This window comes from Halichoerus grypus, chromosome 7 (genome assembly GCF_964656455.1).
Source record: "Halichoerus grypus chromosome 7, mHalGry1.hap1.1, whole genome shotgun sequence".
In the NCBI taxonomy this organism is placed as follows: Eukaryota; Metazoa; Chordata; class Mammalia; order Carnivora; family Phocidae; genus Halichoerus; species Halichoerus grypus.
The window spans coordinates 108998442-109056891 of NC_135718.1; the positions used below are offsets into that span (position 1 = coordinate 108998442).

General features: G+C 37.7%; 1 protein-coding gene and 1 pseudogene across 3 annotated transcripts; one reads left to right on the forward strand and one right to left on the reverse strand.

The window, feature by feature from the left end:
- The first annotated feature begins 12805 nt into the window (after nucleotides 1-12805).
- On the forward strand, nucleotides 12806-33540 carry LOC118522095 (complement factor H-related protein 2-like). 3 transcript variants are annotated; one of them, XR_013449855.1, is made up of 8 exons: nucleotides 12806-12986; nucleotides 16072-16266; nucleotides 17309-17485; nucleotides 23583-23678; nucleotides 23812-23863; nucleotides 24906-24937; nucleotides 25991-26036; nucleotides 29607-29730. XR_013449855.1 is itself a non-coding variant. In XM_078078034.1 (5 exons), exons 1-5 carry the CDS (start codon nucleotides 12929-12931, stop codon nucleotides 23844-23846), a joined length of 561 nt encoding a protein of 186 aa, XP_077934160.1. In that variant the 5' UTR covers nucleotides 12806-12928; the 3' UTR covers nucleotides 23847-24731. The 3 variants fall into 3 exon arrangements, 2 of the variants coding, with proteins under 2 accessions (XP_077934160.1, XP_035926839.1); XM_078078034.1 differs by lacking the exons at nucleotides 24906-24937; nucleotides 25991-26036; nucleotides 29607-29730 and having other exon boundaries at nucleotides 23812-24731; XM_036070946.2 differs by lacking the exons at nucleotides 23583-23678; nucleotides 23812-23863; nucleotides 24906-24937; nucleotides 25991-26036; nucleotides 29607-29730 and adding exons at nucleotides 32518-32700; nucleotides 33156-33540 and having other exon boundaries at nucleotides 12815-12986.
- LOC118522096 (protein BUD31 homolog pseudogene) lies at nucleotides 27713-29576 on the reverse strand (annotated as a pseudogene).
- Nucleotides 33541-58450: the final 24910 nt, after the last annotated feature.

The window sequence follows — 58450 nt, forward strand, 5'->3', positions numbered from 1 at the left end:
TTTACATGTTTATATATGTAACTCATATAATCATATATATAACCCATATAAGCCACCACCCGGATCAAGACAGAAAATTTCCAGCACCCCATAAGCAACCCTGTTGTGATACCTTCGAGTTAATATACTACTCATCTCCAAAGGTATAACTAGTGTTCTGAACTTATAGAGCATGATTAATTTTCACTGTTTTCTAACTTCATATGAGTGGAATTATACTCTATTAACATCTTTGCTTCAGACATTTTTCTCTCAAGAAAATATCTGTGATTTCCATCCAAGCTGTTGCATGTGGCAATAGGTCCTCCTTTTTATTGCCAAGTAGTTTCCATTGGATAAATATAGCAAAAAAATATTCATCTATTCTCCTAGTTTCAACATTTTCTGCTATGGGCAATCTAGTCTATAACTCTTGATATATAGACATACTTATTTTTCTTAAAAATCTACCTATGTGTGGAATCAGTTGCCAGAGAATTTCCCAAAGTACCATTTTAATATTCTTGCAGTAATGTATAGATCTTGTTGATCCTAATCCTTAAAAAACATGGAAATGGCAGGGTTTTTTAATTTATTTTTTATCATAGAAGCTACTTTTTATTTGATACAAGATTTCATTTGATATATAATTTATATAGATATTGCATTATTTATGTATTTTTTCTTACTTTAGAAATATTTTACACCCTCAGCATATGTAATAGAAACCTAATATATTCTTTTTTAAAAAAATTCAAGTTAGTTAACATATAGTGTATTATTAGTTTCAGGGTAGAGTTCAGTGACTCATTAGTTGTACATAACACCTAGTGCTCATCACATCCAATGCCCTCCTTAATGCCCTTCACCCAGTTACCCTATCCCCTCATCCTCCTCCCATCTAGCAACCCTCAGCTTTTTCCCTACATTTAAGAGCCTTTTATGGTTTGCCTCTCTCTCTGTTTATATTTTATTTTCCTTTCCTTCCCCTATTTTCATCTTTTTGTTTCTTAAATTCCCCATATAAGTAAAATCATATAGTATTTGTCTTTCTCTGACTTATTTCGCTTAGCATAATACCTCTAGTTCCATCCATATCACTGCAAATGGCAAGATTTTATTCTTTTCGATGGTACAGTAATATGATACTTAATGTATTTCTCTTTTGAGTGAGTAGTGGTACAGAACACATGGTGTATAGTGGTACAGAACACATGGTGTATAGGTTGTGAGGTGATTTTTGTAATTTTTAAATTGGGTTGCTTATTTTTTCTCTTGGTTTATGAAACTGCTTTATGTAGAATACATATGAGCCTTTTATCCAATATATGTATTGCAAATGTCTTCTCCCAATCTATGGCTTTTTTTTTCCTTTTTGTGATGATTTTTTTTTTTTTTGAATTGGAAATTGAAATTATTCCTGAAGACTAATTTGAATTCTAGTAAATAAATATTGGTCTATCATGAATGACTGAAAGTATAATACAATTCTTTCTTTTAGAGGCTTTATATTTAGGTCTATGATCCAACTTTAACTGATTTAGTTGGTATAAGGAACAGGCCAATTTTCCATTTTTTTACCATACTAAAATCCAGTTGTTATCCCATCATTTCTAGGGAAAATTTTTTTCTCCATTGAATTGTGTTGGTGCATAAAACAAGTGATCTGTGTGTGGGTATATTTGTGGGCTCCCTTTTTTCCACTGATCAATTTGTCTCATTATGATACTACTGCACAGTGAAAACAATATCTTTATTATATATCTAGGATTCTGGTATTACAAATATTCCAATTCTTCTTTTTCAATATTTGTCTATTTCCACATTATTTTTGAATTACATGGTTAATTGTTTTTTGGTCGAGTAAGAGGGTTTTACTTGGGTCATGTTCAAAGCACAAATTAGCTGGGTAGAATAGACATCTTAATGGGGTAAAGTCTTCTAATCCATAAACATTTTTCCTTTCTCGGTCTATTAAATTTTTCTCGGTAATGTTTTGCAATTTTCAGTGCAGAGAGCTTACAAATATTTTCTTGAATTTATCCCTTAATATTTTAAGTTTTTTAATATTTATAAATGATGGTGTCTTCAAAAAATTCATTTTCCATTTTTTGTTCCTAATATAAAGAAATTTTTTTTTAAAGATTTTACTTATTTGAGAGAGAGAGAGAAGGAGCAGGGGGAGGGGCAGAGGGAGAGGGAGAAGCAGACTCCCCACTGAGTTGGAAGCCTGACGTGGGACTTGATCCCAGGACTCTGGGATCATGACCTGAGCCAAAGGCAGACACTTAACCAACTGAGCCACCCAGGTGCCCCAAGAAACATTTTTTTTTGTGTATTAGTTCTAATAGCTCTTTTTTGTGGAATCTTTAAAAAATTTTTAAATTACATAATTATGTTTTATTCTTTTCTTACAATTTTCATGCCTTTTTTCTCTTGCCTTAATGAATTCAACATCATCTGAACTGATCAATCTTTTAAATTATGAAATACTCTTAATTATTTTCTGGTAATTCTCTTTTGAATTTTACTTTATGTGAAATTAACATAAGTACTCCATCTTTCACATGCTTCTTTTATGCAAGATACACGTTTTTCAAACTTTTGCTTTCAACTTGTGTCTTTATATTTAAATTGCTATCTTTGGAAACAGCAAATACTTGGGTTTACCATTTTTATCCAATCCTACTTTATCTTCTTTTTCATTGGCCTAGTTAATTTTTACTTAGTAGCAATAACTAATATTGATAGATATATTTATACCATTTACCAGTTTCTTCTATTTGTCCCATCTATTATGTAGTATTCTTTAGAACCCTTTCCTGCATTCTTTTAGATTAATCTCATGCTTTTAGCATTTTATTTTATATCATTGGTTGGTTATTATTATCCATTGTTCCAATAGTTGATCTAGGGCTTATAATATATGTCTTTGGCCAATCACAAACCAACTGTAATTAATTTTTCACCATTTCATCTAAAATGTAAGAACCTTGCAATCATATATTTTCTCTCATATTTTTTCCTATATTGTTTTTCTTACAGCTTGGTTTTAAACTTTCGTGTTTTAACAAATTTAAGAATAGGAACATATGTGTTAGCCATTTACATTTTTATCATTTTCAGCGATCTTCACTCTTTTTTAGGATCCACATATCTAGCTAGTATCAATCTTATTTCTCTGGAATAATTTCTTTTCATATTGTCAAATGAATTGACAAACTGTGGTATACCCCTACAATGGAATACTAATTATCCCAGTGAAAAATACCATGCTACAAGTGCATGGATCATTTGCAACAAATTCTCTGAGCTTGGGTTAATCTGAAAATGTATTTATTTCCCTTTTGTCTTTGAAGAATCTTTTTCATGAGTATTGTATTCTCATTTGACAGGGTATGTGCGTGTGTGTGCGTGTATGTATATGTGTGTTTAACACTTTATTTTTATTTTTTGTTTAATACTTTAAAGATATTATTCTACAGTTTTCTGGCCCCATTGTTTTTTTAAATGTTTTAAATTTTTAACAGCTTTATGATGGTTAAATTAACATAGAATAATTACCCACATATATAGTATTAATGTGATATGTTTTGGTATCTGTTTATACTTCTGAAACCTTCACTGCAATTAAGAAAATGAACACCAGTCATCCCAAAATTTTTCCCATGCTTCATTGTAATCTCTTCTTTCACACCTTTCTCATCACCCTTTCTTCTGGGCTACCACTGATCTGGTTTCTATCACTATGGATTATTTTACATTTTCTAGAATTGTGTATAAATGGAATCATATGGTATATACTATTTTTTGGTATGGTATTTTTCACTGGGCATAATTATTCATGCTGTTGTGTGCAATTGTTTATTCCTTTTTAGCACTATGTAGTATTCCATTGTATGGGGATACTACATTTTGTGAATTCATTTGACAATGAATATTTGGGTTTCCAATCTTGTTCTATTTCCTTTTTTAAATTAATTTTTTAATTTAAATTCAATTAATTAACATATAATGTATTATTAGTTTCAGAGGTAGAGTAAGTGATTCATCAGTCTTATATAATACCCAGTTGTCATTACATCACATGCCCTCCTTAATGTCCATCACTCAGTTACCTCATCCCCCCACCACTCTCCCCTCAAGCAACCCTCAGTTTGTTTCCTATGATTAAGAGTCTCTTATGGTTTGTCTCCCTCTCTGATTTCTTGTTTTATTTTTTCCTCTCTCCCCCTATGATCCTCTGTTTTGTTTCTTAAATTCCACATATGAGTGAAATCATATGATAATTATCTTTCTCTGATTGACTTATTTTGCTTAGCATAATACCCTCTAGTTCCATCCACATTGTGGCAAATGGCAAGATTTCCTTTTTTTTTTTTTTTTGATGGCTGAGTAGTATTCCATTGTGTGTATATTCATTCATCTGTCAGTGGACATCTGGGCTCTTTCCATAGTTTGGCTATTGTGGACATCGCTGCTATAAACTTTGGGGTGCATGTGCCCCTTCAGATCACTACATTTGTATCTTTGGGGTAAATACCCAGTAGTGGGCAATTGCTGGGTTATAGGGTAGCTCTATTTTCAGCTTTTTGAGGAACTTCCATACTATTTTCCAGAGTGGCTGTACCAGCTTGCATTCTCACCAATGGTGTAGGAGGGTTCCCCTTTCTCTGCATCCTTGCCAACATCTGTTATTTCCTGACTTGTTAATTTTAGCCATTCTGATTGGTGTGAGGTGGTATCTCATTGTGGTTTTTGATTTGTATTTCCCTGATGCCAAGTGATGTGGAACATTTTTTCATATGTCTGTTGGCCATCTGGATGTCTCCTTTGGAGAAATGTTTGTTCGTGTCTTCTGCCCATTTATTGATTGGATTATTTGCTTTTTGGGTGTTGAGTTTGATAAGTTCTTTCTAGATTTTGAATACTACCCCTTTATCTGATAAGACATTTGCAAATATCTTCTCCCATTCTGTAGCCTGTCTTTTGGTTTTGTTGACTGTTTCCTTTGCTGTGCAAAAGCTTTTTATCTTGATGAAGTCCCAATAGTTCATTTTTGCCTTTGTTTCTCTTGCCTTTGGAGATGTGTCTAGCAAGAAGTTGTTGTGGCTGAGGTCAAAGAGGTTGCTATCTATGTTCTCCTCTAGGATTTTGATGGATTCCTCTCACATTTAGGTCTTTCATCAATTTTGAGTCTATTTTTGTGTATGGTGTAAGGAAATGGTCCAGTTTCGTTCTTCTGCATATGGCTGTCTAATTTTCCCAAAACCATTTGTTGAAGAGACTGTCTTTGTTCCATTGGATATTCTTTCCTGCTTCGTTGAAGATGAGTTGACCATAGAGTTGAGGGTCCATTTCTGGGTTCTCTATTCTGTTCCATTGATCTGTGTGTCTGTTTTTGTGCTAGCACCATACTGTCTTGATGATTGCAGCTTTGTAATAGAGCATGAAGTCCAGGATTGTGATGCTGCCAGCTTTGGTTTTCTTTTTCAACATTCCTTTGGCTATTTGGGGACTTTTCTGGTTCCATACAAATTCTAGGATTATTTGTTCCAGGCCTGTGAAAAAAGTTGATGGTATTTTGAGAGGGATTGCCTTGAATGTATAGATTCCTCTAGGTAGCATAGACATTTTTTTTTAAAGATTTTATTTATTTATTTGACAGAGAGAGACACAGTGAGAGAGGGAATACAAGCAGGGGGAAACAGGCTTCCCACTGAGCAAGGGCCCTGGGAGTGGGAGAGGGAGATGCAGGCTTCCCACTGAGCAGGGAGCCCGATGCAGGGCTCAATCCCAGGACCCTGGGATCATGACCTGAGCCGAAGGCAGACGCTTAACGACTGAGCCACCCAGGCGCCCCTAGCATAGACATTTTAACAATATTTGTTCTTCCAATCCAAGAGCATGCTTTTCCATTTCTTTGTGTCTTTCTAAGTTTCTTTCATGAGAGTTCTATAGTTTTCTGAGTACAGATCCTTTGCCTCTTTGGTTAGGTTTATTCCTAGGTATTTTATGGTTTTTAGTGCAATTGTAAATGGGATTGACTCCTTAATTTCTTCTTCTTCTATCTTATTGTTAGCATATAGAAATGCTACTGATTTCTGTGCATTGATTTTATACCCTGCCATTTTGCTGAATTCCTGTATGAGTTCTAGCAATTTGGGGGTGGAGTCTTTTGGGTTTTCCACATAGAGTATCATGTCATCTGTGAAGGGTCAGAGTTTGACTTCTTCTTTGACAGTTCAGATGCATTTTATTTCTTTTTGTTGTCTGATTGCTGAGGCTAGGACTTCTAGTACTATGTTGAACAACAGTGGTGAGAGTGGACATCCCTACCATGTTCCTGATCTTAGGGGAAAAGCTCTTATTTTTTCCCCATTGAGGATGATTTATTCACTGTGGGATTTTCGTATATGGCTTTTATGGTATTGAGGTGTGTTCCTTCTTGGAGAGAATTTTTGCATTCATGTTCATCAGGATGTTCATCAGAAATACTGGCCTGTAATTATTCTTTTTGGTGGGGGTCTTTGGTTTTGGGATCAAGGTAATACTGCCTCATAGAAAGAGTTTGGAAGTTTTCCTTCCATTTGGATTTTTGAAACAGCTTTGGAAGAATAGGTATTAATTCTTCTTAAATGTTTGGTAGAATTCCCCTGGGAAGCCATCTGGCCCTGAGCTCTTGTTTGTTGGGAGATTTTTGATTACTGCTTCAATTTCCTTGCTGGTTATGGGTCTGTTCAGGTTTTCTATTTCTTCCTGGTTCAGTTTTGCTGGTTTATACATTTCTAGGAATCATCCATTTCTTCCAGATTGCCTAATGTGTTGGCATATAGTTGCTCATAATATGTTCTTATAATTGTTTGTATTTCTTTCATCATTCATGATTTTACTTATTTGGGTCCTTTCTCTTTTCTTTTTGATAAGTCTGGCCAGGGGTTTATCAATCTTATTAATTCTTTCAAAGAACTAGCTCCTAGTTTCGTTGATCTATTCTATTGCTCTTTTAGTTTCTATTTCATTGATTTTTGCTCTAACCTTAATAATTCTCTTCTCGTGCTGGGTTTAGGCTTTATTTGCTGTTCTTTCTCTAGCTCCTTTAGGTGTAAGGTTAGGTTGTGTATTTGAGAACTTTCTTGTTTCATGAGAAAGACTTATATTACTATATACTTGTCTCTTAGTACTGCCTTTGCTGCATCCCAAAGATTTTGAACAGTTGTGTTTTCATTTTCATTTGTTTCCACGAATTTTTAAAATTCTTCTTTAATTTCCTGGTTGACCCATTCATTTTTTTTAAAGATTTTATTTATTCATTTGAGACACAGTGATACAGAGAGAGAGAGAGAGCATGGGCAGGGGGAGAGGCAGAGGGAGAGAGAGAAGCAGGCTCCCCGCTGAGCCAGGAGCCTGATATGGGGCTCAATCCCAGGACCCTGGGATCACGACCTGAGCCGAAGGCAGATGCTTAACCATTTGAGCCACCCTGGCACCCCGACCCATTCATTCTTTAGTAGGATGCTCTTTGGCCTCCATGTACTTGAGTTCTTTCCAAATTTCCTCTTGTGATTGAGTTCCAGTTTTTTTTTTTTTTTTTTTAAAGATTTTATTTATTTATTTGACAGAGAGAGACACAGCGAGAGAGGGAACACAAGCAGGGGGAGTGGGAGAGGGAGAAGCAGGCTTCCCGCGGAGCAGGGAGCCCGATGCGGGCCTCGATCCCAGGACCCCGGGATCATGACCTGAGCTGAAGGCAGACGCTTAACGACTGAGCCACCCAGGCGCCCTGAGTTCCAGTTTCAAAACATTGTGGTCTGAAAATATGCAGGGAATTATCCTAATCTTTTGGTACTGGTTGAGATGTGATTTGTGACCCAGGATGTGATCTGTTCTGGAGAATGTTCCATGTGCACTCCAGAAGAATGTGTATTCTGTTGCTCTAGGGTGGAACACTCTGAATATACCTGTGAAGTCCATCTGGCCCAGTGTGTCATTCAAAGGCCTTGTTTCCTTGTTGATCTTCTGCTTAGATGATCTGTCCATTACTGTGAGTGGGGTGTTAAGGTTCCCTACTATTATTGTATTATTATTGATGTGTTTCTTTAATTTTGTTATTAATTGGCTTATATAATTGGCTGGTCCCATCTTAGGGGCATAAATATTTACAATTGTTAGATCTTCTTGTTAGATAGACCCTTTGATTATGATATAGTGTCCTTCCTCATCTCTTATTAAGTCTTCGGTTTTAATCTAATTTGTCTGATACAAGTGTTGCCAACCCAGCTTTCTTTTGATATCCATTAGCATGATAAATGGTTTTCCACCCCCTCACTTTCAATCTGGAGGTGTCTTTGGGTCTAAAATGAGTCTCTTGCAGATAGCATATGGATGGGTCTTACTTTTTTATCCAATATGATACCCTATGTCTTTTTTTTTTAAGATTTTATTTATTTATTTGAGAGAGAGAGAGAGCATGGGGGGGGAGGGTCAGAGGGAGAAGCCGACTCCCCTCCGAGCAGGGAGCCTGATGTGGGACTCGATCCTGGGACTCCAGGATCATGACCTGAGCCGAAGGCAGTCGCTTAACCAACTGAGCCACCCAGGTGCCCCTACCCTGTGTCTTTTGATTGGGGCATTTAATCCATTTACATTCAGAGTAACTATTGGAAGATATGAATTTAACAGACCTGTACCCCTGAAACAAATAATACATTATATGTTAATTAAATAAAAAAATAAAAACAAAAACAAAAAACAAGCAAAAAATAAAGTGGGTTTCCTGTAGGTGGGGGAAAAAAAAAAGAATGATATGAATTTAGTGCCACTGTATTACTTGTAAAGTCACTGTTTCTGTATATTGTCTCTGTTCCTTTATGGTCTATGTTACTTTAGGGCTCTCTCTTCACTTAAAGGATTCCCTTTAATATTTCTTGTAGGGCTAGTTTGGTGACACAAATTCTTTTAGTTTCTGTTTGTCTTGGAAGCTTTTTATCTGTCCTTCTATTTTGAATGACATTCTTGCTGGATCAAGTATTCTTTGCTGCATATTTTTCTCATTTAGTGCTCTGAATATATCATGCCAGTCCTTTCTGGCCTGCCAGGTCTCTGTGGATAGGTCTGCTGCTAGTCTAATATTTCTACCCTTGTAGGTTATGGACCTCCTGTCCGGAGCTGCTTTCAGGATTTTCTCTTTGTCTGAGAGCTGCCAGTTTCACTATTGTATGTTGAGGTGTCAAGCTATTTTTATTGATTTTGAGGGGGTTCTCTGTGCCTCCTGGACTTGAATACCTGTTTCCTTCCCCAGATTAGGGAAGTTCTCTGCTATAATTTGCTCCAATATACCTTCTGCTCCCCCCCTTTCCTCTTCTTCTGGGTTCCCGCTTATTCTATTGTTGTTTCACTTTATCACATTCTCTGAAATTCTCTCCCTGTGAGCCAGTAGCTGTTTATCCCTTTTTTTTCTCAGCTTCTTTATTTTCCATTATTCTGTCTTCTACATCACTAGTTCTCTCTCTTTGCCTCATTTATCCTAGCAGTTAGAGCCTCCATTTTTGATTGCATCTCATTAATAGGCTTTTTTATTTTGACTTGATTAGATTTTGGTTCTTTTGTTTCTCCAAAAAGGGATTCTCTAGTATCTTCTATGCTTTTTTCAAGCCCAGTTAGTATCTTTATAATCGTTATTCTGAACCCTAGTTCTGACATCTTACTTATATCCATACTGCTAAGTCCCTGGCAGTCAGTAATGCCTCTTGTTTTCTTTTTTGAGGTGAGTTTTTCCATCTTGTCATTCTTGCAGAAAGTGGTTGCTTTTCTATTTGTAGAATTGAAGCTATTTTCTTAGATTTCTGTTTGAGTTCACAGGTGTTCAGAATGATTTGATAGCTTCTAGTTGAATTCCTGGGACCAGATAAAACTAAAGTCTCCTACTCCTCCACCATCTTGGACTATTTCTTGGCCCCATTGTTTTTGATGAGAAGTCTGCTGACAGTATTAGTTCTGTCTCTGTGTTGGCATTATCTATGTATTATATATGTTCTTCTCCATCCTTTTTCCAGTTGCTTTCAAATTTTTCTTTTTAATGTTGGTTTTAGCAGGTTTTTTTTTTAAATTACAGTTTTCTGTGTATTTGTCATTCTTGATGTTAGCTGAGCTTCTTGGTTCTGTGGCTTCATGTCTTTAATAACATTTGGAAGATTGCTATCTATAATTTTTCAAATTGGTCTTCTGCCTTAAACTTTCTCTTTCTTCTTGTTTGATCACATGATACTACCCCACAGGTCATTGAGTCTTTAATTTTCTATTCTTATTTTTAAGATATTTATTTCTGATAATTTTTATTAACCTATCTTTAAGTCCATTTATTTCTTCTTATTCATTTCTCATTCTGTTATTATTTTTCTCCAGTTTTCATGAATATTATAATTTTAATTCTTGGATTCACATTTGGTACTTTCTTAGAAACTTAGAAATACCTCTATTCTGAAACTTGACAACTCTTAAGCAATTATATATATATAACTTTTCTTTAGATTCTTTAACTTGTATTTCATAATCATTGAAAAGTTATGTTTATCTTATTTATTTTAGCGTACTATTTGTCTTTAGGTCTGTTTCTTTTGATAGCTCTTTTCCTCTGACTGTGGCTCATATTTTCTTCTTCTTTGCATGTCCAGTAAGTTTTATTCTACACTAAACATCACCAACAGCACATTGTAGAGATTTATAGATTCTGGCATTTGCCTCTGAATAATATAGATTCTTCTTCTAATAAAAGTTCTGTTGTAAATATTTTTCATTTTCCGTATATTATGATGGTTTGATATCCTACAAAACCTTCTGGCTGAGGAGAGACTACTAAATCTTAGAGATAGCAAAGAGCCCAGCCAGAAGCCTGTCTTTGATATGCAAACTAACCAACCAGAGCCATACCTCTTCTATCTGGCCCCTCAATCTTCCCCTCATTCCTATTTCTGCCTCTGTCTCTAGGACTTGTGAGTATAATAAACTTTGTTTTTTCCTAAACCTATCCTCTGTCTCCTCTTATGGCCATATTTAGCTGACTATCTCATAAAAGAATATAAAACAGAAGTTATGTTCCTGGTGGAATACTATAATTCTGTGAGGTCTTCATTTTAAGTTTTTTTTTTTAAGGTTGGTCTATTTCAGTGTTGCCTCAATACAAGGATATAGCCCTTAGTCAGCTCCTGGGACATAGTATTTACTCCTAAGACATATCTGTCTGGGTGGTAAAATGTGAGGAATTTAATAAACTGTGCTGGTCTTGAACTCCAAACTTGTTTTCTTCCACTCTAGGTACTACTTGAATTTTTCAAAGTTTTCAGCCTTGCAGCAATTTCTCCCCACTGGGCTGCTTTGAGTTTGCAGGCTCATATAGATTAGGAAATAATTTAAGAGGACATATGGAGATTATTGGGGATTTCCCTGATGGGGCTCCATACATTTCTCTTCTCACCTGGCAGAGGTTCTCCCAGCTGCATACTCAGATCTCTAAATCGTCCCACAAGTGAGACTCCTGCTTTCTGCCTGAGCTTATCATCCATGCACCAAATGGATGTGGGTGTGTTCTAAATTCATAAAATGGATAAATATGGACCTCACAGTTTAATTCCATTCTTTCAAAGATTGGACACTATCCATTTTCTGCTTGCATTTACTCACTCAAGCAGTTCATTTTTATAATTTATGTTAAGTTTATATCTGTTACTTTAATACAAGCTCTTTTGGTATTCTGGAAGTATTAATTATTATAGTACTAAATTATTTAATATTTTAGAACTATGTAGTTATAGTAAGGAAATAAATAAATTTAAATGCATTAACTCTATGACATTAGTGACTGATTTATTTTCTCCACCTTTATAATAATATTTTCCATATTCATTATCTGCTTGAAAACAATTCTCTTATATTAAGTAATTGTATTTTAGAAGATGACAAATATAGCTGGCTACATATATGTAAATATACATGTATAGCTAAAAAATAAAGAATAAAATTAATAAATCAGTGAAAGGACAGCTGTGAGGACATTTGAGCTATATTCCTACATGAAAAGGGAAATCATTGCATGCATCTGAATATATTGTACCCTAAAAGAAAAGGTGCCTCAAAGCACATTAGTTGAAAAATATTTCAGTGCAAGAATATGCTGAAGCTCTTGTACTTAGTACTGTAACCTAATGTGAATTTAAAAGTAAAGCAATCGGAGGGGGAGATGAACCATGAAAGACTATGGACTCTGGAAAACAAACTGAGGGTTCTAGAGGGGAGGGGGGTGGGAAGGTGGGTTAGCCTGGTGATGGGTATTAAAGAGGGCACGTTCTGCATGGAGCACTGAGTGTTATATGCAAACAATGAATCATGGAACACTACATCAAAAACTAATGATCTAATGTATGGTGATTAACATAACATAATAATAAAAAAGAGTAAAGCAGTGTTTCCCTAGGCATAAGAAAATACAGATAATGGAATGGGGTCCAAATATACACATTGGTTTTCATAAACCCTTAAGTAATGAAGTAATGAAGGTAAGTAAAGGACAAGAGAAAAATATAATGACAGGGATTCAGTTATTTGCATATGATTCACCTGGTTGAGGAAGAGCTGTATTGATTTTCAATGGGTGTTTAACTTAGTGTTTTACATCATTTTTGGAGCCAGCCTGTTATTGTCCATAAAGAAAGCTGTACAGTACGTATCAGGGAATGAATTCAAGAAATCATTGTGAAACAATTAACCAATAGGAATTGAGGGATTTTGCAAAGTTCTTTGAACTTTGATATTTACTGAGCAACCACAATTAACGAGCTTCATGGTAGTGCACTTAAATTCAGGGTCACACTTGATAACTGCTAATTAACCAGATTTACAACCCCAAACAACACAACTGGAATATTTGTATTAATATAGCATTGGAATAACTAACATGCTGTTACTAATCAGTATTATTTTCATCTTGTGGGTTTCCTGTGCTCATGGACAAGGTAAGTTGAAACAGATCTGAACACTTACCTTCTCTCTTAAATGTAACTTCATATCATATCTACTTTCATGTATCTATATTTTTTAATGAATTTACTAGTAAAAATCGTCTGTATTGTGATACCATAATGGAGCATAACTTTATAAAGGAAAATTATCTTGTGTTTATCTAACGGGAAAATAAAATAAATTCTGTTTTCTATTTCCTAAATTTGACAGGACACACAATGCTGATTATGGAGATGTGTGAGTATGCTCACACAACTTTAGGAAATACGTCACAAGAAAAGTGAGATTCTGACCTCAAAATATATGGAGGTTTCTTATTTTTAATGCAAGAAATGGATAGCTACATAATCTTGTATATGGTGATGGTTTTATGACTTTGTATGTCAAAACTTCTTAAGTTTAGCAGAAGTAGAATATTTGTCATATTTTTTAATTATTGAGAGTCCCTTAAAAATCTGAATTAATCAGTAATGATCAACACTTAATAGTAATTTCTATTAATGCAAGAGGATGCTTTTTGGTTGAGATAAAGTCATTCTAAAATATTTTGGATTTGTAGGGGCACCTAGGAGGCTCAGTTGGTTAAGCGACTGCCTTCGGCTCTGGCCATGATCCCAAGGTCCTGAGATCAAGCCCCTCATTGGGCTCCCTGCTCAGCAGGGGAGTCTGCTTCTCCCCCTTCCTCTGCTCATCCTCTCTCTCTCACTCTCTCTCTTTCAAATAAATAAATAAAATCTTTAAAAAATGTTTTGGATTTGAAATAGTGTAAAGTCTGTGTTGTTATTTATAATATGTGGGTATATAATTTTTTAAGTATACATTTATATACATATCACTTAACTAAAACTACTTAAAACATAAAAATATCTATCTTTATAGTACATAATATGTATTTGTCCTAAGCTAGTAGTTTATTATTTATTTTTTATTTTTTATTTTTTTAAAGATTTTATTTATTTACTTGACAGAGAGACAGCAAGAGAGGGAACACAAGCAGGGAGAATGGGAGAGGGAGAAGCAGGCCTCCCTGTGAGCAGGGAGCCCAACGCGGGGCTCGATCCCAGCACCGGGGGATCATGACCTAAGCCGAAGGCAGACACTTAATGACTGAGCCACTCAGGCGCCCCGCTAAGCTAGTAGTTTAGTTAAATAAAGTAATTGATGTTTTATTTGGTGAAAACTGCTTTCCCAATTCACTCACACAAAGAAACTTATTAAATCAGACATTTCAAATATATGCAGTTTACCGTATTTCAATTATACCTTAATAAAGCTGTTACGAGGGGCACCTGGGTGGCTTAGTTGGTTGAGCCTCCAACTCTTTGTTTCAGCTGAGGTCATGATCTCAGGGTCCTGGGATCAAGCCCCATGTTTGGCTCTGGGCTCAACAAGGAGTCTGCTTCTCTTCCTCTCCCCCGCCCCCTCCCTCTGCTTTCACTCTCGCTCTTAAATAAATAATAACTAACTAACTAACTAACTAAATAAATAAATCTTTAACAAAGCTAAAGCTGTTACAAGCAATTATGATCAATTTAATATTTCAACAAAATTCGCATCAAAACAATAAATTTTAATTTACATTTCTGAGTCCACTGGTAAATATTGAGTAAATAAATAATTTTCAGAGCATTAGCACATTGCTCACTGATTTGTTTTCACCTTTCGAGTAATATATTTTTTAGATTATGTCTCTGAATTCAGTCCTTGTATATTAAAAATTATATCTCATGACATAAATATAATTGGTAGATTTTTAAACTTTAGAGAGCAGTTTATTTTTGTGTACTAGTTCTAATAGCTTTTTGCTGCATGTGTAAAATCTTTAAGATTTTTATTTATACAATTACATTTTTCTCCTTTCTTAAAGTCTTTATAAATTCTTCATTATGATATCTTTTTAAAGGCTCTTTCTTTTAAAATCAAAAACTCTCATTTCCAAATTATTATAAATGAAATCTCTAAAGTGCTTTAAGATACTTCATTGCACCATTTTTGAAGAGAATATAAATCACAGTGCTTTACTCCTGAATTTACTAAAATTCATTTTGGTAATTTGCTGTACACAGAGTTTTATATGCTCTTTAAGACTATATCCAGGTAATTCCCTTTACTAGCAACAATAATAACAAGACAACAAAACATCCCATCTAGTTTGAAACTATCCTTCCTCAGTGAATTCTTTCTGAAAGCAGCCTTTGAGATGAATGCCCTGTAAGTTTGGGTTGCACCAATGTTTCTCAAAGGAGAAATGAACTCACTTGGTGGAAGCACACTGTTTTGTATACAGAAGACGTCTTTGTGTGTTTATTGGCATGGGTTGAATTGCGTTCCTGCAAAATTCAAATGCTGAAATCCTGACTCCCAGGACCAAAGAGTGTGACTGTATACAGAAATAGGGTCTTTAGAAAGGAAATTAAGTTAAAACAAGGTCATTAGGGTGGATCCTAACCCAATAAACCTGGTGTCCCTGTATGAGGAAGAAATTAGGACAGAGACACATAAAGGGAAGACTCAGGGAGAAGAGGCCATCTACAAGCCAAGGACAGATGCCACAGAAGAAACCATTCCTGCTGACACCTGATCTCTGACTTCTACCTTCTAGAATTACAAGAAAATAAATTTCAGATATTTAAGCCACCCATTCTACAATTATAGTTTCATATGTGTATATGTTCATATATCCTATGTAATGTGTTGTCTAGAGTAGGAGAAGAGGGATGGAAAGGGCCAAGATTTCTGAGGGGAGATCTGTAGAAGACACAGAAAGAAGAGACACAGAAAGTGAATAGAGAACTATAAATAATCTGACCATCCCAAGTGAATTTCTTAGATCTGAGAAGCCTACTGGATAGAACCACTTTTATTCTTTCCTCAGTGTTTACATTTTAATCTTGGAAATACTTCTGAAGAACTTAAACATCACAAATGTCTCAAATACCTTTATACTCTTAGTTATAGATTGTCCCAGTTCTTGAATCACAAACCTAAGTGGAACAATTAAATAGAATAATAAATTCATCAATATGATTATTAAAATAAAATATAATTATTCATGTATGATACTGTTTTTTTCTTAAGGAGGAACTTGTGATTTTCCAGAAATAAGACATGGAAACATATATGATGAAGACAGATATAAACAAAGCTTCCCTGTTGCTATAGGAAAATATTTCTACTATTCCTGTGATCACAGCTTTGTGTCTCCTTCACAATCACTCTGGACTCAAATAATCTGCACAGAGGAAGGATGGTCACCAACACCAAAGTGTATCAGTGAGTAAATACCTGGTCATTATCTGGATGAATTATTCAGTGCATTCAGTGGGGCAGATGGGGATGAGGGGGATGTCAGGGGGGCTCACAGAGTTTAGACAATCACAGAGTTGGGGACTGGAGGATCCAGCAAAGGCAAGATAGTCATTCCTCTTTTGTAAGAAGCTGTTTGTGGAAACAAATCAGAAAAAAAAACCAAGTACAAACTTTTGTGGAATATCTAGATCTTTTCATTTTAAATATTAATGGTCAATACTGTTAACTGCTACTATTTAATTCAAACACACTCATTTGGTAATTGTATGAATGTAGATTGTCTCAAGAAAGTTTATTTGTGGGGCGTCTGGGTGGCTCAGTTGGTTAAGCAACTGCCTTCAGCTCAAGTCATGATCCCAGGGTCCTGGGATCAAGTCCTGCATTGGGCTCCCTGCTCAGCAGGGAGCCTGCTTCTCCCTCTCCCTCTGCCTGCCGCTCCCCCTGCTTGTGCTCTCTTGCTCTCTGTCAAATATATAAATAAAATCTTTAAAAAAAATAAAATGAAAAATCTTAAAAAAGAGTTTATCTGTATGTGTAATATCTGATTCAAAATGTGCTGTTCCTTCAAATATTCAAGAAGCATTTTTAAGTTATTTTCCTTAATTTTGTGTTTTTTACTGATTATATCTTTGTTTTTTAAAATTATATTTGTCTTACCCTCTCAATGAGTACAGAGAAAAAGCAGAGAAGTAAAGAAAACAGTGTCATGAAATAGAAAAGTAACAAAGGCAAAGGAAAGAAAAGTCATCTCTTCCTTCAAAAATCAATTTAGACAATCAAATGAGAAATAAAAACTAATTTTTCTGATATCTAGAGGAATTTTACAAATGTAAAAAGTTTTATATATGCATGCGGTGATTGATGACATTACATATTTTTTCTTTTTAACTTGCATGAACTAATTTTTAAGAATCGAATTTTTTGCGCTTGATTTCTCTTTTGAAGTTTGCAAAATGTACTACTCTTTCCTTGCAAGATTTGTATTTGTCATCTTTTCGGTTTTTAGGGCAGTGCTTTTTCCCTTGGGTGGAAAATGGTCATTCAGCATCTTCAGGACAGACACACCAGGAAGGTGACACCGTACAAATTGTCTGTGATACGGGCTACAGCGTTCTATACAATCAGAGCAGCATCCAATGCACAGAAAGTGGTTGGTCCACTCCTCCTAAATGCAGTCAGCGAGGTAAGTAAAATACTGTCCTTTGAGGTCCTGTATTCTTTTCTATTTTATAAAGACTTAGCAGCAGGAAAGATATGCAGCATTGCTGTTGTTGTGATTGTCCCCCTTTTAGGTTTAGGGTTCCAATTGTGTCTAAGTAGATATGAAAGTCTCTGGATAATCACTAGAAAATCATTTTGTCCCCTTACATGAGTTAAATGTAGGCAATATTAGAAAACACTAGTCAAGAACACAATGAAAATCTTTGAAAGATCCTTGCATGTTTTAGTAACACAAATTTAATGTTTGTAATGAAATTAGACAAAATCAGTTGACACAGCATGAGGATAAATTAAATTTTACATAGTGTAATTGTTAAAATACTGCATGTGCAAGATCTTATTGCTAGGAAACAGCTACTTGGCACTTATCTTTTTTGCCAAGTGCTAAATTGATCTCATTTAAAGACTAGCACAAATGTATTGATAATTTCCACATTGTTAGAACTTTGTATTTCTGAAATTCAGATTTCTAGGGTATAATTTAGAACATGGAAAACTCCTTCATAAAAAAACCACATCAAAAACAGGAATATATTGGAACTGAAGTTGAGTTGGAGTTTCTCATACTTTTAATGGAAACAAAGCAGTTGCTGGATGTGAATAAGGGTCTAGGGAATAATAAGATTCCTAAAGCATAGTCAAAGCCTCTAAGGGAACAGTGTCTATTCTAGCCCTCCATATTTTCCCACTCATTATTAATTCATCTAATCAATATTGTGAACTTGTGTATGCCAAGCAGTACCACAACTGTTAGAGATTAGTGCTCTACAGAGTCAGTGTATCTTTATTCATAGACTATAATGTCAAGTAGAAAACTGACAGTAAAAATAATAATTTTACAAAGAAGAAAATAGAAAATTAAAGATGATGAATCATGCACATTATAAAAGATAATAATAATAAAGTGACTGGAAGGAGTTCATATTTCACATGAGATAGTTTTTGAATCTTCTCCAACCTTAAGGATGGCACCTGGAGAAGAGTTAGATCAATCATCTGAAGGCATCAAAAGGGCTTGGACTCAATGAAAGAAAACAAGGAGGCCAGTGTGGCTGGCTCATGATGAGGCAGAGCGTTGAATTAATTTAGAAGTTATAAACCATAGGACATATTTTGGACCTTAGTCTATGTGCAATTAGAAACCTCTGGGAGATTTTCAGCAGGCAAATGACACAAAATGAATTTAAAACAAGATCATTATGAATGCTATTTTGAAAATGAATCTGAAATGACCAAGAAGAGAAGAAGGGAGGAGTGCCAGTAAAAACATTACCATCATCTAGATGTGGCATGTTCTGGGGTACAATAAAATGGAGAAAAGAAGCATTTTTCTGGAGTTGCAGTTTATGTTATTTGCAATGTAGAAAAGGAGAGAATTGAACTGTCTGATACAGGCTGAATATTACAGTATGCCAAGCATACTTTTAAATAAACGGAAAACAAAAAAAATCAAGAAGAATCTTAATGCCTTAAAGTTATGTAATGTTATTTGTCAATTACATCTCAATAAAGCTGGGGGAAAAAGAAGCAAGTCTCTTGTAGACAGCATATACATCATTCCAAACATTTTTAGACCTCTTTCTCCAAAACTTTTGCTTTTTAATTGGAGAGTTTAATTCATTTAAAGTAATTACTGATAACAAAGTTCTTACCACTGCCATTTTAATTTATTTTCTGTATGTCTCATATCTTTTTGTCCTCAGTTTTCCATTAATGCCTTTTTTTAATGTTTAATGGATTTTTTTTTTAATTTTTTTATTGTTATGTTAATCCCCATACATTACATCATTAGTTTTAGATATAGTGTTCCATGATTCATTGTTTGTGCATAACACCCAGTGCTCCATGCAGAACGTGCCCTCCTCAATACCCATCACCAGGCTAACCCATCCTCCCAACCCCCTCCCCTCTAGAACCCTCAGTTTGTTTTTCAGAGTCCATCGTCTCTCATGGTTCTTCTCCCCCTCCGATTTCCCCCCCTTCATTCTTCCCCTCCTGCTACATTCTTCTTCTTCTTTTTTTCTTTCTTAACATATATTGCATTATTTGTTTCAGAGGTACAGATCTGAGATTCAACAGTCTTGCACAATTCACAGCGCTTACCAGAACACATACCCTCCCCAGTGTCCATCACCCAGTCACCCCATCCCTCCCACCCCACCCCCCACTCCAGCAACCCTCAGTTTGTTTCCTGAGATTAAGAATTCCTCATATCAGTGAGGTCATATGATACATGTCTTTCTCTGTTTGACTTATTTCGCTCAGCATAATACCCTCCAGTTCCATCCACGTTGTTGCAAAGGGCAAGATCTCATTCCTTTTGATGGCTGCATAATATTCCATTGTGTATATATACCACATCTTCTTTATCCATTCATTAATGGATTTTTTTGTAGTGAACCAATCTGATTCCCTTCTCATTTGCTTTTCTTTCTATTCTTTAGTGATTTATTTTAGTGGTTTCTCCAGGGATTACAAATCACATCTTAAATTTACGATTACCTAGTTTGAATTAGTACCAGCCAAGCTGAAGTAGCATCTAAAAATCTGCTCCTATACATCTTCATTCCTTCCCCTTTATATGTTATTGTCACAAAGTATATCTTTGTCATTGTGTTCCCATTAATATAGATTTATAATTATTGTTTCATGCATTTGTCTTTTAAATCATATAAGAAAAATAATTTAAAAACATAAACACAATAATAATGGCTTTTATATTTCCCTTTATTACCTATAGTTACCTAATGGTACCTATAGTGACCTTTACCATTGTCCTCTATGTCTTCATTTAGCTTCAAGTTACTGTCTGATGTCCTTATACTTCAGCCTTCAGCATTTCTTATAGGTCATGTCTACTTATAACAAATTCCCTCACTTTTTGTTTATTGGAGGATGTCTTCATTTCTCCTTCAATTTTGAAGGATATTATGGCCCAATATAAAATTGTTGCTTGATAGTTTTTTTTCCCTTTTAAATATTTCTTATCACTGCCTCCTGGCCTCCATGGTTTCTAAGGAGAAATTGACTCTTGATGTTAATTAGGACTTCTTATATGCAATGCGTGGCTTCTTCTTTGCTACTTTCAAGATTATCTCTTTATCTTTGGATTTGATACTTTGATTCTAATGTATCTCAGTATAGACCTCTGCATCTGAGTTTTTTTCTCCTTGGAGTTTGTTGAGATTCTTGGATATGAAGATAATACCTTTTATCAAATTTAGGAAGGTTTCACCAATTAATTTGAATAGTGGTTCATTTTTCTTCATTTCATTCTGCTCATTTTTCTTCATTCTTTTTTCTTACTGCTTCTCTTTTGACCTACCTTCAAGTCCATTGATTCTCTTTTTTGTTATATTTTCTTTTCTTCTTAGAGACTTCACCTTCAGTCATACTTTAAGGGTAATTCTGCTGGCAACAAATTCAGTTTTCCTTTGTCTGAGACTATCTTATTTTCCTATATTCCTAAAGGATATAGAATTTGAGGTTGATAATTCTTTTGTTCCACCACTTTTAAAATATTGGGCCACTTGTCCCGGCTTCCTTAGTTTTGGATGAGTAGTTCACTCTCATTTGAATCATTGTTTGCCTATTGGTTCTGCATTATTTTTCTCTAGCTACATTTAGGATTTTTTTTTCTTTTCCTTTAATTTTCAGCAATTTGATAATGATGTGTCTTGACATGGAGTAGAGCTTACAGTTTCCTGAAGAGGTATATTTATATGTTACATGCATTTGGAGAAATTCTTGACCACAATTCTTTAAATATTTTTTTTAGCTCTATACCCTTTCCCCTTTATGGAATGCCAGTCTTATTTATTTTCCCACAAGTCTCTGCAGTCTGTTAATTTTGTACGTTTACATTTTACTTTTAGATTAGATCATTTCTATTCATCTATCTTCAACATCAATGATTCATTCTTCCATCATCTCTAATTTATTACTGAGCTCCTTCCAATGAGGGTTTTTTAAATGTTATCTTATTGTATTTTTCAATGTATAATTCTTATTTGGTTCTTTAAATTAGGTATCAAAGAGTTCCACAATCTGAGTGATCTCAAAGTTAGCATCTGTTCATTTTCTTTTCTCTTTTGAGATTTTCCTGAATCTTGGTGTGATGAGTAATTTCCAATTGTATCCTGGACCATTGGGGTATAATGTAGTAAGAATTGGGATTTTATTTAAACCTTCTATTTGATCAGGCCTCCACTGATACAACTCTTGCAGGTAAAGGAAGCAATGCCTTATTAGTGCTGGATGGTAAAGGCCTATCACTTGTCTTCGCTGACATCTTCCTGGACTGGGGTTGGGGCGCCACCTTATTACCAAGCAAGGTGCATTTCCAACTATGCACTTGCCTTCCACTGATACCATGGGAGAGAAGAGGTAATTTATTGCTGCAACTGTGGACATAAGTATAGCATAAGCAGTGAGCCTCTGCTCACATCATGGGAAGAGCAAGGAGCACCTTGTTTGGTAGGGCAGGTTGAAAATCTAATCTACCCACTTAACCTTTCCTGATAGGCAGACTGCAGTGTCTCTATGGTGTTTTTCTAGGATAAGTTAGGTATTATTTGAAAAAAAAAAAAAAGCATCTGTCTTTGTAGGCTGTTTTTCTTGGCCTTTGCCTAGAAAGAGACCGTTCTCTTTCTCTATTCTTTTGGGGGCTTTTTTTTTGGTGTAAATTTCATGGCTCTAGGTTGAAAGTTTCTCTCATCGCATGTCTGGGATATGCAAGAAGTAAAAAGAAACCCAAGCAATTCACAGCTGTGTTGCTCCTTTTGTTTCTATATCATTAGCAAATCTGACTTCTCTACATTGTTCAGAGTTTCCTTATGTTTGTTTTATATAATATGTCAGACTTTTGTGTTATACTTAGCAGAGGGAGTTAGAAATGCTTCTAGATTCCATCTTTCTGAAACAGGAAGTTAGTATACCCTTTTTACCTTCTATAAATTTGTTTCTTTAATTTTTGCAAGGAGTTGATTTTTAAAAACAAAAAAAATTAAATGACTAGTGTCCCAAGAGACATTGTAGTAGGTTGTATAAGAGTACAGGAACTTTAGGGGTGCCTGGGTGGCTCAGTTGGTTAAGTGGCTGCCTTTGGCTCAGGTCATGATCTCCAGGTCCTGGGATTGAGCCCCAAGTTGGGCTCCCAGCTCAGCATGGAGTCTGCTTCTCCCTCTGCCTCTGCCACTCCCCCTGCTTGTGCTCTCTGTCAAATAAATAAATAAAATATTTTTAAAAAAGAAAAGGTATGGGAACTTTATATGATGGCTAACTATGCAACTGCCCATCATTAGTCATTGCAAACATCATTTTTATACCGGAATATGGCAAAGCAGAAATATTTATTTCTAGTGTATGTGTGATTTAATGTGGCATGAATGGAAGGGCTACAAGATATTGCAATCCTCACTTTATATGATTAGAACTTCACCAATAAATTATTTCTTTCCTCAGAATCACACAAGTCCTGAAATTACATATTGTGCTGCTTCTCAGATATACAGGATATTTTGTATATAATTCCTAATAATTTCACATAACATAACAATACATTAAAAGAAGCAAGTCAAAGTAGGGTTCTATCATAATACTTTTAAAAGGTGGCACAGTTTGATTACTCTGACAAGATCAGTTGTCAGGAGTGGATGGTGTATAGAAAGGAAACTGTTACTTGCGTCCATGTTTACCAGATTCTCATTGGAGAGAGCTCGCCTGAAGCATGAGACTCACAGACAAGGCAACTAACTAGAGGGCGAGAAGCAAGAGCTTTAGTGGGCAGAAAGAAAGACTCTGGCACGGGAGGGGTTTAGCGAGTTAAGCCGGGGCAGTGATGTTGTCTAGGGGTCTTTACGGGTTTTACCTGGGCAAGGGGCAGAGTTTGTGGCCCCCTCCTCCAACAGTTTTCCCATTGGTCAGTTTAAGACCTTTTCTATATAAGACTATGGCGCTATGGACTTGGTGGGCATAGTGCTATGTCCTAGCTTCCTGTTATCTGGGGCCATTGTTTAGCCTTACACGGTCTATTGTCAACTTTTTTTTATCTTCTTTAGGTCCCTTGGTGGATTCTTTGTTCAGTGGCTGTGTGTCCAGTTTTAGGCATGGAAAGCTTGACCCACAGATGTTTGTGCAAACTTGCTTCAGCCCAGGTCCCTGACTACCAACAATTCCTCAAGGCCTATCAAAATAAAGGGAGGGGAGAAAACTAGCTTTATTTTAATTGTGCAAAACCAAGTTGTAAAACTGAAAAATTTCAGTTAACATATATGACTTTTATTTTAGGCCCACTGAAGATGTCTATTTGTAATCCTGACTGAAATTTGCTATTCAACTGGTATGATGATCTTTCCTATTATGATGTGTGTTTTTTCCACACCACCAAACAATTATCTGACACCAGGAGGGTGTCCTACAATTCAACTCAATTCTGACACTATTTACCTGGAGATTGCATAATCCCACAGATTAAGGGCTCAGTCCTACTAGACTGCTTCTATCCCCTTCACAAGACAATTGCAAAAATTCAGTGTGTCATCTAACCAAATAGCTATAGATCAGAGGTTCCTAGGACCTTCTCCTCAGGTTCAATTAATTTAGTAGAGCAGCTCACAGAACTAAAAAAACAAAACAAAACAAACAAAAACATTTTATTTACTAGATTACTAGTTTATTATAAAGGATATTACTCAGGAATAGCCAGATGAAAGAGATGCGCAGGGCAAGATATATGGTAAGGGGCATGGAGCTTCCTTTGCCTTCTCTGAGTTCACTACCCTCCCAGCAGCTCCATGTGCTTACCTCCCAGGAAGCTCTCAGAACCCTGTCCTTTTGGGTTATTATGGAGGCTTCATTACATAGGCATGGTTGATTAAATCATTGGGCATCAGCAATTGATTCAACCTCCAGTCCCTCTCCCCTCTCTGGAGGTCATGATGGTGGGACTGCAAGTTCCAACTCTCTAAAGATAGGGCTGGTTCCTCTCTGGCAAGAAGACCCTATCCTTGGAGTTTTCTAGAAGTCACCTCATTAACATAACTAAAGACACCTTTATCACACTCATCACTTAGGAAATTCCAAGCATTTTAGGAGCTCTGTGCTAGATGTGGGGACAAGGACTAAATATATATTTATTATAAATCATAATATCACCACTGTTAACTTTGTTGCAAGTAAATTGGGATTGTAGCATATTGGCAGCATAGTATCTCAACAGCTCTGCTTTGTTTGCTTAAAGAAATTCCCTTCTTTTTGTGTTTGCAAGAATTTTGTTTATTGTATTTTCTTTTTTGACCAAGAATTTATGTTAAAATATATTGGATTATCACTATATCTGCATCTGTTAAGATGTTTAATCACTAATAACATTCTCTCTCCAGGCTTACAAGTTTGTACGCTGCTAGTTTAGAAGGTAGGTCATAAGATACAATGCTTTCACCAGGACCAAATCAATATTTCCCTTTACTGGAAGTTGATGGTAACTCTGTTGTTATCTTGGGCCTCTCATGTCATTGAACTAACAGGCATAGGAGTGGGTTGTGTACACAGGCTGGGATATTGAACTGAATTGCCAAAGGGTTATTGTTTACTACTACCTCATGAGAGCAGGGAAATTATATTTGAATGCAGAAAATTCTCTGAGGCTCCTCCTTTTGCACTTCTCTGTGTATCAATAAATGTTAATAGAAGACATCAACAAACTACTAAATATAAGGTTGCTGTGGATTCTGACAATTTGGAGAAGTGTGGTTAACCCCATCAGGTAGAGGACCTGGACTAGTTTAGATGCTGGCTGAAGAGGAAGGAAACATATAGTGAATGGGGTGTAGAAAAACATTTATAATATCAACCACAGCCTAATGATCAATAACTTACATGAGGACTATGACAATATACTTCTGTTTTGATTCTTATAGATATATTTGCATATTTTTAGCTGTTTTCTCTTGCTTGACCTTATGCTTTTGTGAAAAGAAATGATTTAGCTTTTAAGATACAGAATACCTCTGTGGGCTTGTGACTAAAATAAGGTAATAACATCACCAAATATCAATAGGATGACTTGGAAGTTCTGACTCCCATTTATAGGAAGAGAACAAAGACATCTTCATTATAGGAAGGCAAATTTGATCTTGCTATGTGGAGCTATCATTACTGTTATTGTGATGGACAGTGGTGGATTACGCTGATTATTTCATTGATGTCATCAAGCACCACATCCAAATTTCTTAAGATTTAAAGCATATAAACTACATTTCCTATTATTCTTTGTTTGTTGGTTTTCATTGAGTTTCACCCATAGAAGGAGTAGTCGGAAATCAGAAACAAGGAAGATCATTTTGGCTTTACCAGTGTGGCAGTTCCCAACAGTAGTTAGAAACAGATGTATTCAAGTGGAGATTGGGTGATCCAGAGGGAATACTACTTTTGGAAGTCCTGCTAGTTTGTTCCTGTTCTTCCCTAGACCCAGAACTAACTGCAAAACTCCTTCCAACAACAGAGCAACATGTGTAAGTTCTAGGTGCCATCTTGAAAGCAATAGAATCTTTTGCTTTTTGATATTATACTTATTGCTCTTTATGTCCTCCAGCTTCTTCATTCTCCCATTTGGTCTGGCAGACCTTTCTATACCTTTGCAACTAATTACTTATATTTAATTTTCACTGGGAGAAATAGCTAGATTGGTTTCTGGCTGAATGTGACTGAATGTGACTAACTCAATAAGTGATAACAGAAAGAACATATTCATTATATGCAAAGTTTAAGATGTGGGGAGAGTAAATGGACCCAAATGGAAGTAAAGTCTCCATATTTTACTTGAAGTGGTAATGTGTGAATACCAGAAAGGAATGCTAAGCTATATATGTACATCTTAATACCTAGAGCTACCACTAATAGACTTATACAAGAAGTATACTCAGCAATATAGATGTATCAAAATAAAATTATTTTAAAATGTTGAAGAGACCTACAGGGAAGGCAAGAAAAGGAAACAGGAATTAAAAACAGAGAACACACACACACGCACACACACGCACACACATACAGCCCCCAAATAATAAAATGACTGACATAGCCTTTAACACAGCAATAATTACTTTAAATGTAAATGGTCTAAATACTTCAGTTAAAAGACTGAGAATGGCAGGGTGAACACAGAAACAAGACTCAACTATGTACTGTCTACAAGAAACTCACTTCTAATATGAAAACATATTTACACTCAAAGTGAAAGATTAGAAAAAAAATCACTTGATCTATTTTGTTGTCAATGCTCTCCATTGCATTTTCAATTTCATCAAGTGCAGAATTTGTCTGGTTCTTTCTTGTGATTTCTATATCTTTGCTAAATTTCTCATTTTGTTTGTGTATTGTTTTCCTGATTTTATTGAATTGTCTTTCCGTGTTTTCTTGTGCCTCACTAAGCATCTTTAAGATAGCTGCTTTGAGTTCTTTATCAGGTAAATTGCAGATCTCCAATCTTTAGGGTTGAAGATTACTGTGTCCCTTTGGTGGTGTCATGTTTCCTTGATTTTTTTATGTTCCTTGAAGTTTTAAGGTGTTGCCTTTACATTTGAAGTAGCATTCACCTTTTGTCACCTTTAGTGATTGATTTCAGCTGAGGAACACCTTCTGTCGGCCATCTTAGGGATTCTGATGATTTCTCAGATCTTTTTGTGGTTGTGCCTACTTCACACTTCTTGCTTCTCCCTGTGACAGAAATATTAAGCTTGTATACCTTCTCAACCCTGCAAAGCCAGGCCAGTTGCTACAGCCTTTATTAAAATAATTTTCTTGTGGTTTATAATTCATTTAAAGTTTATATAATTTATAATATTTATGTTATTAAACCCAAAGGGAAATATCCAGAAAAACTCTCATTTTTAATGGATCTCTGCCAAAAAAAAAAAAAAAAAAAGTCTATCAAACTTCTAGTGAAGGATGGAGAGAAATTTAAGGTATAGAAACTTAAATCTTATAAAAAATATTGTTTTATCTCCTTTTCCTCAATCTTACATGTAAATTTATTAAAATTAGCAGTTTTTTAAAATGACGGCTTAATTATTGATTTTAAATCCTGCTTGAAATAGACTTGGAATCCCATTTGCTGAACGGCTACTCAAATTATCATTACATTGAGTATACATTTATTTTCTAATTGATGTTTCTGGTGTGACTCCACCCATAGTGGAAAATGTTATTCTACCAAATAAGATGCCTGGGTGGTATCCTTCTGGTAAGACAGTACATTATGAACTCATCAAACCTTTAGATTTGTTTGGTGAAGGAGAAGTGATATGATTTTGTTTTTGTTTTGTGAGAGACAGAGCATGAAAGGGGGCAGAAGGAGAGAGCAGACTCCCTGCTGAGCAGGGAGCCCCATGTGGGCCTCAATCTCACAACCCTGAGATCATGACCTGAGCTGAAATCAAGAGTCAAATGTTTACCCAACTGAGCCACTCAGGTGACCCCAAAGTGATATGTTTAAATGGAACTGGACAGAACCACCTCAGTGCGAAGGAAGATTATCTCATTCCCCCCCAAGTTTTATTTATTTTTAAAGATAAAGTATGTTGCTATAAATATGTCATGAAATAGTACTTATGGAATTTTTTTTAAAGGTTTAAAGTTTTATTTCTACAAATCACAACTGATAAACACCAAAGCCTTTACCTGTAGAGACCATGCTCCAACTCAGGCTACGCTCCCAGGAAAGAGGGTGGCGCAAGAGGCAGAACCTGGGAAGTCCCAAGTTCAGGGTCAGGAGGGGTCAGGGCCTGAGGTCCTCAGCCTGAGCAGCCCCAGCTGCTGCAGTGTGTACAGGCGATGATCCGGCCCACTTCCTGCTTGCTTTTGGAGACCCGGAAAATGCAGTTCCTCCCCAAAATTGGTGTCCGTGTCTGAATGCAGCACAGGCAGCATAAATTCTCATACCCCTGCTTTTTCCATTTTGCGATCAGGTTTTTATCTGATTTTATCATAGCCTTCTTTAATACAATATTCATATTGTTCTCTGCTTATGGCTTTCTGCTTCTAAAAGAGGTCAGAAATATAGTGGGTTTTCTGTTGGTGGATCCTGAAGATAGACCACAGAGATTCCACTTTCTTCTTTACCTCATGAGGTTCTGTTTCAGCTTCTCTCATCTTTTGATCTAATTCATCCAGGGTTGGCTCCATCAACTCCCAACCATCTGGGGGAGCTTTCTGGCTTCTTTTGACTTTAGGCATTTTTCCCACAAGATAATTTGCAAAGATCATCTGCTTCCCAAGAGTATAACAGAAAGACCTCTGGTTTCTTCAGTTACAGGCTTGGGTTCTTGTCCAGCTCTACCAATTATTACTCTGTGACTTTGGGGAGGCCATATTCCCTTTCTGGTCCTCAGTCTCATCTGAACCACTGTCACCATCAGCTGCCATTTCTCTTTTATGGAATATTTTTTAAAATACAAATAAAATGATGGTACTTAAAATTCAATTTTTGGGGGGCAGACTGAACTAAGTAATGTAGTGTATTTGTTTCATGAAAGATTTGGCCAGATTAAAAGAACAGTTGGAATCATGGAAAATTCCCTGTCATAAGCATTAGACACTGAGTTATTTCCTGAGGAACAAATGTATTAAAGCTACCACAAATACATTTGACAACCCAAGAAATTCCACTTTGAAACATGGAATAGGCAGCTGGGGTGTGATCATAGAAGGTGATATAAATTTGGGTTTCTTCAGCATGTGGATTATATTTCAAGGTAGCTTACTTACTACCTGAGTTTATCCCAGGGACTAGTGAATACAGGAAAAAAAAAAAAGTCTGAGTATTTGGTCATAGAACTCTCTAGTATTTAGAGTTCAGGAAATAAAGGGAATCAACAAAAGTGTAATTATATTAACCCTTTGTAGTATTTCAAATAAACTTTTGCCTGGCATATATATTTTCCAGTCTTTTACTTTGAACCCACCTATGTTTTCATGTTTGAAGAGAGTTTCTTATAGATGCCATATAGCTGGGTCTTGTTTATGTCATCCTGACATTTTTAGTCTTTTTTTTTTTTTTTTAAAGATTTTATTTATTTATTTGACAGAGAGAGAGAGACAAGCGAGAGAGGGAACACAAGCAGGGGGAGTGGGAGAGGGAGAAGCAGGCTTCCCACCGAGCAGGGAGCCCGACGCGGAGCTCGATCCCAGGACCCTCGGATCACGACCTGAGCTGAAGGCATATGCTTAATCGACTGAGCCACCCAGGTGCCCCATTTTTAGTCTTTTAACTGAAGTATTTAAACCATTTACAATTAAAGTAATTATTGATAGATTAGGGACTGTATCAGCCATTTATTATTTGTTTTATGTGTGTTTCCTCTGTTTCTCTTTCCTGTTTTCTTGCCTTCCCTGTGGATTTTTTGAACATTTAAAAATCATTTTATTTTGATATATCTATATTGTTTTTGAGCATATCTCTTTGTGTAGTTTTATTAGTGTTTCTGTAGGTATGAAAATGCACATATATAGCTTATTACTCCCCCCAGAATTGACATTTTACCACATCAAGTGAAATGTGGGAACCTTACTTCCATTTAGGTCATTTTACTCTCCCCACATTTTTAACATAAAGCTCTTGGGTATTTCCTCCACATACATTAATTAGCATGTGATATAGTTTTGCTCAGACATCAAATCATATCAAATGATTTAATTTTGTACAAACGTCAAACATAATTTAGCCAACTAACTAGGAAAAAGAGAGTCTGTTATATTACCCTATTTTTATTAGTTCCATTTTTTTCTTCGTTCCTGAAGTCTTAATTCTTCTGTTATCTTTTCCTTTCTACTTAGAGAATTCCTTTATAAATTCTTTAAGGACAGGTCTGCTAGAGACAAATTCTGTTTCCTTTGCCTCAGAATGTCTTCCTTTCGCCCTTAAATCCTACAAGATAGTGTCACTGCATATAGAATTTGGGGTTGACAGTTCTTTCTGACCCCATGGTCACAGATGAGCACCCCACTGATATTTGAGTCCTTTCTCCCCCATTGGTTTGCATAATTTCTATCTAGCTTTTGATACTTTTTTCCTTTTCTTAATAGTTTTCAGCAGTTTGATTATGATGTATCTTGGCATGAATTTCTTTGGGTTTAACCTGTTGGGAGATTTCTCAGCTTTTTTAGCATACATATTTATGTCTTATGACCAATTTGGGAAATTTTCAGCCACTTTTTTGAAATATTTTTTCATTTCCAATCCCTTCCTCTTTCTTTTTCCGAGTGTCTACTCTGTTATCTTCCCACAGGTCCCTGAAGCTCTGTCCCTTTTTTTTTTGTTTGCTTGTTTTCAGTCTATTTTCAAAGTGAGTGATTTGTATTGCTCTATATTCAAGTTTACGTATCCTTCTGGCATCTGCAATCTATTATTGAGCCCATCCAGTGAGTTCAAAAGGAAATGGTTACAGTTTTCAGTTCTATACTTCCACTGAATTTTTAAAAGTCACTGTCAAATGTTTCCAATATCTGTGTCATCTCAGTGTGGTCTTCTGTTGATTTTCTTTTCTTTTTTGAGATTTTCCTCATCCCTGCTATGATTTTCAATTATATTCCAGACAGTTTGAGTATTATGTTTTAAAGCTCTGCATTTGGGGCACCTGGGTGGCTCAGTCGTTAAGCGCCTGCCTTTGGTTCAGGTCATGATCCCAGGGTCCTCAGATCGAGCCCTGCGTAAGGCTCCCTGCTTGGCGGGAAGCCTGCTTCTCCCTCTCCCACTTCCCCCGCTTGTGTTCCCTCTCTCACTGTGTCTCTCTCTGTCAAATAAATAAATAAAATCCTAAAATAAATAAACAAAACTCTGCATTTTTTGGAAATGTTTTATTTATTAGGCCATCATTACTACCATGCAAGGTACAAGTCCAGACTTCCCACTTGGCTACCACCAACATCACGGGAAAAGGGAGTGGTGTCTTGTTCTCTAGGAGTGTGGGTAGAAGTCTAGGCTCCTCACCTGGCCTCTGCTGATCAAGGTGGAGAAAGGCGTGGTCTTAGGTTTCTTCTATGGTGTTTCTCTGGAGTAGTTCAGGTGTTGTAAGAAATGCCTCTGTCTTGCTAGGCCTGGACAATCTCTTTTTATGTTGGAAGCAGAAATATTTTGACCAGGTCTTGTCCAGAACAGGAAGCTAGCAGTTGCCTTTCACTTTATACAAACATGTAATTCTTTGAATTTAGGAAAGGGGGGGGATATTTATTTTGTAATAAAAATGAAAATCAATAAAAAATGACTAGAGATCCTACCACTTGCATCGACATGGATGGAACTGGAGGGGATTATGCTAAGTGAAATAAGTCAGTCAGGGAAAGACAGTTATCATATGGTTTCACTCATATGTGGAACATAAGGAATAGCGTGGGGGACCACAGGGGAGGGGAGGGAAAACAGAATGGGGAGAAATCAGAGAGGGAGACAAACCATGAGAGACTCTGGACTCCTGGAACCAAACTGTGGGTCTCAGAAGGGAGGGGGTTGGGGGATTGGGGTAACTGGGGGATGGGTATTAAGGAGGGCATGTGTGGTAATGAGCACCGGGTGTTGTTCACAACTAATGAATCGTTGAACACTACATCAAAAACTGATGATGTGCTCTATGTTGGCTAACTGAACATAATGAAAAAAAAATGACTAGAGATCCAGTAGATACTACAATAAGTTGTATATAAAAACGACATTTCTGTATCTAAGCTATCCATCTGTTCAGCATATATTCTCTAAGCAAAGCATTTTTTAATACTGAAATAATGCAAAGCAGACATATTTGTTAATGCCTTATGTGTGCTTTCATGTGGGGTGAAAGGAAAGGCTCAAAAATGTAACTCTCATTTTATGTGATTGAAATTTCTTCAATGAATCATTTATGTTAGCAGAAATCACATGTCTTAATATGAAGGACTGTGCTATATCTTTATTGCTTGCCTGTGTTTTCCTTTGGTCTTTCAATAAATCAAGTAATGTTTTTTTAGACCCTAAAGGAAAATGTGGTCCCCCTCCACCTATTGACAACGGAGACATTACCTCATTCCCATTACCAGCTTATGCTCCAGGATCATCAGTTGAGTACCGATGCCAGCACTTCTATGCACTTCGGGGAAACAGGACTATAATATGTAGGAATGGACAGTGGTCGAAACCACCAAAATGCTTGGGTAAATATTTTCATATTCTCATAGGTCCTGGGAAAATTTGTGTACTGAATATGATGTTTTCCTATTTATAGAATTTTCATGGATTAACAAACAACAATTCTGTTGAATTCTTGACTACCAAATATTAATATATGAGGAAATCAAGTTGGAAAAATTCTTGTTCAAGCAATAACAGCAACAAAAGATTCTTTAATAAAAGTTCTTCATGTGATAGCTGACATTTTGCATTTTGATTATAATATCTAATTATTATACATTAAACCCAGTACCTCATTTTTACATCCTTTGTTTAAAATGATTTAAATCTACATGATGGATTTTCAGTGAGTTGGTTTGGAACAAGGTTTGAGAATGAAGTGCTAGGCCAATGTAGAATAATCTACTTGAAAGTCTGAAATTCTGTGGCAAATATTTGTATGCTACTTAATGTTTTATGTTCATTTTTGTACTTTCAGATGCATGTGTGGTATCAGAAGAAATCATGGAAAAGCATAACATACAATTACGATGGATACATGTGAAAAAATTTTATTCTAAAACAGGGGATAATATTGAATTTATATGTAAAGCTGGATATCATAGAAAGTCACCAGGTCATGCATTTCGAGTAACCTGTTGGGAAGGGAAACTGATGTATCCCACTTGTGTATAAAGCAATGGTTAAGATGCAGTCCTAAAATTAAAATATGTACATTTATCCCAAGTTTTCATTATGAATCCAATTCTTCTCAGTTATTTTTTCAACTATTATTTAACTCATTTTTATTCATAAATCAGAATTTGTGTTAAATAGAATGTGGATGATATAACCTGAGAGACAAATGAATCACTTCTTAAAAAGCACCATATTAAAACTTGGTGAACCAAAATGCTATGTGTCCTATTCATAAAATATCTGTGTCAAGAAATTAGTTGCGATCACTTCCATGCCTGCTTCTTTCCATCCTCCTAACTTTCTCAAAGGTTTCTTCATAACTCCTGAGGCTTCCTGAGGCCCTCCATTTCAGAGGAAATGTGGGAAAAAAAATGCTTGCATCCATCTTCAAAATCATATCACTTCACAAACACATAGAAACCTAATTGTGTCATACCTGTGTTATTAATAAGATATATGAAATTGTCATTTACTTTTATTTATCTCTCAATAGATATATATGCCAAAAAATGATGAAATGCATGATCTCCTATAAGATGTCTATCTAGCAAACATAATAATTCAAACAAATCATAAAGAGGAATTCAAATCTAATTAGGTGCATAACTATTATTACATTAAAAGTGATTTCAAAAGTCCAATATCAAGTATAGACACATACACACACACACACACACACACACACACACACACACACACACACTATGCTTTGAACACTGAATAAATGTTTATAGAATAAAAGCTGGCAGAAAGCACAAAAATTTATAATAACTATAATTGAATTTAGAGATAATAGAGGGAAGAGTGGCTGTTTAGCTCCTTTATACTTACCTGTATTCTCCAATTTTTCTATCTTTAATATATATCGCCTTTGAACCATAGGATACGTTATTTTAAAATAAAGATATGTAAAAAGTAAGACAATACATATCAAGAACTATAAAGACCTCTGGTGATTATCTCCAGATCTAAAAACATTTTCATGATTTTGCTGGTATGGAGGGCTTTGGAAACATTCAATGACAAGAGTCTGAAATATGATTTTTACGTTCATACATTTCAAACAGCATAATTAAAATCAGTTGACTATAAACATTTTAAATTTCTACAAAAACACAACTTTAAGATGAAAATCAAGATATACATAATTAAGATAAAAATATTTTAAGGTGATATCTTGTAACTTTGCATTGCATCAAATCAAGTGGCATTCTTGCTTAGAATGAGAAACCTGGCTGTCACCAATGGAGTCAATTTATCTAAATGTGAATCATTGGTGACAGCCAGTTTTCTCACATATAAAGGAACACTGTTAGAATTGGCAAGTTATCTTTGCTGTTAATGTTAATGCTTGTGTATATACTATTCTCCAAAACCTTTCACCTAATGTTTGTGGAATGTATTTATGATACTTGTATATAATCAGTTATTTCAAAATAGTGATTTTTAAGATCAATCGTATCGTTTTTTTGCACTTATTGTCATTCTTGTGTAAGGATGAGTGTTAATTTATCAACTCTGTTTAAACCTTCACCTAAAAAGATTTGATAAATCTTTATTTTTGCCCTTTATTTCCAATTTTTGGAGTAAGGACTTGATGTATCAGTGACCTTCTGCGATCGCTTTAAAGACTTTTAAAACATGGTATCAGCCTGGATTCATGAATTTTTATTTATTCAGTTTGTCACAATCAATTATAATCATTATTCTTTGAAGCACAAATGATCCCACATTTGGCTAGTGAGTGCCTTGCAACTGGCTCTTGATTGCTTTGTTATATCCCCATTAGTCTTTGAGTATTTCTCTTCTTTTTAGCACAACATGACATTCCAGGCTCACTGTCTATTTCCACTGTGCAACACCCATAATCACATATCTTTCCAAAAAGTTCTGATTCTTTTTATTGGAGAACAGTGCTTAGAATCCAAGTTGTACTATTCATGGTAGTTGGGAGTGTTCAATACTGTTGAAGTGTCTTTATTTCCAGGGTCTTTCAGTTGTCAGAAATTTGAAATAGAAATGAAATTTCAAATTCATTAGTTCCTATTGGATTTTCCAATAGGATTTTCCAATTCAAGTTTAATAATATAGGGTTAAAAAAAACCTTTTTAACACATTTTCCCCTTTTCTCTTTACTTATATATTCTTATATTTCAATATCCATGAAAACAATATCAAAAGTGTCATGCAAACATTACTATCACCAGTTAAACTATCAAATGAAGGTTAAAATGTCTTGTGTTTATTTTGTCCCAGGATGCTTGACTCTACGTACTTTCTTAAAAAGCAACTTGAAATGATTCTTATCTCTGATTGGCTCTCTTACCAAATTAAGAGTTTTACAATTATTTGCATTAGTTTTTTTTTTCAATTTTTTTAATTTTAGATTTTGCTCCTTCTTACTTTTCTAATCTAACTTTATTTTTTTAAAGATTTTATTTATTTATTTGACAGAGAGAGACACAGCGAGAGAGGGAACATGAGCAGGGGGAGTGGGAGAGGGAGAAGCAGGCTTCCTGCTGAGCAGGGAGCCCGATGCGGGGCTGGATTCCAGGACCCTGGGATCATGACCTGAGCCGAAGGCAGACACTTAACGACTGAGCCACCCAGGTGCCTCTCTAATCTAACTTTAAACAATGGAAAACATCTACGTGTTTTATAAGGCAGAGTGATATGAGAAGGGTCTTTATGCAGAGTAGTCTTCCTTCTCTCATATCTGTTCCCTCATTGAATAAGGTTATAATTTTATTAGTTTCTGACATCCTACCCAGTGTCAGAAAAGAAAGACTAATCTTTCTTTTCTTTTCTTTTTCTTTCCTTTCTTTTTCTTTCTTCTTTCTTTCTTCTTTTTCTCTTTCTTTCTTTCTTTCTCTTTCTTCCTTTCTTCCTTTCTTTCTTCCTTCCTTCCTTCCTTCCTTTCTTTCTTTCTTTCTTTCTTTCTTTCTTTCTTTCTTTCTTTCTTCCTTCCTTCCTTCCTTCCTTCCTTCCTTCCTTTCTTCTTTCTTTCTTTCTTTCTTTCTTTCTTTCTTTCTTTCTTTCTTTCTTTCTTCCTTTCTTCCTTCCTTCCTTCCTTCCTTCCTTCCTTCCTTCCTTCCTTCCTTCCTTTCTTCCTTTCTTCTTTCTTTGTTCTTTGGAGAAGGAGAGAGAGCACACAAATAGATGTCAAGGGGCAGAGAGAGAGAGAGAGAGAAAATCTTAAGCAGGCTCCATGCTCAGCGTGGGGCCCAACATGGGGCTCCATCTCACAACATTTAGATCATGACCTGAGCTGAACTCAAGAATCGGTCACTTAACTGACTAAGCCACCCAGGTGCCCTATTAATCTCTTTTTTATAGAGATTATTTTACACATTTATCTGTCCCTTGTTATTTTCATTTTAGAATGTATCTCACTCAGACCATTCTGATATTTTTACTATTACAGATAACAAATAATATGATGAATACACTTTGTGGACATATTGTCAGGATACGCTGCTCAAAGTGCAATTAATGGATCATGAGATAATTTCTTAGGTATTTCATATTATTTTTCACAGGGATGTTGTATGGTATCCTGTAATGTTCTAGAGAGCCTACTTTTTCTTGGCCTTGTCAACTGAGAATATTGTCAACCTTTTGACTATCTTTCCTGTTTAGTAGATTATAAATGGACCTCTGTATAACTTTAATGTGCATTTTATTATTTTGAGTGTGTTTATTTGCATTTAAGATATTTAAGGGACATTTGTTTTGGTTTTTTTTCTCAATTTTCTGATTAAGAGACTAGTCCCTTTTGCTATTATTTTTCCTTTGTTTAGAAATAATGAGATTATCACTTCATTTTACATTTCTGTGATATAAATTAGACATATTTCCAAGTTATTATTAGACATTTGAGTCCACGTTAATTTTTTGAGGCAGAAATTTTTGAATTTTATGCACATATAATTATCAATCATTTTTTATTTATTCAAATTCTGAATCCTTTTAATATTCTATTCTTAGCAAATGCACCCAGGCTTTCAGACATTAGCCATTCTCTGAATGTATAGTGATATTTAGTGTATTTCTCTTTTGAGTTTCACTGATGAATGGTGATAACTGAACACTTTGTGCATAGGTTTGTTAGGTGATTTTTTGCAATTTTTAAGTTGGGTTATTTTTTTCTCTTGGTTTATGAAACTGCTTTATGTGGAATACATATTAGTCTTTTATCTATATGTAGTGCAAATGTCTTCTCTCAATCTATGGCTTGTGTGTGTGTGTGTGTGTGTGTGTGTGTATGTGTGTGTGATGTTTTTTGATGGATTCGAAATTTAAGTTATTACTGAAATATAATTTGAAATCTGTTAAGTAAATATTGGTTTTATCATGAATGACTGAAGGTATAACACTACCTTTTCTCTTAGATGATTTATATTTAGGCCCACAATCCAGTTTCAGTTAATCTACTTGGTATGAGAAAGAGGCTGGGTTTCCATTTTGTTGGTCATACCAAAATCCAATAGTTATTTCACCATATTTAAGAAAAAATTTTCTCTCCTCATTGAATTACATTAGTGCATAAAACAAGTTATCTGGGTGTTGATGTGTATTTCTGGACTCCCTTTCTTCCATTGATCAATTTGTCTACCATTATGATACTACCACATGATAAATAGAGTATCCTTAATATAGATCTAGAAATCTGGTATTACAAATCTTCCAATTTGTTCTTTTTCAGGACAGCCTTGGCCATTTCCAAATGCATTTGAATCATGTTGTCAATTATTTTTGGTCAAAAAAAGAGACTTTTATGTGGGTCATGTTCAAAGAATAAATTAACTCGGGAGAATTGACATCTTACTTGTATTGTCTTCCATCCATGAACATCATAGAGTTCTTCCTTTACATGTCTTTTTAATTTTTTTCTCAGTAATATTTTGCAAATCTTAGTGTAGTGATCTTAAAAATATTTTGTAAGATTTATGCTTCAATATTTTGTTTTTCAATATTAATAAAGGATTTTTTTAATATTTCATTTTCCAGTTTTGTGCTCCTAGTATAAACACATTATTTGCTGTTTTGGTTCTAATATCTCTTTTTTTGTGGCATATGTAAAAATTTTTTAGAATTACATAATTATGTTTTACTCTTTCCTTACAATTTTTTTGCATGTGTTTTTCATTGCCTTACTGAATTTGAAATCACCTGAAACCACATCCATACCTTCAGATGGAGAGAGCCCACCCCTTGCAAATTTTCTGAGACAGCAGCTGCAAAGCTGACAGTGAATCCCCACTTGGACTTGCTGCCTGATGGGTACCCAGGGTTTCTTCCAGAACATTCTCCACTGCAAGGCAGTCCAGTTCCTGCCATCGTCTCCCTGTTCCAGTTCCCTGGTTATCCTGACCTGTGTGGCTCATGCTTGTGCAATTTGCACCCTTCAGTCAGCCAGAGGCATCTGAGGGCCTCCAGGCCTGTGGAACACTGGTCCCCAACCACCCATATTGCCTCCAGTGTGAAGGGAGCCCACCCCAAGCATCTTTCTGAGGTGGCTACTTTATAGTACCAAGAGTCAGTTCAGTCTCCATTTGGACTGGCTGCCTGATAGGGTTGGGGCTTATCAGTGCCCCAGACTCCAGGTGCCTTTTAGTGGAGGATACTCTCACCAATTTGGCCATGGAGTCCAGGTTCTTCAGCTTTGCCTTCAGGGAGAATGTGCATATTTCTCTGAGCTAGGGCTTGGAGTTATACAAATGTCAAAGACCCCCAAGAGCCTGTTGTTGAGACTTGGTGTCTCCTGACACTTAAGTTCCCAGTCCCTGGCTTTCCTGACCTCTGGGGCCCAAGCATGTGTACTATGCATCCTATCAACAAGGCTTGGGCACCTGGGTCTCTCCAGGCCTGTGGAGTTTGCACCATTCCCCAACCACCTGCTCCTGTCCAGGGCAAAGGAAGACCACCCACAAAAGTCTTTGTGAGGTGGCAGCTTTAAACTGATGACAGTCAGTCCCCATTTGGACAGGCTGCCTAATGGGGTCCCAGAATTCTCCAGCAATCAAAGCTCCCAGGTGTCTCTTATTGAAGGCTACCTCGGCCCACCTACCCAGCCTGTCTTGTCAAAGCCGTCCATTATCTACACCTCTGCTTTTAGGAGGAATATATGCATATGTGTAGGTTAGGGGCTTGGGATTAGGCAAATGCCGTGGACCTCCAAGAGCCCACTCTTGAGACACTTGACCAGTTCCAGATCCCTGATCTCTGGAGCCTGCCTATGAATAGTATGCACCCCATCACCAGAACTTTAGGCAGCTGGGTTCCTCCATGCCTGTGGAGCTCCTGATGGTCCCAACTACCCGCAGCACACAGGACAGAAAGATGCAACCGTCCACCCCTGAAGAAACCTGAAATATCCCTTGCAGCCTAAGGCTGGGCACTGGAATGTGACTGCCCATGCCTGGGCTACATAGGTCAGGGTACCCAGGGACCTGGAACAAGGCAATGTTGGGTGAGGCTGGGTCACAGGAGAGGGCTATTAGGGGTAAAAGGAGGTAGCCTATTATGCAAAGCCTGCCCACCCATATGGAATATTCCCTCTGAAGGCAGAGCTGGAGGTTTTTCAACAGCCCTGCCAAGGAAGGGTCCAGCTGTCAGACAGGGTATCCTCCATTTGGAGACAAGTGGGAGTCCTGTTCCTAAGGAAGCCTAGGATTCCAGTAGGCTGTAAATCCTGTGGCCCATTTGCAGCTGTCAGTTTATAGCAATATTCAGGTGGTTGGGATCTGGTCGGAGTCTCACAGGTGGAGAGCCTAGTCCACCCAATGTGGCTTCCTGGTACGTACTGCGCATGCGTGGGCCTCCCAGGTCAGGGTAACCAGAGACCTGGAACAGGGTGCCAGCTCATGGAAGTGGGCTTCTCGTATTACAAGGCATCTGCCTAATCCCAAACCCTATCCTACACAAACGTGCATATTCCCTTTGAAGACAGAGCTGGAGTAATTGGGACTCCCTTGCCAGGGCTGAATCCAGGAGGCTGGCCAGCGTATTCTCCAATATGAGACAGCTGGGAGCCTTGATTGCTGTGAAAGCCCCAGGTAATAGCAGTCGGTAAGTATGTGGGGCCTGATTATCATCCATTTTTGTGGGTGTCTCAGAGCCGTTTTCACAGGGTGGACTCCCTCCACACTTTAGGCTATGCAACTGGTTGAGGATGGGCCCTAACACCACAGGCCTGGGGGGGCCCAAGGGCACCTGCCTAAGGGCTTTCAAAGTATGTACTGTGCACATGTAGGCTGTGCAGGTCAGAATAGCCAGGGACGTGGAACAGCTCAAGTGTTAGGAGACTCCCAGTCAGAGGAAGGGGGTAGTAGGGGCGCCTGGCATCTGCCTAATTCCAAGGCTTAACCTACACAAATTCGCATATTCCTCCCCCCCCACCCCGCCCCCCACCCCAAGGCAGAGTTGGAGATTTTTCAGCTGCCTTGCCAAGAAAGGGGCAGTCCAGCAGGACAGGGTATCCTTCTGTTTAAGACACCCGGGAACCCTGAATCTGACCAGTACTAGGAGTCTGACCAGAGTTTCACAGGCTTGGACGGCCAGGCTGCCCCGGGCTTGCTTTGGGGGTGTATACTGCACAAGTATGGGCCTCTCAGGTCAGGATAGCCAGGGACCTGGAGCAGGGCAAATGCCTGGATGGGCCAGGTCATGGGAGCGGGCTTTTGGGGTTACGGGGCCTCTGCCTAATATCAAACCCTAGCCTACACAAATGCACATATTTCTGCAGGACTGCCCTGCAGGGCTGGATGGGGTGGGCTAGCCTGGGTATACTCAAGCCTGGGTATACTAAGAGACACCTAGGAGCCTTGATAGCTGCAGAAGCTCAGGACCTCAACAGGAATGAAGTCTTACATAGGGGCTAAGTGACGCCCATCTCAGTGGGTGTCTCAGTGACTTGGGTATGGTTGGCTCTCTCCTCCTTTGAGGCTACTTAGATGGTTGAGCATGGACCACAGAGTATGTACTTCGTATGCAAGTGCCCAGCAGGTCCGGGGAGCCAGGGATTTGGAAAAGAGTAAGTGTCCTGTGAGGCCAGGTCACAAAAGCAGGCTATTGGAAGTATCTGGCATCTGCCTTAACCTATACAAATGCTCATATTTTTCCTAAAGGCAGGTCTGGAGAAACCTGGACTGCCTTCCCAGGGTGGGCTGGGTGGAATAGTCGGGGTATTGCCCGATAAGAGACGCCTGGGAGATTTGATTACTAGAGAAGTCCAGAACTCCATGAGGCAGCAGACCAATTGAGGACTGACAGTTTAAGATGGAGCTTCAAGTATTTTTTTTGGGGGGGCTCTCTCTACCCTGTAGACTATAGGTGTTTGGGGACCGGCTTAAGTCCCACAGGTATGGGGGGCCCCAACAGCTGATAGGGTGCTGACTGTGCATGTGCGGGCCTCACAGTTCAGGGTAGCCAGGGGACCTGGAACAGGGCTAGTTGGGCAAGACCAGGCCACCGGAAGGAGCTCTCGGGGGGACTTGGTATATGTAAGTTTTCAAGGAGTAACATATATAAACATGTATATTCCCACAGAAGGCAGGGCTGGAGGAATCTGGACTGCCTTGCTTGGGCAAGGTTGGGTCAGATGGCTGGAGTTCCCTCTAGCACGGACACCTGGGGACCTGGATTACTGGAGGAACCCGAGGCCCTAATAAGTAGTCAGACCTAACAGGGACTGACTGTCATCAGTTTAAGCTGAAGCCTCAGAAAGATGTTCAGGTGATGGGCTCTGTCCATCTTGGAGGCTACAGGGGCTTGGAGATCTGCTTGAGCTCCACAGGCCTGGAGAGCCCTCACTGACAAGGACTGTAACAGGCTGACAGGGTGTGGACAGCACACGCAGGCTGCAAAGTTCAGAGTAGCCAGGGAATGGGTAAGGCCAGGTCACAGCAGGGGCTTTGGAGGTATCCTGGCATCTGACTAATCCCTAGGCTTAACCTACAGAAATGTGCATATTCTCTCAAATGTCAGTCCAAATATGAAGTGTGCATGCCCAGGCTTTGCTAGTCAGGATAACCAGCTGTCCTGGCACTGGGCAATGCCGGGTAAGGCTGGGTCACAGGAGGCGAATCTTTGGGTTACAAGGCATCTGCCTAATTTTAAGCCCTAACCTACACACATGAGTGTATTTTCACTGAAAGCAGAACTAGAGTAATCTGAACTGCCTTTCCAGGGCTGGATCAGGAAGGCTGGCCTGTGTAGCTTCCAATAAGAGACATCTGGGAAACTTGGTTGCTGCCAAAGCCTGGGATAATAGCACACAGTAAGTCTACATGGGGACTGTCTATTGCCTACCTCAGTGGCTGCTTCAGAATAATTTTTTGGGGGGTGACTCCCTCCACCATTGAGGCTGTGCAGGTTGTTGGAGATGGGCTATCGATCCACAGGCTTGGAGGACCAGACTGCCCAAGGACAGCTTTTGAAGTATGTTCTGCCCATGCATGGGATGAGTGGGTCAGGGTAGCCAGGCACCTGGAACAGGGTGGGTGTCAGGCGAGTCCAGGTCACAAGAGCAGGCTATTGGGGAAACCTGGCATCTGCCTAATTCCAAACATTAACCTCCACAGATGTGCTTTACCCTGCCCCCCCCCCCTCCGGAGGCAGAGCTGGAGGAATCTGGACTGCCTTGCCAGGGAGGGGCCAGGAAGGCTTGCCAGTATTTCGGGAGGTGTGCGTGGGCTCAGGTGGTTAGTGTTTCGCTGGAGCTTCCTAGGGGTGGAATGCCCCTGTCACCCATGCTGGATGACGAGTTGCAGACAGCGCATGTGTGAGCCATGTGGCTCAGGGTATCCAGTGACCTGGCATAAGACAATGTCACAGGAGGATGATACTGGGGATACAGGGCAATGTCCTAATATGCATGGCCTACCAACCTATTGCAGAATATTCTCCCTGAAGGCAGAGCTGGAGTGTTTCAGTTGTTTTGCCAGGTAGGACAGGATATCCTTCATTTGTAGAAACCTGGGGGTCCTGGCTCCTAGACATAATAGACACCTGGGTGCCTCCCCTGCTGGGGAAGGCTGGACCCAATCAGGCAGCCAGTGCAAATGGGGACTGACAGTCACCAGTTTAAAGCTTTAGCCTCCAAAAGATTTTTGGGGGTTGGCACTCTCTATCCTAGAGGGTAAGCAGATGGTTGGGAAGAGCCTGAGCTCCACAGACCTGAAGGACCCCTGCAGCCAAAGACTGGCCGACAAGGTGTGAGCTGTGCATACATGGGAGGCACAGGTCAGGATATCAAGGGCCTGGAACAGGTTAATGTCTCCTGAGGCCAGGTGGTGGGGGGCCGACTGGGGGTCCCAAGCATCTGCCTAGCTCCAAAACCTAACCTATACAAATGCCCATATTCCCCTTGAAGGCAGACCTGGAAGACTCTGGCTTGCCCTTGCTACAGCTGGGTCCTACAGGCTGGCTGAGGTATACTCCAATAAGAAACATGTGGGTACCTTGATTGCTGCAAAAGCCTGGGACCCCCAGGAAGTACATATGGGGACTGACTATCACCCATTTCAGTGGTTCCCTCAGAGTGACTTTTGGGGCGTGGGCTCCCTCCACCTTTGAGGCAATGCATTCCATTGGGGGTGGGCCTTAGCTCCATAGGCCTGGAGGGCTGCAGCTGGCCAAGATGGCTGACAGAGTGAAGACAGCTCATTCCCGGTGTGTAGTTAAGCGTAGCCAGAGACTCGAAATAGGGCAATGGCAGCTGCTAGTTCCGAACCCTAACCTACACAAATGCACATATTCCCCCTGTAGACTGTTTTGTTTTGGGAAGCAAATAACGTTCAGGGACTGAATGTCTTTTTTTTTTTTTTTTTTAAGATTTTTAATTTTTATTTTTAAATAATGGGGCTCTAACCTACAACCCTGAGGTGATTTCTAATGGTGCCCACATTAATTAATATGAGAGGCCTAACGCCCAGTACAAATCTAAGTTCACAAAAATATCAATCCAGTCTGTGATTCTACATCACTTACCATCTTCATCACACTCATTTATCTTTTGGGAGTATTTTTTGCTTGACACACATTCTTTTAATTTTTTTTAATTTTTTAAATTTTTTAAAATATTTTTTAATTAACATATAATGCATTATTTGTTTCAGGAGTACAGGTATGTGATTCATCAATCTTACACAATTCACAGTGCTCACTGTAGTACATACCCTCCCCAATAACCATCACCCAGCTACTCCATCCCTCCCACCCCCCTCCACTCCAGCAACCCTCAGTTTGTTTCCTGAGCTTAAGAGTCTCTTATGGTTTGTCTCCCTCTCTGGTTTTGTCTTGTTTCATTTTTCCCTCCCTTCCCCTATGATCCTCTGTCTTGTTTCTCAAATTCCTCATATCAGTGAGATCATATGATACTTGTCTTTCTCTGATTGACTTATTTCACTTAGCATTATACCCTCTTGTTCCATCCATGTCATTGCAAATGGTAAGATTTTATATTTTTTTGATGGCTGCATAATATTCCATTGTGTGTGTGTGTCTGTGTGTGTGTGTGTGTATACACACATATACCATATCTTCTTTATCCGTTCGTCTGTTGATGGACATCTAGGCTCTTTCCATAGTTTGGCTATTGTGGACATTGCTGCTATAAACATTGGGGTGCACGTACCCCTTCGGATACCTACATTTGTATCTTCGGGGTAAGTACCCAGTAGTACAATTGCTAGGTCATAGGATAGCTCTTTTTTCAACTTTTTAAGGAACCTCCATACTGCTTCCAGAGTGGCTGCACCAGCTTGCATTCCCACCAACAGTGTAGGAGGGTTCCCCTTTCTCCGCATCCCCACCAACATCTGTCATTTCCTGACTTGTTAATTTTAGCCATTCTGACTGGTGTGAGGTGATATCTCATTGAGGTCCTGATTTGGATTTCCCTGATGCCGAGCAATGTTGAGCATTTTTTCATGTGTCTGTTGGCCATTTGGATGTCTTTGGAGAAATGTCTGTTCATGTCTTCTGCCCATTTCCTAATTGGATTATTTGTTCTTTGGGTGTTGAGTTTGATAAGTTCTTTACAGATTTTGGATACTGGCCCTTTATCTGATATGTCATTTGCAGATATCTTCTCCCATTCTGTTGGTTGTCTTTTGGTTTTGTTGACTGTTTCTTTTGCTGTGCAAGAGCTTTTTATCTTGATGAAGTCCCAATAGTTCATTTTTGCCCTTGCTTCCCTTGCCTTTGGCGATGTTTCTAGGAAGAAGTTGCTGCGGCTGAGGTTGAAGAGGTTGCTGCCTGTGTTCTCCTTTAGGATTTTGATGGACTCCTGTCTCACATTTAGGTCTTTCATCCATTTTGAGTCTATCTTTGTGTGTGGTGTAAGGAAATGGTCCAGTTTCATTCTTCTGCATGTGGCTGTCCAATTTTCCCAACACCATTTGTTGAAGAGACTGTCTTTTTCCCATTGGACATTCTTTCCTGCTTTGTTGAAGATTAGTTGACCATAGAGTTGAAGGTACATTCTGTTCCATTGATCTATGTTTCTGTTTTTGTGCCAGTACCATAATGTCTTGATTACAGCTTTGTAATAGAGCTTGAAGTCCGGAATTGTGATGCCACCAGCTTTGCTTTTCTTTTTCAACATTCCTCTGGCTATTTGGAGTCTTTTCTGGTTCCATACAAATTCTAGGATTATTTGTTCCAGCCCTGTGAAAAAAGTTGATGGTATTTTGATAGGGATTGCATTAAATGTGTAGATTGCTCTAGGTAGCATAGACATCTTCACAATATTTGTTCTTCCAATCCATGAGCATGGAACATTTTTCCATTTTTTTGTGTCTTCCTCAATTTCTTTCATAAGTATTCTATAGTTTTCTGAGTACAGATTCTTTGCCTCTTTGGTTAGATTTATTCCTAGGTATCTTATGGTTTTGAGTGCAATTGTAAATGGGATCAACTCCTTAATTTCTCTTTCTTCTGTCTTGTTGTTGGTGTATAGAAATGCAACCTGATTTCTGTGCATTGATTTTATATCCTGCCACTTTACTGAATTCTTGTATGAGTTCTAGCAGTTTTGGGGTGGAGTCTTTTGTGTTTTCCACATAAAGTATCATATCATCTGCAAAGAGTGAGAGTTTCACTCCTTCTTTGCCGATTTGGATGCCTTTTGTTTCTTTTTGTCTGATTGCTGAGGCTAGGACTTCTAATACTATGTTGAATGGCAGTGGTGATAGTGGACATCCCTGCCGTGTTCCTGACCTTAGGAGGAAAGCTCTCAGTTTTTCCCCATTGAGAATGATATTCGCTGTGGGTCTTTCATAGATGGCTTTTATGATATTGAGGTGTGTACCCTCTATCCATACACTGTGAAGAGTTTTAATCAAGAAAGGATGCTGGTACTTTGTCAAATGCTTTTTCTGCATCTATTGAGAGGATCATATGATTCTTGTTCTTTCTTTTATTAATGTATCACATTGATTGATTTGCAGATGTTGAACCAAACTTGCAGCCCAGGAACAAATCCCACTTGGTCATGGTGAATAATCCTTTTAATGTACTGTTGGGTCCTATTGGTGAGAATTCTGCATCCATGTTCATCAAGGATATTGGTCTGTAGTTTTCCTTTTTGATGGTGTTTTTGTCTGGTTTTGGGATCAAGGTAATGCTGGCCTCATAAAATGAGTTTGGAAGTTTTCCTTCCATTTCTATTCTTTGAAACAGTTTCAGAAGAATAGGTATTAATTCTTCTTTAAATGTTTGGTAGAATTCCCCTAGGAAGCCATCTGGCCCTGGGCTCTTGTTTGTTGGGAGATTTTTGATGACTCCTTCAATTTCCTTAGTGGTTATGGGTCTGTTCAGGTTTTCTGTTTCTTCCTGGTTCAATTTTGGTAGTTTATATGTCTCTAGGAATGCACCCAATTCTTCTAGATTATCTAATTTGCTGGAATATAGTTGCTCATAATATGTTCTTATAATTGTTTGCATTTCTTTGGTGTTGGTTGTGATTGCTCCTCTTTCATTCATGATTTTATTTATTTGAGTCTTTTTTCTTTTTGATAAGTCTGGCCAGGGGTTTTTCAATCTTATTAATTCTTTCAAAGAACCAGCTCCTAGTTTCATTGATCAGTTCTCCTATTCTTTTAGTTTCTATTTCATGGGTTTCTGCTCTAATATTTATTATTTCTCTTCTCCTGCTGGGTTTAAGCTTTATTTGCTGTTCTTTCTCCAGCTCCTTTAGGTGTAGGGTTAGGTTGTGTATTTGAGACCTTTCTTATTTCTTGAGAAAAGCTTGTATTGCTATATACTTTCCTCTTAGGACCGCCTTTGCTGCATCCCAAAGGTTTTGAACAGTTGTGTTTTCATTTTCATTTGTTTCCATGAATTTTTTATTTTTTTATTTTTATTTTTTTAAAATATTTTATTTATTTATTTGAGAGAGAGAATGAGAGAGAGCACGGGAGGGAAGAGGGTCAGAGGGAGAAGCAGACCCCCCGCTGAGCATGGAGCCCGATATGGGACTCGATCCCAGGACTCCAGGATCACAACCCCAGCCGAAGGCAGTCGCTTAACCAACTGAGCCACCCAGGTGCCCTCCATGAATTTTTTAATTCTTCATTAATTTCCTGGTTGACCCTTTCATTCTTTAGTAGGATGCTCTTTAGCCTCCATGTATTTGAGTTCTTTCCAACTTTCCTCTTGTGGTTGAGTTCTAGTCTCAAAGCATTGTGGTCTGAAAATATGCAGGGAATGATCCCAGTCTTTTGGTACCAGTTGAAACCTGATTTGTGACCCAGGATGTGATCTATTCTGGAGAATGTTCCATGTGCACTCCAGAAGAATGTGTATTCTGTTGCTTTGGGATGGAATGTTCTGAATATATCTGTGAAGTCCATCTGGTCCAGTGTGTCATTTAAGGCCTTTGTTTCCTTGTTGATCTTTTGCTTAGATGGTCTGTCCATTTCAGTGAGGGGGATGTTAAAATCCCCCACTATTATTGTATTATTGGGGATGTTTCTTTGCTTTTGTTATTAATTGGCTTATATAATTGGCTGCTCCCATGTTAGGGGCATAGATATTTACAAGTGTTAGATCTTGTTGTTGGATAGACCCTTTAAGTAGGATATAGTGTCGTTCCTCATCTCTTATTATAGTCTTTGGTTTAAAATCTAATTTGTCTGATGTAAGGATTGCCACCCCAGCTTTCTTTTGATGTCCATTAGCATGGTAAATGGTTTTGCACCCCCTCACTTTCAATCTGGAGGTGTCTTTGTAACTAAAATGAGTCCTTGCAGACAGAACATCGATGGGTCTTACTCTTTTATCTGATCTGATACCCTGTGTCTTTTGATTGGGGCATTTAGCCCATTTACATTCAGGGTAATTATTGAAAGATATTAATTTAGTGCCATTGTATTGCCTGTAAGGTGACTGTTACTGTATATTGTCTGCGTTCCTTTCTGGTCTCTGTTACTTTTAGGCTCTCTCTTTGCTTAGAGGACCCCTTTCAATATTTCTGGTAGGGCTGGTTTGGTGTTTGCAAACTCTTTTAGTTTTTGTTTGTCCTGGAAGCTTTTTCTCTCTCCTATTTTCAGTGACAGCCTAGTTGGATATAGTATTCTTGGCTGCATATTTTTCTCATTTAGTGCTCTGAATATATCATGCCAGTCCTTTCTGGCCTGCCAGGTCTCTGTGGATAGGTCTGTTGTCAATCTAATGTTTCTACCATTGTAGGTTACAGACCTCTTGCCCCGAGCTGCTTTCAGGATTTTCTCTTTGTCTCTGAGACTTGTAAGTTTTACTATTAGATGTCAGGTGTTGACCTATTTTTATTGATTTTTGAGGGGGGTTCTCTGTGCTTCCTGGATTTTGATGCCTGTTTCCTTCTCCAAATTAGGGAAGTTCTCTGCTATGATTTGCTCCAATATACCTTCTGCCCCCTCTCTCTTTCTTCTTCTTCTGGGATCCCAATTATTCTAATATTGTTTTGTCTTATGGTATCACTTCTCTCTCGAATTCTCCCCTCATGATCCAGCAGTTGTTTATCTCTCTTTTACTCAGCTTCTTTATTCTCCATCATTTGGTCTTCTCTATCACTAATTCTCTGTTCTGCCTCATTTATCCTAGCAGTTAGAGCCTCCATTTTTTATTGTACCTCATTAATAGCCTTTTTTTGATCTCTACTTGGTTAGATTTTAGTTCTTGTATTTCCCCAGAAAGGGATTCTCTAGTATCTTCTATGCTTTTCTCAAGCCCAGCTAGTATCTTTATAATCGTCATTCTGAACTCTAGTTCTGACATCTTACTAATGACCATATTGATTAGGTCCCTGGAGGTTGGTACTGCCTCTTGTTGTTTTTTTTGAGGTGAGTTTTTCCATCTTGTCATTTTGTCCAGAGAAGAATAGATGAATGAGAAAACAAAATGCTAAAACGGTAACAATGACCCCAGAAAAATATACACTAAAGAGGTCAGAAGAGACCCAAAACTTTCAGAAAGTGGTCACTTTTCTGTTCGTAGAATTGCTGCTATTCTTTTCTTTGATCTCCTGTTGAGTTTGTAGGTGTTCTGAATGGTTTGATATCTAGCTGAATTCCTGGGACCAGATGAAATTTAGTTCTCCTACTCCTCTGCCATTTTGCTCCTCCTCTGAGAAAATTAGCCAGTTGATTTGTTATGGACTTGAAAGGTCATATAAACAAGTCCGTGATTACAGGATATGAAGTAGAATCAGGAAACTAAAGATTTATATAGGAAGTCAATCATGGAAGCACTTCTACGTCCAACTTCTTACAACTCTTTGGTGGCTAGAAGGCAGTCTTCCAGAAGTTCAAGCAGCCAGTGTTGTTGCCAGGCCTCCAGAGTGAGCAGGCACTTGGCTGAGGCTTTTCCGGGTCAGGCGTTATCTCAGGAATGAGGCCTTCTCAGCACAATGGCAGGCTGCAGCTCTCCGGCAGAGCTCCCCTCTAACCCCTGAAGGGAGAGCCAAGAGAATGTTCCTAAGCCACCGTCATAACTGCCTCTCAGCTGCAGAACCCAGACATTCTTTTAGACATGGTTTAATGACCAGTTTAAGCAACCATATTCCTAATATTATCAATATAAACATAACTCTTTACCATGGTACCGTATCTAGTTGACTACAAAATGTTCTTAAACCACTCAGCTTAACTTCTTTGACAAATACGTTTCTAAGTAGAGATCATTTTTATAATGCTCCAGGGGGCATAAGCCTGCATAGCACTATCAATTGCCATAACATCAGGATTCAAGCCTGTCATTATTTTAGGGATGCACGTTTTTGTTCTCTTTTTAATTCCTGCAAAGTTATTTTGACTTTATTAGTCTCATCTTCCAAATGTGCCATTACTTGTCTTTTTCTAATATATGTTTTGCATTTACTAGATTACTTTTAGGAGGTTCAGTTTGAAAGATTTCCCTGGTTATTTTAATAGTTCCTTTCTCTTCTACTGACCATGATAACCTCTTTTTCCTTCTATTTTTATATTTATTGCCTGTTCTTGTTGTACACATTCTCATCATGTTTTATGTTCCTTATTTTTCCCTTGACTCCAGTAAGTTAGGGTGAGGTTTGGCTTAGAGCACACTATCCTGGTCCAGTTTCCCATGTTACATATAACTGGTTAAGGAATTATCAAAGCCATAGCCATAGACTTGTACCATAGGTATAGCCAAGGTCTAGTAGTAATAAAGGTATTTTGGTTTCATTCCAACAAATATCCTTAGGAACATGTTTTCCTTCTATCATAAGGGGGCTTTCTATGTTCTAGAGGGTCCACTCTCCCTGTTGATACTGGGGAACCATAAAAGTGTGGTGACCCAATGTCATGTTCCCTCCTTTAAGTGACAATGGTCTAATTCCACAGTTGCCCAGGAATCACAGCCATTAAGATGTGGCATCTACTTACTTCTGGTTGGGTTGTCTGTTATCTCTGGCAACTGCATAAGTATTGCATAAGATTATGGCTGCACTAAGTGTATTCCACATATCAAACAATCCATTTATTTTTATTTATTATTTTTATTCCAACATAGTATACAGTGTTATATTATTATCAGGTGTACAATTTAGTGATTCAACAATTCTGTACATTACTTAGTGTTCATCATAAATGTACTCTTAATTCCCTTCACCTATTTTACCCATCTTCCCCACCCACCTCTCCTCTCTATAGTTAAGAGTCTGGTTTTGATTTGTCTCTTTTTTTCCTTGTTTGTTTTGTTTTTTAAATTCCTCATATGAGTGAAATCATATGGCATTTGTCTTTCTCTGATTGACTTATTTCACTTAGCATTATACTCTCTAGTTCCATTCACATTGTTGCAAATGGCAAGATTTCATTCTTTTTGATGGCTGAGTAATATTCCTACACACACACACACACACACACACACACACACACGCACACACACACACACACACACACACCTTTATCCATTCATCTATCAAAGGACACTTGGGTTGCTTCCATAATTTGGCTGTTGTATATAATGTTGCAATAAACATACAGGTGCATGTATCTTTTGAGAATTAGTGTTTTCATATTCTTTGAGTAAATACCTAGTAGTGGAATTACTGGATCACATGGTTCTATTTTTAATTTTTTGAGGAAGCTCCATACTGTTTTCCACAGTGGCTATACCAGTTTGCATTCCCACCAACAGTGCACGAGGGTTCCTTTTCTCCACATCCTTGTCAACACTTGTTGTTTCTTGTGTTTTTGATTTTAGCTCACTGTGATTTTGATTTACATTTCCCTGATGATGAGTGATGATGAGCATCTTCTCATGTGTCTGTTGGCCATATGGATGTCTTTGGGGAAATGTATGTTTATGTCTGCTGCCCATTTTTAATCTAATTGGGTTTTTTTTTTTTTTTTGGTATTGAGTTGTATAAGTTATATATTTTTGATATTAACCTTTTATTTGATATATAATTTGCAAATATCTTCTCCCATTCAGTTGATGGTTTTCATTTTGTTGATGGTGTCCTTCACAAAAGCTTTTTATTTTGGTGTAGTCTCAATAGTTTGCCAGAGTCCAGCTCCAGCCGGGGTGGGTCTCTCGTAGGAAAGGACGGCGTCGGCGAATGAGGAGACACAGACACAGGATCAGGTTGCAAGTATCTCCTCCTGACAGCCTCGGAGGAACTTTATTTATATGTTAGGATATTTTTGTTTTTCCAAATCTTAGATCATTTTCTGGATTACAGCCATAGCCTTCTTTCATTTTTCCTTTGTAATGATTAACATGACCTTTATTGATTTCTGCTTATTGGCTTTCGCTAAAACTAAAAAACAGTACGCAAAGAGAAAGGTGCTAGACAGAGTGTGACCGTCTTGTTATTTTGTTCTATAGAAACTAATTCTTCGTGGAATTAGTTTCATTATGATTGCTTAGATAGGCGTAACTAAGGTGAGTAGTCACTTTATCATGAAACCCCAGAAATATTCCCATAATTCTAAAGATTGCCATAAACAAAATGAAAGAGAATAGCAGGAGCCAGCTGTGGAGTCTCCTGTTTTCAGGATCGTCCCCCACACTTGGACTTTGTCAAACAGCATGAGTAGCTTAGCTCACGCCAATAGTTTATTTTTGATTTTATTATTAACATAGGTTTCCATATACTTGGGGTAGAAATCTGTGGTGTGAGCTAGAAGCCTTACATGTACCATGAAGGATAATGATATGTGTTATATGCCAAGTTTCCTATGTGTCCTCTATATACTTTACAAGGTGTCCATGTTCTTTCAAAGTATGGATATGGAATCCATGGATCTACTCATTTTCTAATAGGTGAATATTGATTAAACAGTGTAAATTGGAAGTTCAGTAAATAACCATTTTTTTGCCTCTTTATATTTAAAGATATAATTGCTTATTCTGTGTATTCAGCTCCTCTATGAGATATTAAATCATGAAGTAAATCAGGAATTAAATTGGAGTTATTTCAACAGTCTCTGCCAAATGTCCAATGCTTCACTCTATTCAGTAAGATATCGTATGGTTGTCTTACTATATATGCTGGATTATAATATCAACAGCTAGTTAGTAGGTCAGGCCAATCTTTATCCTCTAAGTCAGTGTCTGTTGAGGGTGTTGTTCAGGATCCTCACTGATTCTTATGAAGATTGAATTGGAGGTTTCCACTTCTTCAGCTTCCCTAAGTATTTGGTTTCTTCATCGGTTGAAGATTTTCCAGGGATTAGATGGTGCTGATAGTGGAGAGTAGGGTGGAGCAGGTGGGCTTAGGTGATGCTGGTGGTGGTGGTGGTGCTGAACCCTCAGTTGTAAGAAGGTGACCAGGATGGTGATCCATGGAGGGAGTAGAGGATGTCACAGACAGTGACACTGTATTGGACCAGAAAGTAGCAATCTAACTTGGAACAGTGGCACAACTGTTAACACTAGAGCTGTCAAAGAGGTATCCATAGCTGCAATGAGTATTGTACCCAATAGTGAGCAATAGGCAAAACAGTATGGCCAGAGGGAGCATGCTGCACTAACCCACTTCATAATTTTTATAGGATTAAAGATACCTACTGGATTCATGCCTGTAAAATAAAGATAGTAGCCTATAAATTTTTAATTCTTTTCTTTTTGTTCTTGCCACTCAAGGAAATCTACAGTTATAATGGCCATTACTGCTAATCTTTCCTCAAGCATGATAACCTTACATCATGCTTAGCTAAAAATTTGGTATCTGGTGTTGATATGATAAAAGATGATGTTTTTCATGCCTGAAATTTTTATAGAGGCATCATGTTATTTTCTTTAATTTGAGGTAATATGACTTTGCCTTCAGACACCCAGTAGGTTTTATTAGTGGCAGGTATGCTATAATTTCCCCAGGATTTTTAATATATATGTATATATATTTATTAAGACTTTTCCTTTTAATTTAGATTCTGGGTTGTTGTTAAGCTAATGCTTATCTCTAGGTGTCTGCCATATGAATTCAATAGGAGTCCTTCTATCCTTTCATTAGTTAGGGTTTAGAGATCTTATGGCCTCCCAGATAGTTTTATTCCAAGCTTTCATATCTAGATTGTAAGAAACCTGAGCATTTGCTTGAGCAAGCCATTACACCTTTCAGTGAATCCAGAGGCAGTTGGGTTATAGGTTAATTGGAAGTTCCATATTATTCCTTGTTCCTTAGTACATTCTTGTATTTGCTTTCCTGTGAAGTGTGTACCCTGAACTGATTTTATGATGGTTGGGATATTCTAGCCAGCATCTAGGTTTCTAATTCTCTGATAGTTGATTTTTAAAAATCCTGTTTCCTGCAAGGACAGGGTACTCCTATTTTTGACCATGTGCTTACAGTGCTACATGCATATGGTTTATTCTCAGATATAGGCAAGTGTCCTACATAATCAATTTGTATAATTTGGGAGGGCTTTGACTTTATCTGGACTATTCATTCATGACCTACAAGCTTTATGCTTTTTGCAATTCCCACATTTAATTTGAATTTGGAGGGTTTTGGTAGGTTTTTTCTCTAACCATTTTCTGCAGCTATGTGTGCAGCATGACCTGCTTGGTAATGAGCCCATGCAATGATCCTATCAAGTGGCATGTCTGTGGGTTCAAGTTATATGTTGCATTGCCCTTCTTGTATATGTGTGGTTACATTTTGTGTTGGTTCCCTCCTTAGCAATGAATCATTCTCCCTTTAAAGTTAAATTTTAAGAATCTTTGCCCCTTTAGTTTTCCTAGTGAGTTTGTCTACCTGGTTACTTCAGCATTGTCCTTTTGATGTGCAGAGACATGTGTGATGAATATGGATATGTCAGCCAGTGCCATATTCTGCCATATGTCCTTCCCCTGTATGTTCTTATGTCCCATTTTCTAGTCATTTCCCTAACATGTTCCTGACCAAAGAACTGCTCCATTAGCTACTGCTCATTAGTCTGAGAAAAGATATACCTCATTCTGATTTTCATTAACAGATTATTTAATCAGTTATTTTATGACTATTTATTCAGCGTATTGTGCTGATTTTTCTAAGCCTGATTCTGTCAGGGTCAGATCATCATTAGTCTTCAAGGCCACGGACTGCCAGCATAATTCAGATGGTGTCATGGAGGTGATCTATTTATAAACCATGTATTGTTGAGTTCCGGAGGCCAGGGTGCTCCTGATTGCCCAACTGCTTGAGCTTGGATGGGCTCACCTCTTGAAAATTCTGGCACCATCACTGGCTTTGCTGAGATTACCTCAGTTTATGCTGAGGGTTGACCCTCCATCCATATGTCCTGATCAGAAGTATACCATTTCCACATTAAGAGTTTATGGTCAGGAGTAGTTACCCTGTTTGTCAGGGGTCTGCTTTACCCATTCCAGGATAGGTTGTTGAAATTTAAGTTAACTGGTGTATTTTCTGTTAGTGGCCTCATAGAGTGCCTAAGTGGACATTTCAATTGGGTATATGTTCTTGGCCATGGGAACTTCTTAGTCCAAAATGCAGTTGGGTAAAATTTTGGGTCCTGCAGGGTTTTAGTCCACAGCGACTATGTTATAAACTCTTGTGGGTATAGGCACTCTATATTTAGAGTCCTCATTAACCGGTGCCAAATATTAAGAAGTCCTGACAGCATTTTTCAAATAAGTAAAGGCTGCCTCTTGAGTCTGTCCATCTAATATCCCTACTCTTCCTAGTTATTTCTTAATTGTGTTTTAATAGGATCCTCATATGTGGTATATGCTGTTTCCAATATCTAAACAGTACTATAAGTTGCTGAGCTCTGCTTTTGTGGTAGGAATTGCTTTGCAATCTGTCTTGTTTATGATTGGATCTGGTATTTTTCTCCCTTCAGAGGACCAACTTAAGCCTAGAAATTTTACTGTAGTGTGGAGTTCTTAGTCATTATTTGGGTCAATTGTCCATCCTCTGAGTGTAAGGAACTTATTTAACTCTATTGTGACCTTTGTCTATTCTTCCAAGTTATCACCATAAATATGTCATCAATATAGGAAATGCTAATTTGTGTATATGTGGTATTTTTCATGAAAGTCCTGGATGTCTTGTGTTCGATGGTTGTGGGCTATTACTGAGCTGTTAAGGTATCCTTTAGTAACCCAGTAAACTAATATTTTCTCCCTTCCTATGTGAATGTAGTCATGAGTTGGCTCTCCTCATCAATTGGAATAGCAAAGAATATGTCAGATAAATCTATCACCAGGTAATCAGTTCCAGATCCAGTGGTGATATTATTTATGTTAGCGCCTGTATTCAGGAGTGCTCCCTCAATCTGGGGAGAGTGTTTGTTTAAATTCCTATAATGTACTGTAAATCTCTGTGACCTGTCTGGCTTTTTAACATGCCAGATTGGGTTAGTATATGGTGAAATAGTAGGTGCAATAGTTTAGGACTTGATGTTTTCCTTGATTTTTTTTTGTAAGTCCTATTACATCCACTCCAAGAATGTTTTCTTAATTGGGATCTATAAGGTATTAAGCCTTAATGGGTGGTCTATCATCAATTCTTAGTAATCTATGTGCTCATGGGGGTGAATTTTCCTCCTAATCCTTCAATTAGTCCCTTTTAATTGTTAAAGTTTTCTAAATTTGTAGGATATCCTTGTATCATTGTTACTTGTGCTCCAGCATCTAACAACATGGTATATATAGTACTTTTACTTACAAAAGGATTTTTTGTTGTTATGGCCAATATAATATACAGGTGATTGTCTCCAGCTTGGGCCAAGACACAGAGACTGCTGAGTCTCTCTGGGGGCCTCATGGGATTTGTTCTTCATTGGCTTCTTTATTAATGGAATTAGGTTTTATAAAGGGGTTAGTATTTACAGTAAATGGCTTAGTGAGTCTATATGTGGGTTTATTTTCTGAAGTCTATTTACTCTAAAAGGTTTTTTGTTTCCATTTCTTTGCTGCTGTATATATATATATTTTGTTTTTGTTTTAAAGATTTTATTCATTTGACAGAGAGAGAGAGACAGCGAGAGAGGGAACACAAGCAGGGGGAGTGGGAGAGGGAGAAGACGACTTCCTGCGGAGCAGGGAGCCCTATGTGGGGCTCAATCCCAGGACCCTGGGATCGTGAACTGAGCCGAAGGCAGACACTTAATGACTGAGCCACCCAGGTGCCCCTGTATACAGTTTTTGAAGTTTCTGTTGTGTTTCTATTTTTATAGTTGTTTTAAAGGGTGGTGGTCTAAATGGTTTATTTAGGTTGCCAAAAGGGCCTTGTAGATCTAGGTCAATGTGTTCTATTTTGATTTGGTTTATTTAATTAGGTGCAAATCTTTTTGTCTATATACATGAGTGTTAAAGCCATAACCATCTTGATTTAATTCCTCAGCTGTTCTTATCAAGTCAATCAGTTCTCTTGTGTTTCTGGCACCTGCAAATGCTGTAAATAATGCTGTTCTCATGTGTCAGGGCACAGCTTTTAGACCTTTTAAATTTTTCTGTTGCTTTCATATGTATTAATGAGGGTATCTGTCCTCTAACACAAATCGTATTTAATAGTCCTAATGTCATTATTATATTAGTAACTTCCCCTGTTGTTTTCCATGAAGACTTTTTAAAAAAAAAAATATTTTATTTATTTGAGAGCAGAGGGAGAGGGAAAAGCAGACTCCCCACTGAGCAGGGAGTTCGATGCAGGGCTCGATCTCAGGACCCTAAGATCATGACCTGAGCTGAAGGCAGGTGCTTAACCAACTGAGCCACCCAGGTGCCCTTCCATGAATAGTTTTTTATTGTTTTTGATTTTAATTCCAGTAAAGCTAACATAGAGTATATAATAGTTTCAGGTGTACAAGATAGTGATTCAACAATTCTATACATTACTCAGTGCTTCATGTTAAGTGTACTCTTAATTCCCTTCACCTATTTCACCCACCGCCTCCACCTCCCCTTTGATATACTTTTTTTTAAATGAGTACCCTCAGTTGAAGTTTTTTCTTCAACAAGAACATTTTTTTTAATTGAAGCATACTTCAGAATACATATGGTTCTAAAAGATATGAATAAAACATTCCATCCAAAAAAAAAAATAGAATACACCTTTTCTTCAAGTACACACAGAAGAATCCCCTGGCTAAGTCATATAAAAAAAGACACATATTACAAATTTAGAAAGAC

Excerpts from the sequence above, each read along its gene's own strand:
- LOC118522095 (XM_036070946.2), top strand. The coding sequence starts at position 12,929 with ATGCTGTTACTAATCAGTATTATTTTCATCTTGTGGGTTTCCTGTGCT. Across the intron at positions 17,486-32,517 it reads TCCTAAATGCAGTCAGCGAG|ACCCTAAAGGAAAATGTGGT; the intron begins GTAAGTAAAATA and ends ATGTTTTTTTAG. Across the intron at positions 32,701-33,155 it reads GAAACCACCAAAATGCTTGG|ATGCATGTGTGGTATCAGAA; the intron begins GTAAATATTTTC and ends TTGTACTTTCAG.